General features: G+C 43.6%; 1 long non-coding RNA gene across 1 annotated transcript; it reads left to right on the plus strand.

Moving 5' to 3' along the window:
* The first annotated feature begins 378 nt into the window (after positions 1-378).
* Positions 379-46436, plus strand: LOC309531774. The gene is made up of 3 exons (XR_014219446.1): positions 379-448; positions 30406-30471; positions 46345-46436. It is a non-coding gene; the product is annotated as an uncharacterized lncRNA (long non-coding RNA).
* The last annotated feature ends 25653 nt before the right edge of the window (positions 46437-72089 follow it).

A 72089-nucleotide genomic window follows, 5' to 3' on the forward strand; every position in this document is an offset into this window, starting at 1 on the left:
TAAAACCATTCCACATAGAAACCAATCCTCTTAAGTGTGATTTTGAGCTATCAGCTCTTGTTTGAGATATTGGAAATCCTCTGATTCAAAACTGCCTGTTCTAAGGCTTTTGAAAGCTCTTTACCCATTTATGAAGTTGGCTAAGATTATGCATTTGGTTGCCTAAACAGCAGAATTGCTTAGTATTGCTGTAGCAATAACCTGCAGTTACGCTGTGCTTGCTACCCTGTGCAGAAAGGTGCAAGCAAGATCCTTATGGCAAACTGTTGGGAAATTGCAAAGTTTCTGCCCTTGGCTACAAACTCACACACAGTCTCTTAATCGAGGGACTGTTTTAGTCTTCCAGTAATTAGTGATGTGGATGCTAGAAGTTGCTCGGATCTATTGGTCTTACCTCTGTTTTCAAGCAACAGAGAAGAGCAGTTTTGAAGCACTACAGCAAGTTGAGGTCAGTGCTGTCATGCATTATATTAAATATACATTCCAGAATCGTTACAACCTTTTATAGTTCTTAAAGATCCACACATCTAGCTGGGAATTTTACTTTATGTATTCTGGTTAGTTTATGACGAGTGAGATATCACTGGGATATTCTCTTAAAGAAATGCTTTTTAATGCTGGAAACTTGTTAAATGTTTGAGGATATTATTGAACACCCAAGGCCATTCTTGTTGTTGCATGTTGGAGTTTAATGCTTAATAGAACTTTTTCTATAGTCCCATTTTAACTCTTTCTATAATCCCATTTTATCTTGCATGTGGACTACGTTCAAACGAGTTTAATTTCCAAAAGGGTTATGTAGATGTTAGTATAGTAATCAATCTTTTTGGGTTGAGTTTCATTAGAAGAGCTTCAAATGCAGTCAGTTTATGCTGCTTTCCATATTTATCTGCTATTTTCTCTGCCACATGTCTAAGTTGAAAAAGCTGAAATAATGGGAGAGTATATTGTCAATGCTTGGTGATGAGAGATCATATTTTCATCTTAAATCCAAGCACATACACACAACATATTTATCCATATTGAAGTATTGATTGTCCTATATAGTTCTTTATCCACCAATTCATCCTGTAGAATTGATGCCAATGGTGAGAAGACAGGCTAAATAAATAGGGAGCTTAATCCAAACTTTAATTGTTGCTTTGGTAGAAAGTATAAATTTTTAGTTTGAGATGTTTTTGTTGTGGCTTATATCAAAGTGTATTCCGCAGAGATTTCCTATAAAGAATTCTTCTACATATATAGGAGACATATAACGTCCAGTTAATTAGAGCTAGTTTAGATGCTTGATGATAGCAAATAATACAGGCACCTCAAGGCTGCCTTTGTTAATTTTTTGGTAGAGATTTTCATTAGCTGTTCTTGAAGGTCTGCTTCTTCAGATAAATTTTATTACTTTCTGTTGCCAAAGTGCTAGGTTTTTTTAAAATAACAATTTCCAGCAAAAATGAACAGAAATATCAATTTTGCTAAGTAACCAGGTTTATGATAGCTATCCTCCCGAGCCATGACGCTGGATATTTTCCCCAGTTATTTTAGTCCTTCTATATTTGTGTATAAAATAAATTGCAGTTATATTCCTTCATTAGTTCAAAATTTGAGGGAATCCAAATCCCCAGATAACAGAGCGGACTTCCAATTTAGTTTAGTAGTTTCTAGAAGCTTATTTTGTTGTTCACTTGAGATGTTTACTCCCAAAAACCAGATTTTAGAATATTTACGTTATAGTCCAAGGCTTTCCTATATACAGCTGGAGGGCATTCCACCCCCCCCCCCAACACCATTCTGGCTGGGATAGATATAATATTATGTCATCAGCATACAAATATATTTTTACCTCTTAAGTTCTGGATCTAATCCTTTAATCTTCTTATTTTCTTGTATGTGAATTGCCAAGAGTTCAAGAAATATAGTTAAGAGTAAAGGGGATAATGGACATCCCAAACGTGTTCCTTGGCAGATAGGTGGCATTTTTGGCATAGGATTATTTATGTAGATTTTTTATTTAAAGCACTGATACAGAAAATTTGTCTGTGTCTTGAAAAGGCTACCTAAGTTCAGTTCTTGTGTGGCCCTGGTAAGAAAGTTCCACTGTAATTGATCAAAAGGCTTTTCCATGTCAAATAAGAAAAGAAAAGGGGTTGTTGATTTGGTTCTTTACTCATTTCTATGCAATTGATCAGTTTTTTTTACATTTCTTAGAAGGGTTTGTGATTTTTTTCATAAAGCCTGTTGGAACTTAGTGTGTGTGTATAGCATAATTTTATGCAATCTTTTAGCAAGAATAGCTATAAAATAATCTCTGCATCTTGGTACAGTTGTGAGATTGGTCAGTAGGATGTCGTGGTCCTTATTTGGTTTTCATATAAGCTTTATGGTTGCCTCTTGCCATGTTTCAGGAAGCCATTTTAAACAGAGTTAATTGCTTATCATTGTTATATAATATGGTGTTACAATTTTAGAGTAGCTTTTAAATGTTTTCAATCACTTGGTTTTAGCAGTTTTGTTGATAATTTTACTATTTCTTCCAAACTGCTTAGAGCTTTTATGGCAAAGCCTTATTATCCATCTTAAATATGGTGGTGGGAACATGACAAAGGTTTCTTGGAGACGAAATGGCTTCCTACTTGTCTTTCTTCCTTCTAGCCTTTTGAAAGATGTGCTTTTTCCAGCATTCATTTCTGGCATAACTTTAGTTTTTTTATACCCTTGTTCTTTAACTCACTTGTCTATATCACTAAAGCAGGACTCTTGTGGCATCCTGCCCTACCATATTTTTGCAGGTCCCCTGAGCACACAGGTAGTGTGTGCTACCTATAAATACCATAGATCATGTCCCCCACCTCGCCCTATAAAAAATGTTTGTATGTAGGACTGTTCCATATTGTTGTGCTGTGGTTGTGCTCTGTCTTTGTATAGTTGGCTATGTATTCTTACTTCATTATTATTTTTACTATGGATGGCATTAACTGCCTTAAGAGATCATAGATCAAAGGCAAGGTTAAAATGTTTTAATTAATTAGTAAATTCTGGTAGTTCTTTTATAGTGGACATCTGGCATACGGTTACCAGATTTTTTTCAATGAATCCGGGGACACATTTTTTTTTTGGGGGGGGGAAGTTGAGTAGCAACAGGGAGTCAGTAGTGGGGATGGTGAGGCAAAAGACCCTGGGCCCAAGCACACATGCATGTTGTATAAAGGTGCAAAGCCCTTCTTTCGCACCCTGTGAAACATAAATGTGCAGAGTTTTCTAAAAAACTGGACAACGCCTACCCACCCAAGACTCCCGAGCCTCCCCCGATCTGTCAAAACAAAGGGGGCAGGAGATCTCTACGGCCGGATGTCCCCAGTTCCCCTTGGGCAGTGGTGGCAGCAGCGAGCAGCAAGCAGCTTCTGAAGCCAGCCAGAGCCAACTGCGCTACCAGGCTGACTCCGGGCTGCTGAGGCTGCCACTGCCACGATTCCCAGGGACAGATTTGCAAATCTGGGAACTGTCCCCGGGAACCAGGGACTTCTGGTAACCCTAATCTGGCGGGAATGTATACTTGTTTGTTTTATATTCCACACAATCCCACAAAATATGATATCCACTAAAATGCAGCCATGAAAATTCTAAAACCATCCTTAAAACAACAAACTTCAAAACTCTGGTATTTGGTATCTATATATGGCCCACAATTTGTATTATCTCTGAAAAGCTTGATTAAATAAAAACACCTTAAGTTGACATTGGAAGATTACCAGTGAGAGGGACAGCCAAATTTCCAAGATGAGGAGCATGTGTGCTATGAATCTATAGTGTATCTATCTATTTTAAGCTGAACTGGGGCTCTATACTGTACAGTTCTGCAAGGCTTTCAGCTTTGAAGAAACTGGGCCCTATTTGTCCACAGGGGACCTCATGATTTACTAGAATATATTTCACATCTCCTGTGCTCAGCCTTTATTCAGAATTATTTGAACCACTGCTGCGCCTGTGTCATGCACAACTCTCTCTGCTGCATGCTGCTAAACTATTATTGGTCCTGACTGCCCCTCCAGGGATAGTTTCTTCACTCTACTGATTCCATTCTTGAATTTAGGTTTAAATAGTTACTGCAACAACTGAAATTGCACTCATTTACGATTATTCAGACTTTCTTGCTTGCTCAGCTTCTGTGAGTTAGGGTTACATCTCGGCAGTATCAGCAACTGTATCTCTGAAACATTTTTCAATGCATATCGATTATCTTGTGATTTTTACAGATAGATCTAAATCCCAGGGAGCAGCATTCATCCACAATGGACTGGAAAGTAGTAAGAAAGATGCCAATTGGATCATCTGTAATTAATGCTGAACTTCTTTCATCCTTTGGGGAAAACTCTGATTTGTGTTGAATTCCTGAGGTAAGGCAAATCTGGACTTTATCTTGACTCCCTTAGTTAATTCTTCTTTTTCTGCTTCATCTCCTGATTGTTACTTCCTATCACTGTCTGTCACTGGAGGCTGGTAATGTTGTTGTTTATTGGATGCCTGCAGACATGAAAGGCAACAAGCTGGCTAACCAGACTGCCAGAAGGTTGACCCAACTTGCCATCCAACACGTAAGGTGTCCCAGGTGGGAGAGCTCTCCCCTGGTGACAAATACAGCCCCCCCCCCCACTTCTGATTGTCATACAAGAACTGAATGCTTCTGAATGGCAAAGTGTACAATAACCTTTTGAATACCTGGCCAGACACAGAACTAAGTGAATGATCAGTCTCTAGACTAGAACCAGAGCAATTCAGATATGTATGTGACGGACAGCTGAACTAGACCAGTCTGGTGATGCAGTGCCTCAGAAATCCACTAGCGGGCTGGAACCTCTCTCGGATTGGCCACCAAGACTGCCAGCCAGATGATGGGGGTGGAGCCAGCACTTTGGAAGGGGAAATAAAAGGAGGCATTTCTGAGAGAGGGTTCAGATAGTTGAGAGATAGTTTGTGAGGAAGACTTAGAGAGTTGGTCTTGGTCTCTCTCTCTGTGTGACATCCGCTCTGAGGGAAAGGAGTCTCCTGAGCTTAGACTGGAAGACAGAGTGTCTTGGGAGAGTATTCAGACAGGAATGAACTGGAGGGCTGAGTTTGAGCAGGAGAATTAGAAGTTGTGAGGATCCAGTCGGGAGGAGAGAGATCTTCTAGGTAGAGAAGACTCCCAATCCTGTTAAGAGGGGTGAGGTGATTCCCTGGGTCTGTTGCACTGCCAGAGGTACCTCAGGAGCATCATTGACAGAAGGTTGGGGATCTGACAGAAAGTTCCACCTTGCTTAAGGACCAAAGTATTAAGCTGTAACACCTATGCAAAAACTAAGCTAAGGAGCTGAAGTGAAATAACTGGAAATAAGCTGAGCATTGACCATCTAGGCTAGAAACCTGTAACATGTAACTGAAGCATCCTAACTGAATTAAGCAACAGAATTTTTTTTTTTTTTTATAATCATATTTATTAAAGTTTCCAATAATAACAGAATAGAAAAGATAAAAAAGATAAAGAAAAGAAAGAAAAAGAGAGACTAGCTTAGACCCTTCTTTTCATAACCTTCTTTCTGGGACTTCCTCCTTCCCGTCCCGACTGTATTCCCCTTTCCCTAAGTTGGTTCCACAAGTTCTCATCCCCAAATTTAAGCCTAATATATTTTACTCATAAACCAATTTAAATTTACACAATCTTAACATCACTCCTCGTCTTATAATAAAACAAAATTTTCCCCCAAGATCAGCTCTCATTCCTTCCACGAGTTCCCCCTTTCTAAAAAAGAAAAAAACGAAAACATATAAGATCAAAGTTATAAAGAATATAAGATAGAATATATAGAAAAGTTCAAAAAATTGGTTACAAAGCCTTTGGATTCTAAGGTTCCCCCTCCCTTCCCCGGTTTTGATTCCCCATGTCCATTTGTCTGTATGTTGTCGGCCTGGAGATCTTAAGTCCACATACGACACTTGTAATGTCCCGAAACCCCTCTAGGGGGATTGCAATAACTTTGTATCCTCTAATCCAAAAGTCAATTTGTTGTTTCTTTTTCCCCGACAGTTTATATCCATATTTATGTCAAATTGTAGCAAAATTAACCAGCAAAGAAAAACTTGTAGCAAAGTCCTCTTTATATTTTCCAGCTTTGACAGCTCCTTTGGCAGCTGTCAAATTCTCCATCTCTCTTCGCCAGGCTCTCCGAATCGCCCCGGTTCCCAGGGGGGGGGGTTGTCTTTTTCCTCTCACCCTCGACTCTTCTCCTCCAGCACAGTTCTTATAGTTCACATCGTGGAGTTAATAATTTTTGTCGTCAATAAACTTCTGAATCGATCTTGGTTTCTCAGTCCTTGTTTTAGCATGTTTACAATCAGGGAGGGGACTGACTTCCTTTTTGGATCCCCTCCCGCTCGTGCCAAATCCGGAAAAAAATTTCTTTTTTCCTCCTTTTATGCCCGGTTACCCAATTACTCACGGGTTGTTGTTAATTGTCCGAATTTTCTTTGGAAGAAGCCAGCGCTCTCCGCCGGATGGCATGCGGCTGCGCCCGGCAGGGGAAGCGGAGGACTCAAAGCACCACGCCACTCCCCGGCGCCCGATCCGTAGCCTTTAAAAAGGCTCCTTCACAAGCCGGGAGGGCGATAGCGGTGCCAGCCGAGTCACCATGTCCACGGGATCCGTTCCCGTGGTTTTTGAGGGTCCCCGCGTCGCCGGCGCGGTAGGACCCAACCCCTGCCGAGCCGACTCCCTCCGGAGCTCGGAGGGAGTCCGCCATTCGGCGATGGCGCTAACCCGGAAGTCCTAAGCAACAGAAATTTAAAAGAAGGTGCATCTAGAAGCCTTGGGTAGAAGCCTGTAACACCCACTAGATTTAGTGGAATATTAATAAGTTAACTGTTTCCTGAAAGAATATTGTCTCCTGACACATCCTTTGTTTTATCAACTTTGTTCTGTAAATTTGTTCTTTTATTTGTTCAGCGTCTGCCTGAGTCTCCAAAGATCTAAGTTTACCCTCACAAAAGAAAACCCCATAAGATAACCCATGGTGGTTATGTACAGTGCCCACATAGGTGGTATCTGCCACAACTGGTGACAGAGGAGTAGGATCTGCTACAGTCTGCTCCAAGGCGGTGGAGGAAAAGGAATGAGAAGGCTAGGAAGATGGGTAGAGGAAACAGGTGGAGGAATTGCACACGTAGCAGAACTAAATATTTTGAAGTGTGGATGTGTAAAATAAAAACAAAGGGAAAAGGGTTCCAGCACTGCATACCACTGACTACCCCCTGGGGGAAAAGCACTGGAGCTCAGGATTCCTCCACAGGGACACAGTAGCATACATGGTTGAACTCAGGTTTGATCCCACCCTGCTCTGAGTCCAACACTTTATTTCTCTTTCTACAAGTCTCACCTTATAATTGCAGTGGAGCACAGTGTTGTTATATAGACATTTTGCTATGGCTAGTGGCTGATGCAAATAAAGATTCTTCTGATCTGTTCTATTGTAGGGGAGGGAAAGCCGTAACCCTCCAGATGCTGTTGAACCCCTCCCCACCCCACCCCCCCGCCAGCCTGGCTAGGGATCGGGGTGGTGGGAGCTGCAGTCCAGCGACATTTGGAGGGGTTACAATTCCCCACATCTGCTATATTAGGTCATTTTTTACACATCAAAAACCCTGGAATTCTATTCCCAATTTATGATTTGTTCTTAACCTTCAGTGCCAGGGAATGCACGATTAACCTAAAGGCCATTGAAATTCCTTTCGGGGGGGTGGGGGGGAAATGAGACAAGAAAGATGTTAGCTGCATCTCAAAGCTGCCATTTACATGTCACATCACACAGTGAGAACTTGCAATACACTTTAAAGATTGGATATGTGGGTGGTGCTATGGTCTAAACCACTGAGCCTCTTGGGCTTGCTGATAGGAAGGTCGGTGGTCGGCCAATTGGTGCCAAAGAAAGACAGAACATTTTTTATGTATGCTACAACAGCAGCAAGAATACTCATCGCAAAGTATTGGAAGTTACAAGATCTACCCACCTTGGAAGAATGGCAGATGAAGGTGATAGACTATATGGGACTGGCAGAGATGACCGGCAGAATCCGAGACCAGGGAAGAGAGACAGCGGAAGAAGACTGGAAGAAATTTAAGGACTATCTTAGGAAACATTGTAAAATTATTGAATGTTAGAATGACGTGGGTTTAGAAATTATGTGGTTTCTAGCTGTAATGATTAAGTAAAAAGAAAACAAAGTCTAAAAATTTAAATGGATAACAAGGGAGAGGATTTGCTGAATTAATAATTGGAAATTGGAATACAGAAAGGGGAGGTATGAGGAAGTCGGGGAAGTAAGTTACAAGAAAATAAGGGATTGAAATTATACTTGTTTTTGTTTCTTTGTTTGTTTGTATTATTGTCTTGTTTGTTATTATATAATTTGTGAAACTTCAATAAAAATCTTTTTTTAAAAAAAGATAGGAAGGTCGGTGTTTCGAATCCCCGCGACGGGGTGAGCTCCTGTTGCTCTGTCCCTGCTCCTGCCAACCTAGCAGTTCGAAAGCATGCCAGTGCAAGTAGATAAATAGGTACAGCTGTGGCGGGAAGGTAAATGGCATTTCCGTGCGCTCTGGCTTCTGTCATGGTGTTCTGTTGCACCAGAAGAGGTTTAGTCCTGCTGGCCACATGACCCAAAAAGCTGTCTGTGGACAAACACTGGCTCCCTTGGCCTGAAAGTGAGATAAGCGCTGCAACCCCAGAGTAAAATTCAACTAGACTTAACTGTCCAGGGATCCTTTACCTAACAGCATAAAGAAAATTGATATGCTGAGTGCGGAAAACAGCAGTCAACTACTTCTTTTGTCCTCACTTCGACCACACTGACATTCTTTGCATCTATTAAAGCATGCCAGAGTACTGCCATTGCCAGCACCACTGAGCCTCTTGTTTGTAGCAAAATAAAATCAACCAAGTCTTTCATAAATATGTGAAGGAGAGACAACATGTCTTAAAAGATAAAATATGAAAAAGTCAGTATCAAGGGGAAAAACTATCCAAAGCTCTAGAGACTCTGGGCGGCTAGTCTTGGTGAGACTTTGTTCAGTCAAGGAGCTAATCCATGTTAACATTTTGTCCAAGATGTTGACCATGGCTCAATTCATAGGAAGAAAAAATATCATTTACTTTTTATTTTCAAACCTGTATATCTGGCTCAAAAAATAACTGCTTTTAAAGAGACGACTTTCTTCTTGTCTGAGTAAATTTTGTTCCAATTTTGTTTTGGCCACAAGTCAAAGATAACAGCTGTACACTTGTGGGTTCACTGAACTTTACGTGATTGCTGGCTGCATTTGCCGACTAGAGGGAATAACCAATAATTAGAACATTTCAGGTCATCTTCTGAAGAACAGTTTTCTCATGTCATGTGATAACCCCCTGCTGTCTTCCCTTGATTTCCCCAATTGTGGAGCTGGCAGTCATGGAGAATGGAATTTTTCAAGACTGCTGTGTTGTGAGATTAGTGAAAATAGAAAAATTGCCACTCCTTCCAGTTTTGATGTTGGTTGTGCTTAAAGTTTTTCATTTTCATTTTATTTGTTACAAAATGGCTCTAGCAGAATCACTCACAATGTTTCCAATAACAGAGAACTCCCAGAATTTCTGTATCTGACTTTTGGCTCAAGTTTTGGAAATCCTTGTGTTTCTTTCTTCCTATTGAATAAGATTAGCCTAAATGCTGCCTTGTTCCTGTAGGATCATTTTTATTTGCCTTCCAGGTGATAAAGTTGATGACCAAAGAAAAATTGGTTAACTGAATACAAACAACAAGACGAGGTACTGTTGTTATTGTTGTTGTTATATTTATTTATACCCCACCCTTTCCCCTGACTCAAGGAGGTTAACAGATAAAATGTGAACAACTAAAACAACTAAACCTTAATAGAATTATATCTATCTATCTATCTATCTATCATCTATCTATCTATCATCTATCTATCTATCTAGTGTTATAGATTTGGGAGGGGGATCCCCTAAACCCTAGAAATTAATAAGTGATAAGATTTTGATTATCTGCAATGTGAAGGGAGAAATACAAGCTGCAGAGGAATTCTTGAGCTGGCCTATGCTAAATGACCTGGTCAGGCTAGTGCCATTAAGAAACAATACAGGGCCATTGAGGGCCATTGGCATGGCAAGAGAACTGTCCTTTCCCCTTGCCCTGAGGAGTGAACAGAGACAAGGGATTTGGAAGGTGCCCAGGGTAACTGAATGTGAGATGATAGGAAGAGAGTCCTGAGCCAGGGTTGCTGGGAAAAAGAAGGAAGAAAGACTGGGCTCCATTTTGGGCAGGCTGGCTGCACTGCTGCGTGGGACAAGCTCTTCTTGAAGTGACCATGCTGTAAGGACTGGACTCACTCCAGGCAGACTAAAGGTGTAAATAGGTGAATAAATCATATTTCTTAAAGCTACGACAGTCTCCGCCATGTCTCAATTCACCAAAGGACCACAGACCTGGTTGCGTGCCTGGAACCCCATCGGCAGAGAGAGGGGGAAGCACCCAGGTTTTGTAACACTATCTATCCAGCTCCCTCCCTAGCATCTATCTATCTAAAAGATCTGTTAAAAACATACAGATAATCACAATAAAAACAGTATGGAATCAGCCCTTTCATTAAAAGTCAGTTCCCAAAAGCCTGTAGGAACAAGATGGTCTTTACCTGCTGGAGGAAGGACAACAAGGAAGGAGCCAGGCTGGCTTCCCTAGGGAGGGAGTTCAAAAGTCTGTCACTTTGCTCCATCTCCCTGCCCAAAAGGTCAGACTTTAGGTGAAATTACTAGATGGAAAAATGCAAAGACTATCAAAATTAAGCTGACCAATCTTTAAAACTAGCCTGCCATATCATACTGTTGTCTATAGTATATCTATTTAAAACGCAGACAACTGGATGACCTGTGCGTCTCTTGGAGGCAAATGCATAGTCAGGCACACAACAGCATGTGGAGAACTACAGCTTCTCCACCCCTGATTTCAGTTTTAGGAATCTAGAAGTATTAATAGTAACTGGGTGCTGGGTTTGATCACGTTTGGGGAGAAATGAGTTCAACCCTGCTTCCTGCTTTGCCATGGTTCTGAGAAACCTCAACCAGCACCCCACAAGCTGGGAGGGATGCTCCCATCGCCCCCTCAAACACAATATAACAATGTTGAGAGGTGGGCCAGGGAAGAACTACCCCCCCCCCCGTGTTTTCATTCCAAACCACACGGTTCCAGTACTGTTTTGCAGCAAGGAAATAGGTGCCTGGGCTATTCTTACATACCATATGATGTAAGAAGTATATAGGAACTATCATCTATCATCCAAAAAAGTGACAGGTGACCCCTCTCCCCTTTTCACTAGAAGTCCCACTTCCTTTTAAGATTCATTTAGGATTGCGCATGAAAAAGCTCTTTTGAGGTGCTGCCCTTAAACATTGTATTTTGGGTGTGTTGTGAGTCTTTATGCATTTGTATTTTTGTATCTAACCCCAGGGAATAGGTTTCACATTCCCCAACCCTCCATGCAGCCCCAATTTTTTTAGGGACCCCAATGATGAGAAAGATTGTTTGGGGGCTATCATGTAACATCTCTGGGTGACTGCAAGTAAAACGTTTCAAGTGCAATATACAATGTGACACTAGATGCCGATGGTGAGCCTTATGGAAAATTCAATGTACAGTGGTACCTCGGGATGCGAACGGGATCCATTCTGGAGCCCCGTTCGCATCCTGAAGCGAACGCAACCTGCGTCTGCGTGTGCATGACTTGCGTTTTGCGACTTCCTCGTATTATGCCATTTTGACCGTCTGCGCATGCGCGCGCGGCGAAACCCGGAAGTACTGCACTCTGTTACTTCCGGGTTGCCCCGGAGTGCAACCCAAAAATACTTAACTTGAAGCATCCTGAGGTATGACTGTATTTTTAAAAACACTTTCCAAAAAAGCATTTTCAAAACTTTTTTTTATATGTGTGCAGATTCCACCTCAGTGCCCCCAAGTAGAAGGAGCAGTTTTCAGGTTCCCCAGCCCCCCATTTGTCTCTCTGCCCTGGGGTGATGATAAAAAATACTGTTTGGAACTGTAAAACAGCTAAATGCCCAACCCTTCATCAAGATCCTGGCTAGTACTAGCCATGTTGGCAATGTTCTGCCGCCAGTGCCAGAGCCAGTAAGCTCTGAATACCCACTGCTGTGTGAAGGCAGTGCTGTCCTGCTCAGGTCCAGCCTGTTGGTTTCATTTAGCTTCTGGCTGTCCTCTGTGGATGGCAGATGAAGTGCTGGAGGGGCTCCTTTGGTCTGATCCAGGAGGCTTTCCTTATGCGCTTAGGAGGGGTGATTCAGAGTTCTAGTGCAAAGCAAAATTTCTCATCCAGCATCATCTGGGAATGCAACTATAGCATGCAGTTGCCCTATTAATATCTGACATTTGGCGGGGGGAGGGGAGGGGGAGAAATTTAGTATCAGGGTTCAGTAAAATGCAGAGTTAAGACACCGTGAAACATGAAATACTAAAATTAGATATGCATGAGTTAAAATTCATGTGATTTCAGAGGAAGGGAAAAATCACAATGAAAATGCATCCTTCTCTGAACCATGATTTGATTAAATCACTGCTGAACCTTAAATGTACTGTCCAATTAGCAAATGGCATATGAAACTGTTCCCCCTCCCCGCCCCGCTGAACAGAAGTGGTAGTTTTTGTGCTTATCTCCCGAACTCTGGGAAGTAGCTGCAAAAACCAGCTTTGTCGGCCTCCACTTGAAGATAGTTGTTTATGCCAGAGTCCAGAAAGAGGAGCTCACCCAGCAGACTCTGTGGAGGGAGTGATTTATGGAAACTAATTTTATATCCTGAGACAAGACTAAAAAGTTCAATCTATGTAATTAAATTTTATACTGATATTATGAGGGAAGTGAGACAACAGCAGGACAATTTCAGTACAGAATGTTGGCATTTGCGAGTGTTGTAAGCATGCGAACGCTGCAGTGAAACCCTGAAGAAAATCCCATTAAAAGATAAAAGGTCTGACAATGTGCAAAAATTGTGCATGCGAGGTCATTTCTAAGGATTTGGCCAACCACATATAGTCTCTCTTTTATGTCAGTTGCACATACAGTTGTGTTATCGGGAGGGGAAGGCGTGGTATTCTGGCCTTCCAGAACGACAGCTGGCACTGCCTGCTAGGGGAGTCTTGCTTTTTCTACCCTTACTAGTGAAGAGTCCAGCAATGGGCTGGGAGTTGGTGATCTCCTTGCTTGGCTCATTCTGTTGCTGCCCATGATTATGCTATGTTGATCGATATGGCTTTGCCCAAAGCATCATGGGAACTGTGGTTTGTTTGCTGCTGAGAGTTGTTAGGAGATCCCTATTCCTCTAACAGAGCTGTAATTCCCAGAGGGGTTTAACAATCCTCTTGGCAATTGTAGCTCTGTGAGGGAAATAGGGGGACCTCAAGCAGGAGGAAAACTAGGCTTTATTTTACCCAGGTCAAAGACACAGTTTGGTGCACGCACACACACACACCCCGTGCCCATTTGTGTACACACACAGACTGGGAGCCTGAATGACGCCCCTCTGGAGGCTTCAGCTGGGGCAGAAAACCTGGCTAGCCCCCCCCCCCCATAGCTCCGGCTCTGCCTCAAGCCTCAGTGATTTTCAGCACTCTTCACAAACTGCACTTCCCAGGATTATTTGTGGCAAGGCATGTTAATGTGGTATAATAGTGCTTTAAGTGCAGATGAATGAATGAACTGTGATTGAAAAGCTAAGAAAAATGGGTTTCTTGCATGTTTAGTTTACCCTTCCTGCAAGGAGGTCAGAGCAGTGTTAATGGGGCTTCCCTCTTCATGCCACCCTGACAGCAAGCTGTGAGATAGGATAGGTCAAAAGAGAGACTTGCTACCCGGTGAGCTTTCTGACAGAGCAGAGACTTCAACCCAGAGTTTCCTGCTCTAAAACTCTCTCCCCTTTACACTTAACTCTCTCCTGGGGAGGAAAATATTTCCATCTCTGTGCTGGGGAAATTGATGATTCACAAAAAGTTAGCGATGGCAATGCTTTCCAGTCTTGTAATTCTGCTTGGAAGTCATATACGTATTCCATGCCTGTGCCCAGTCCAATCAAACCAAGACCGAGTTTGAGAGAAGCAAGTCCTTGACTGCCTGGAATGCGGCCTCCTGGCGCTGGCCCCACACCCAAGGGGCCCGCTTGTCCAGGAGTCTGTGTAGGGGCTCCGCTACCGCTGTCTTGTGGGGAAGGAAGGAATGGTAAAAGTTCAATAGTCCCAAAAAGCCTGAAGTTCAGTCTTGCTCTTGGGTGCTGGGGCATCACAGATGGCCCGTACCTTGTCCCCAGTCGGGTGGACCCCTTCTGCGTCCACCATAAATCCCAGAAAGTCCACCTTAGGCACTCCTAGTAGACATTTTCCCCGCTTCACCTTGAGACCCGCCGTCTGGAAACGGTGCAGAACGGTGTGGAGGCGGTCCTCAAATTCCTCTGGCGTGGGCCCAGAAATCAACACATCATCGAAGAAGGGGGTGACACCAGGAATCCCTTTAAGGAGAGAGTCCATTAGATTCTGGAATATGCCTGGTGCCACACTGACACCAAATTTACCCTGAACGCTCCTCTGCACATCACAATCGTCTGTGCCTCTGCTGTGGCCTCATCTACTGGCAGCTGTTGATATGCTTGGGCCAAGTCCAGCTTGCCAAAAAAAATTGACCCAGCCAGGGTGGCAAGGACATGGCGGACCACTGGCACTGGGTATCCGTGGGCCGTGAAGGCCTTGTTTATGGTACATTTGTAGTCTGCGCAGATGCAGACTGAACCATTAGGCTTGACGGGTGTGACGATTGGGGTTTCCCAAGGGGAATTAGGCACAGGCTCCAGCACTCCTTGCTCCACAAGCTGGTCCAAACCCCGTCTATACGGGGTTTCAGGGCGAACGGGACCCAGCGGGCCTTGAGCCTGACAGGTCGTACTGTGGGGTCAAGCTGTAGAGCAATGGGGGGCCCTGTATACTGTCCCAATTTCCCATTGAAAACCCCTGGAAATTCCTTGCATATGGCGTCCACGTCCACTTGTAAGCTAGTGCGGTTCACCCCGGTGATGGCTAGCCCCAGTGGTCCAAACCATGCCAATCCCAGTAAGCTAATGTAGGGGCCCTTGACCACAAGCAAGTCCAGTTGCCGCATCCACCCTCGATATTGCACCCTGAAGGTCCCTACCCCCATTGTGGGGACCTTACATTTCTGGAAGTCCCGGAGGGTGAATGGGGCCGGCCTGAGTTTGGGACCCCCACTAGGACACAGTTTCCTTAAGGTCCTTGCCGAGATTATGGATAGAGTTGAACCCGTGTCAAGCTCCATTCAGCACGGGGGCCCCTCTATCTGTACCGCTACATAAATTTTCTCTATGTTGGGGTGGGGCAACTGGTATACCTGGAAGTCCGTGAGCTCCGCCGAGTTGCCTTGGTGCGTTGGGCCCTGGGACCTGGGGCTCTTGGATCGGTCATCTGATGCCTGGCGTCGGGTGGGCCGAGCCCGACACACCCGGGTGATGTGTCCTGATTTTCTGCACTGCCTGCACTCTGCATTGCGGAAACGGCAGGTCCTCCTCTCGTGACTTTCCCCGCAGCTTGCGCAGTTCCCTCCTTCTCATCGAGGCAGCTGTGGTATGTGGGCTTCTTGAGTCCACTGCTGTACTCGGTGCACCTCCTCCCTGTCAGATCCTGAGTCGTCAGTGAGGTCTTCGTGGTGGACCCTCGGTTGGGACGGCAGGCTCGACCGTGCCTTTTGCATTGACCTCTCAGCAGCTTCCGTTGCCAGGGCCTCCTCCAGAGCGACCTGGAACGTTAGGTCCTTCTTAGCATAGAGGCGTCATTGCAGCTTCTCATCCTTCAGGCCACCAACGAGGCGGTCACGAAGCAGGTTCTCCAACTCTGAGAAGTTGCAGAACCGGGCAGCTTGGTGGAGAGAGGTCACAAAACCAGTTATGATTTCCCCAGGGGCTTGCCGCTTTGCATAGAAGGCATTTCGACGAGCCACCACTGAGGGCTGCGGTGAAAAGTGCCCCTTCAGCTGTTCCATTATTGTTTTTTATGGAACAGTAGCAACGTCTTCAGGCACAAGGAGAGCCCGGGTGATTTCAAACGTCTCCTCTCCGCAGACGCTGAAGAATATCGCCCTCTTCTTGGCGTCTTCTTCGTCGGTGACCCCTTTGGCTTCTAGGAGGAAGGTGAAATGGGAGGCGTACGCTTCCCAGTCTCCGGATGCTGGATTAAATGGAGAGAAGCTGCTGTCAGTTGCCATTCTAAGTTTCTTGGGTCCCGGAGCTGAAACCTGGATACACGGTGCGAGGCAGCGGTGCGGCAGGTGGTGGTGCTGCGGTGCTGTGTGTGGCGGTCAGCTCAGCGGGATCCCACCTTCGTCGGCAGTGAAATATACTCAGAGTCGAGAGTGGATTTCATGCTCTTTATTCAGCTCATAGTGGTGAGGAGGAATAAAAGTCCCCTCAATGTATCTGCTTTATATACATTATTTACACAATGGGCTGCACGTGATTGGCTAATTCCGGAATTCTCCTATAGGCCAATCAGGTTGTGGATTCACTTCCATCTGGAGCTGGATTGGGTGGCTCCTGCAGACCAATCATACTGCTGCATTGTTCTAGGACCAATCAGACTGCTGCATTTTGGATCCTATTCAACTCAGTACATAACAAGCACATTAAAGAGCAAGTAGATAAATAGGTACCGCTCCGGTGGGAAGGTAAACGGCGTTTCCGTGCGCTGCTCTGGTTCGCCAGAAGTGGCTTAGTCATGCTAGCCATATGACCCAGAAGCTGTACGCCGGCTCCCTTGGCCAATAAAACGAGATGAGCGCCGCAACCCCAGAGTCGGTCACGACTGGACCTAGTGGTCAGAGGTCCCTTTACCTTTTTAGTGTATAGATCAGGCACCCCGAAACATGGCCCTGCAGCTGTTTTGGGACTACAGTTTCCATCATCTCTGCCCACTGGTCCTGTTAGGTAGGGATGATGGGCGTTGTAGTCCCAAAACATCTGGAGGGCTGAGTTTGGGGGTGCTTGGTCTAGATCAAGGGAAGTAATAGTCCTGCTCTATTTTGCCTTGGTCAGAGCCCACCTAGAGTCCTGTGTCCAATTCTGGGCACCACAATTTAAGAAGGATGTTGAAAAGCTGGAATGTGTGCAGAGGAGGGCAACCAAGATGATCAAGGGTCTGGAAACCAAGCCTTATGAAGAGCGTTTGAAGGAGCTGGGTATGTTTAGCCTGGAAAAGAGGAGAGTGAGAGAAGATATGATAGCCATCTTCAAATATCTTAAGGGCTATCACATGGAAGAGGGAACAAGCTTGTTTTCTTCTGCTCTTGAGGGTAGGACTCAAGACAATGGCTTCAAGTTATAAGAAAGGAGATTCTGAATGTTTATTCATAAAAACTTTCTGACAGTAAGAGCTGTTTGGCAGTGGAAGAGACTCCCACGAGAGGTGGTGGACTCTCCTTCCTTGGAGATTTTTAAGACAAAGATTGGATGGCCATCTGTCATGAATGCTTTAGCTGAGATTTCTACACTGCAGGGGGTTGGACTAGATGACCCTTGGGGTCGCTTCCAACTCTAAGATTCTATGATTCTATCGGTGGGACCTCCAGGCAAGGCCAGAAAGGGCCAGGAGTGCAGCTACTTGAGACTTCTGCAACAGGAGGAACAAATGACAGACAGACAGCGATATTTCAGAAGATTAGAGCATAACAAATGAGGAGGAGCGAAGAATTTGGAAGCTTTGGTAGAAGATGATTATCAAATCCAGCCCCCATCTTCCTTATTGCCCATCCTAGTAATCCCATTTGGAAGATCAACAAGAATGTGAGATGCTTAGCCATCTTTGAGCTGGTAGTGTTCTCTTAATATTTTTGCAGTACTGTACACAGATGGACAATAAGCTTTAGAATGAACGCCAAATTGTAGCTATATTGTAAAAAAGTAGGCAAGAGTTGTCCCTTGATGTAGCTTGGACAGCAGAAGTTCCAAGGCAGCACTGGCATACAGATTTAAAAATTGGTGAATAGGAAAAGCTCCAGTTGGTTACAGCATGCATCCAGGTTTTTATGACTTCTCATTGCATTACTTCATACTCTCCAAAGCAGGTGCTAGAAGGTTTTACATGCTCAGTGATGGGAGCTGGTAAGAAAAACTCAGTCACTGTAAAAGTGACCTCCCTTAAAAGGTCGGTACACCATCTCTGCTGGTGCAGACAAAAGAACTTCTGCATAAAGCAGCGGTGGTCTCTGAGGTCATCCTAATAAAAGTGACTGGCTTATGAGATCCAGGAACATTTAGGCTAGACCAGGATTCCCCAAACTCCACATGTTAAAGTGAATTTCAACACAAAAAGGTAATGCTATGCTTTGAACTTAAAGGTCTTAAGGAGAGCCTCCTCTTTAGATGGTACTACTGTATGTATTGCTTCCCTTTAGAATGTGGTAAGCCAGGCCTGCTGCAAATGACAGTTCTTTTGCTCATTCTGCTGAGTAGGGCCCTGAGGATCCTGCCCCAAAGTCCTGCCTTGATGGCACTGTTACTTGCTTGCTTCTTTCCTTCTACCAGGACTCTGTAAATGACTTAAACATGTACAAGAACTGATTTCACACAGCTGAGGGAAGCGGGCTTCTGTCAGAAGGTATACTTTCAGCTGGTCACCTGAATAGATGTCATATGCATACGGACTATACAGCTTGGGATCCCGTAAGAAGCAGCTTTTACATGTGTGCAGCACATGTTTTTTATTGGTACCAAATTGCTGATTGAAGGTGGTGCCCCACACCCAGCCTAGTGGTGGAGGCTGATGGTGCCTGGGTGACAAGTGCAGATCTTCTTAGGAATAAACCTTTAGGTGGGAGCATCTATTGACATTTCAACCAGATTTTGTTACCAGGTAAGAGATATTCACAAGGTGCTTCTAAATATCCATAAGATCATTTTGATTTACAGCTGAATGCCTGAAAAACACAATATAGTTCCCTTTAATTTAGTACTGGCTGCACTAGTTTTCAGTGCAAGGCCTTGAGCACAGCTTGGTTGTTGAATGCGCGCTTGCTGGGCCACCTGCACAGGACTGCTAGAAGAGCAGGGGCTGTGTATCCATCTCTACCCGTGGCTTGCTGGTGCTCCGGCTGCATGCAGAGAGCTTTCTTTGCGTACAGCTGTGTACAAGGGATTCTGTTCAAGTGTTCTAATAAAGACACACGGGTTGGTTTTCAAGGCTGATGCCATAATGCCATCCTTCACGCATGTTTATTCCACATGCAAGTCACATCTGAAAACAATTAAGGGCACAATGCTTTCATTGTTATACCTGGGAGCCTTGAAGCGCATGCTGAAGAAGGTTTATGCAGAAGGCAGTCCCACTGCGTTCAATAGGTTTAACCCCTTAGGAAGCATGCCTAAGTTTAACTTAGACATACAGCGGTGTCCCTCTTAAAGGCTGATAGCCGAGGCTGTTTTTTCTTTCAAAATAAAATTGGAGGCAAAATTTGCTTGCACATAAGCTGTAAACATATGTGGGTATAAGACTGAGTGCCAACCCCCCCCCCTCAGAGAACTACGCACTGTGCAGTTCTCTGTGAACCACTGATCAGGCGATGCTTCTGGGTGCACAGAAGGAAGGAAGCTCAGAGGCTTCTGCAGTCCTGAAACTGTTGGGCTAGAACTGGGAATGTTTAGTCCTGCTGTATGTAGAACTGGCCCATGCAGTGAATGATCAGAACTGCAGTTTAAAACATCCTTTTTAATAGTGACTCTGGACTTGCCCCACCCACCTGTGAGGCTACTGGGTCTTCCTAAAATGGAAGGCAGGGCCAACCCGCCCACCGGGCAGAGTGGAGCAGCCCACCTTGGGTGGCACCTCCACAGGTGCCCCAGCAGCCCCTGGCATTGCATTGCATTTAGTAGCCCTATTAGCTGCTTGTCACCTGAAGGTCTCCAAGCGACTTGCAGCAGCAGCAGCAGCAACAACAAATATGCACTGCAGATTACTGTAGGAGGGAAAGGGGGGAATCATATAATACATTATATTACTGTGTGTATGTATGTATATACTGTATGTATACCATAATATCCCCCCAAATCCCCGTGTTTAAATAATAAACAAAGCAATGCTCAGACCCACTAATTACCAAAGAAATAAAATACACAAAACCTCAAACTCCCCATAGTCCAAAAATCATTCCCACCAGACCAATATTTCTGGTCTCAACCTCCCCACCCACCCAGACGTCTGGGGTCAAGGCCAGCTGCTGCACATCCATGGTGGGGCGTCCTGCCTCTCCTTTTCCTTCATGGGGAGCAGCAACAAAGCAGCGGGAAGAAGACGGAACCAGAGTTCTACCTGCTTTGCTGCTCCTCTCCTGCTGCTCAGGGGCCCCGGCTTGGGTCCCAGATTATGGGGGCCCAATGGCACCCGCAACATAACGTGGGTGGCATGATGATGTCGTGAAATCAAGATGTCACATGAAATTGGCACACCGCAGTCGTGCTTCTGAGGCCTCGCAGGGCCAAGAAGCCAGGCCGAAGGCCTCATGAGACCTCCAATGTGACTGACGGTTTTTACTGGAATGGGAGCCCCGCTGTGTGGGTGATGAGCACCCAGGGGCCCCTCTAGTTGGCCCCAGTGCTGCTGCTGCTGCTGGGGGCCTGCTGCTGCGACTGCTGGGATTGCGTGGCTGCAGCAGCTGCTTCTGGAGAGATCTGGCTGAACTCTGCAAGATCTTACAAAAGTTCTGCTTGCTCTTACTAGAAGCTACTGGCACGCACAAATGCTCTTCTGGTTCTGGTTTGCCTCAAATCTCTGACTTCTGATTCCTGTCTCCTGCTCACCTCTGACAGCTGCCCAAAACTGAGCCTTGACCAAGTGGAAGTCATTCCTTCCCTCTGCGCTGGGAGTGATTTCATAGAATCATAGAATCATGGAGTTGGAAGAGACCACAAGGGCCATCGAGTCCAACCCCCTGCCAAGCAGGAAACACCATCAGAGCACTCCTGACATATGGTTGTCAAGCCTCTGCTTAAAGACCTCCAAAAAAGGAGACTCCACCACACTCCTTGGCAGCAAATTCCACTGTCAAACAGCTCTTACTGTCAGGAAGTTCTTCCTAATGTTTAGGTGATTTGTCCAGTCAAATCTGATGTGCAGGCACAACAAAATAACCTACTTCCAGCAAGAGGCTCTTTGGAAAAAGCCAAGGCCAGAACAATGAATCAGAGGTTGCAGGCAGCTCTGGGTTCACCAAGAGTCCTTAATATTATTAGTTCTTCCTGGCACACCATCTGCCTGAGCAAGGTTACGCTAGAGAATCCCAAAAAGTCTATAATGGCTTCTTCTGAGAAACAGCAAAATGTGGAGACAGTGAGAGCAGACGTACTTGCTGCAACACTTTACATCCTAATCATCCTCATGTAGTAAAAGTTGCTTTTCCAATTCACAACCAACACATTCATGTCTATTTGTTGCAGAAGATGTCACTGGAATTTAAATCCCCTTTTAACCTAAATGATGGGTGGGCTTGTGTTCACTAGCTGTGGAAGAATTTGCTATCCACCCACCATTGTATAATTTTTGTAGATTAAACTGTGTTGATTTTCTGACAAATACAGGTTTTGTGGAAATCGGATGACAAAAAAAATTAAACTTAAAAATTTATGATACTTATAAAAACTGGCTGGAAAATTTCAGCTCGTAAAGACACGAGGCAATGCTTTGTGGCTTATAGTTAAAACTCTTGTGAGGCAATATTCTTGATTTTACTACTAGCAGATTAATCTTGGTATTAAAATAGGTAGTATAAAGGTAGCAGGGCTCTTCTCTTTAGGCGGTTCCTGTGCGGTTGGGCCTTGCTCTTCAGATCAAAGCGGGAAAAGGTTTTTGATGACTTAATTTACCCACTTCTATACAGTGAATACTGTATAGAAAATACTGAAAGGACATTTAAGAGGTGCAACAGTAGATTACTGGCTGTTAAGCAACTGTTAACTTTGGTTTGTCATTCTCTGTGACAAGCAGAATCAGAAGGGCAGCGCAGTCTCACTGAGGAGATATGTAGGGGTTCCTGTTGCACAAAGCTGTGCAACCCCTGCCAGCATTTACATGCATCCAACTGCCATTGAAAAGTTAAGACTAGAGTGGCCAACTTTGATGGCAATAGGAGCATTGGATGATAGACAAAGCCAACATCATTCATCTCATTTTATCCTTGGCAAAACCCTCAAAAGGACAAAATGGTTTTGCCTCTAAGCTGATGAGGATGGAAAGGCAAACATTTAAACTTCTCATTCTGATAAGAAAATTCAAACGTGCTCAAAGCTTACGCCTTTCAGTATCCTTGTGGTTCCATTAATGCACTGCCATTCAGTAAAATATAAAAGAACCAAAAGGATCTTTCTGTACTCAGCTTTATATCTCATGTTATCTTCCATAAAACTATTCTTCAGCAATGGAACTGGTGGTACAAAGGTGATTACCTCTTAAAATGCTATTGGTGAGGTGTTGGGTTTGTTTTTTTTTATAAAAAGAATCTGCTTAAATTGGATGCATTCATGAAGCAGCAACTACATTAATATTTGCAGGCAATTGACACTGAGATGTGACAGGAGCACATGGTCAGCTTCCCAGTGCGTCTGTTGGGGAGAACCTACTTTTTGCCTATGGGAGTGGCAATGCAACTTTATTCCAATCTGTTCATCGCTGCCCTACAATCCCCACCATCTTTGGCTACCTAAACAATTCTTGCCATTTCTCTTTGTTGCACCTTATGAGCAATAAAATAAAACAGGACATTTTTTCCAACGTGCATGCAAAAATGAGGTAAATCTTATTGGTGCAGCTCCACAATGAAACCTTAACTCCCTGCAATTGCTTCTTCATCTCTTGCTACTCTTTCTCCCCTCTGTGCATCAGAGTCAACAGAGTTTAGACTGGGGGATGGGGTCTATCACTGCTCCCTTTATGTTATGCTGGAAAATGCTGTGTACCTTATGTTTGTGATGCTGTGTAAAAAAACGACACCTCACAGAAACGTCTATCCATAGTATGTATTGCATTCCCAGTGAAGCTGTAGTAATGTGATTTTTAGTAAGATTTATTGTTATGCTTTTCCTACCACCACTCAGGTGAAAATTTAATTTACTAATGAGTTATGACTGTTGACTAATGAGATGCATGGAAAGGTTAGGCTTTTCAGGAGTGAAACCACGCCCCCATTCTGGTAGCTGCAAATATAGGGCTTTTGCAACTCATTAGCAAATGTAATCTCTCTAATGTATCATGCCCTCATTATGCGAGTGACATTTCAATGTATTGTTTTAGGACTTTTTCCACACAATATTAGTGATGTGTATATAACGGGGGGGGGGGGGAGTACTATTGATCCTTCTGGTCAGGTCTCTCCCTCTCCAAATAAGTAGGTATTTTTTTCCTTGTATGAGACAAGCTCTGGAGACATATTCATTGAACCCCGTGGGGTCAGCTTACATAGCTTCCCAGCCATTCAGTGAACTCATCTGCTGGCAAGTCTGGTGTAAGTCTTTTCCCTTATAAAGGAAAGTCTTTTCTCTTTGACCACCAGGGGAAAGGCTGCAGACTTTTGCTCTCCACTCCCACTCCTTGCCTCCACGGCCTGTTTCTATCTGGTAATGGTGGATGCTTCAACTCCCTGGGATGATATTGCAACTCTGCTGTAGTTGTGCTGGTATAAGGTGGTGCAGAAAGGCCCACCTCACCTGTAGAGCATGTGCCCAACTTTTAGAGTATTGCACGCTGACTCCTCAGCATATCTTCCATCACAGTTAGCAGGGCTAGAAAAAGCCTCTAACTTTGGACCCTCAATAGCTTTTAGCAAGCTGTGATTGGACCACAGGTTTGAATCTCAGAGCTGCTTCACATACTACAAGGAGTGTGTGGATGCAGTTTGTTATGTTGAAAAGGAAACTTCTGCATGGAGACATTTCAAATAAATCCTCTATGTCTGAAACCATTCCAAGTTGGATTTCCCCTCCTCAGGTGCTTTCCTGTTTCCACCTGAAGCTGCTCCAATACAGACCAGTGTTGCTGTGCTCACACTGGAACTGTGTGCATGCCTGTGTCATGTGCAAGTTCTCTTTCAGATTTTATAAACAAAAGCCTCCTCGTTGACATATGTCACCTATATAAGCTGGACTTGATATATTGTGGGGAAAGGATGGTTTACATGTTAGATGTTTCTCCTGTCAACCCCTTTAATTTAAAAGACCTTATGTGAAGCATTAAAATGGGATCTAGAAAGGTCATGAATGTGTAGATAAGTAAAAACTGAGTCCCTACATCCCGCTGAATTTAGTGGTCCGAGTAGACATGTAAAGGACTCCACTGTGTGCGAATGGGACTTCACATATGCAAGTGGCTTTCAAATTTCCCACAAGGAACTCGCCTCTTAAGTGTCAGAACTGTTTCACAGTCTCCAGCATTTCCCAAATGATAAATGGGGCACACATGTATCCTTAGGACAACAATCACTGCATGAGCCCATTGCAGATTGTTAAATCCTCTGCTCTCTATTAAATTACTTTGCATCAGCCTGCAGTATACCCCAATATTTCCCTTTCACTTGAGAATGTTCAGTATTATGTTTAGATTAATAATGGATCTGATTGTGTTGTATTACTTTATTTATTTATTTAATTTTTTTTTAAAATCCTACTTTTCCTCAAGAGAGAACAGAACACTACTTGCAATCAATAAAAACGCACAAAGAGTGTAGAAAGAACAATATCCTATAGATTTTAAAAATGAGAAATAAGGAGCAAAACTACGATTGGCTGGATAAAATAGCATTATGAAGTACCCATTAAAATAATTTCCAGCAGAGTTAAAAACAATTAAGAGCCAGAAGCCGTCCAGGAAGAGGAAGGCTTTCACTATGCAGCAAAAAGTCCTTAATGAGGAGGCAAGTTGAGCTCCCCTTGGGAAGGGGCTCCAGAGCCCGCAGTCAAGGCTGCATGTCCTGGCACTTTGTGGGTTTTTATAAGGAGAAATGATGGAAGGGAAGCCGGCAGTGTGCTGGTGTTTGTGTCTCTGCATGCATTTAAATACATGTGCATTAGAACGGAGCTGCATGTCTGCTCTGATTCAGAAATTTAACCTGAACAGACTCAAGGGGAGAGCAGTAAATCTCTGAGGAATTCTAGTGCAATTATGTGCGTGCGAACAAAACTTTAAAAAGTTATCACCCAAGGGCAAAAAGAGGGCAGTGGTTTAACAGAGGCAGGCCCAGCAAACAGGGACAGTGGCAGCGTGTGAAGTTTTACTGTCCCCAAAGCAGCTAGACAGGGGCAGTTTGTTGGGAAGTCCCTCAAGGAAAAGATGAAAGGAACATTGCGGGAGTAGCTGCCTGGCCTGGAGGCCTTTCCCTTTGGCATGATTTTAAATCACCTTTTGAATCTCCTGGGTCTCAGGAGGATATTTGAGTCTGCCCTTTTTTGTTCTGCTGAATTGCTAGACACATTAGCCTGTATAATGTGACCTTTCTTATCCAGAAACCTGAGTCCCCAAAGCACAAAGATATTCAGAGAATTCTTCAAAGACTTCACAAACTTCCCTTTGTTTTATGTTTTTCTGGTTCCCACAATCTTTTAATTGTGAAGATCTTTTCTTCTGTCTCTTGGATCAAGTGTACGTATAAGCTTTTAACCAGGGGAAAGCATTGCTGAAGTACATCAGTAGCCTAGAAATGGTATACAACTGACCGCAAAAAAAAAGAAGCTTAGGCACTTGAGATTGTTAAGAGCTCTTCTCATTTGAAATGGATTTTCCCACTCTTGATGTCTAACTGAAAAAGGAATGAAACTCAGACCACTTTTTCTTTATAATACCTTAGCACAAGAATAGGCATGTTTTTATCCCTTTTTGCAACTTAGCATACCTGCAGAGCGACATCATCCAATGGTGCTTCTCTTTTTCTTCCTTTCTTGCTTTCCTGTTAAAAGTATGCAAAGTAAAAATAAAAAATGAAACTGCACATTCCAATATGATGGCTCTGCTTCTAAGCCTTCATTGTCACATTAGGAATTTTCTTTCAAGATATTCATATGCTCTAATTTCCCCCCCATATGCCATATAAAGTATGGCTTGATGAAGGGCTTAATTAGTATATATTAATTTGCTTTCATTTAATATTTCCTGTTTCAGTCGTTCTCATCCTTGGTCCACAGATGTTCTTGAACTGCAACTCCCATCATCCCTGACCCCTGGCTTCCTGGCTAGGAATAATGGGGGTTGTAGTTTCATAACATCTACAGACCCAAGACGGAGAGAGGCTGGAATCCCCACTTCACAATTTCCTGTTAAGTCAGATATAAGCATCAGAATAAAACCAACTTCTTTCTGATGCTTCATGAAATAATCTAAACAAGATATATTGTACATCCAACAGTGTAATGGATTTCACTAATAGAAGAATTTCAAAGACAAATCTAAATCACTTACATCAATTTAGCTCTAATTTCTGGGGAAATATTCTAAAGCCCTGGAGGGATAATTCTTAGTGTAGCTTTTGGGCATTAATTTCTTCATGTATTTATCTTAAAAATGCATTCAAGGTTGCTGTATGAAATATGCAATACTTTAGGGTACCCTAACTTTCCATTTATATTGTATTCTCCTTCTGGCAGTGAAGCCCCTGACATGCACTGTGTGAACTAGTTTGGTGCCTGGAATGTTTACAGTCAAACATCTGCAAGAAGAGCCTTGATGGATCAGGTGGAGGGTTCATAGAGTCAAGCGTCTTGTTTACAACAGCAGCAGCCAGCCAGAACTAGACATTGCAGCACAGCCAGGCACTTGGTTTCAGACTCTCACTTCTGTCAACTGAAAGGTGTACAGGAGAGGGGAGCAGATTTTTGCTGATTCCCTGCTTCTCTCTTTCCCTTGCACTTCCCTGCATCACTTTCTATGCTGCTCCAGACGGTCCCCCAAACCTTCTGGACCCCCATTAATATCAGTGCTGTATCTGCAGTTTTCCCCCTAGGGGCCAAAGGTCTGCACTGCACTGGTCTGCCCCATGGCTGGCACCAATGTGTGTGTATGGGGGTGGAGGTGGTGAGAAAGTCTTTCTGCTCTTCATGTCCCATGCAGGCTTCCATAGAAAGGGCTGTCTCCTTGCCTGTCCTAGGAAGAGGTGAGAAGCTGCAGCAGGAAATAATAATAATAATAATAATAATAATAATAATAATAATAATAATAATAATAATTAAATTTGCTGTCCATCTGATTGGGTTGCCCCAGCCGTTCTAGGCAGCTTCCAGCCAATTAAAACTTCTGAGCACAGTCAACCACGCTGCATCTGTCATCAAAGCCTGAACCCGCCTTTATGTCCCTTCTGTGTCAGCAGAACATGAAGGAAGAGCCAGGACCTGGCGACAACAGGGTGTGGCAGATGGAGGCATGCCATTCACCATCCACCTACCACTTCTAATAAGTGGACGCTGCCTGGAAGGTGTGGAGCCACCGAGTGTGTGTGGCAGCGGCTGCAGGGAGGGTGTCTCTAAACTCGCATTTCTAGTTCCTGTGTTACTGAAAACCAATTTCCCTGCTTATGCCTTTCTAGAACATCTAAACAGACTTCTGTGTAGTTGCCAGTGCCTGCAGGAAGCAGTTAAAGGGTACTGATGAATATATATTACTTAAGATTTTCTGCATGCTGGGATGGAGATATGGCTGATGGGATGAATCAGAATCAACTTGTTGACAAGCCAGCAATAGTGAATGATTAAGGTATGAATCTGACCTAACTGTATAGAGAGCAGGTTGGATAGCTGAGCAAATTGAGTCTGCTGTGGCAGAGACAAAAATAATTGCACACTGTAACTACAGAGCATATCCCGGCAGTTACTTCATTAAGAAGCCTTTCTATTTAGTTATCCTGGCTATCGTTTTCTGCATTAGATCCCTCATGCAATTCACAATTCCACAGCTGGAGAGCTGAAATACATGAAACCAACCCTTTTCACAGCACTGAAGTTTCTGCAATGGCAAGAGTCATAGCCACAGACTCACCAAGAACCTTATTTGCCAGTCCTAGTTGTGCGGGTCTCTCCAAGAGTGGATCCTTCACAGAAGTATTCTATAGTTTGCTGTGTGTAGGGGAGGCACATTGCAATGGATGATTGTGCTGCATTCACTGGCATGTCTGCAATGCATCTGTGAAGTGGAAATCTGCAAAGGCAGGGATCGCCATGGCTCAGAGAGGTGCCTGCAATATGTCAGCATTCAGACATTACAAATATGCCCCTGAACACATGTACAGTGAGGTGTGGGAGGAGAGTCTGTTCTCTCCCCACATGGTACGTGCATTCTGGAGGAGAGCCGACAGGAGATTAGGGTACTTGAAGATGCAGTTGGGGGCAGTGATCACTTTTCAGTTGCTGAATTAAGTAGCAGTCTTAATTGTGAATGTGACCCAGAAGAAGAGGGCCCAGCCAGATCCGTGGGCCCAGTGGCAACAGAAGCAACGAGGCTGAATAACAATCCAGGCAGTAGCATCACACCTGGATCTGAGCCAGAGCCCCTCCTTCGGGGGCTGCTTGAGCCAGGGACTCCTGAACTGAGCCAGGGACCCCTTTCCCTAGGGACCCTATGCACCCCTATGCCTACTCCTTAGGGCAGGCAGAGAGGCAAAGAAGAGGCAGAGTGATGGGCCAGACCACGGCCAGTGCAAGGCCTCCCCTTCTTTGGTGCGAGGCTGATCTGAACCTAGAAGAATGAAAGGTCGTAGTTCAGCCCTGGGCTTCATGGAAGAAAGTTGCTCATGCGTGAGCTTTCCAGGGTCCTGCATTCTTGCTTCTCTTGCTGAGCACCTCAATACTTGTATGTATTTCCACTCAAGGTATGCACTGTTAAATCTTGCTTAATTTCTATGACTTGCCTCTGTCCCTGTGCATTTAGCATTGAATACCATCCTAAGGCACACTTCCAGCAATTCACCAACTTTTATCATGTTCCTAGAGCCCCAGAGTTCCCTCCCCTGACTGCATTGTCTGTGTAGATTCATACATATGAAAAATGAGGAATTTATCTGACTGCTTTTTCAGTGTCTGCCTGTTTAAATGGCAAAAAGTGATATTCTCAGTTTCTTTTGCCAGCCGCTTCAGTGCACTTTGTGTGTATGTACCAGCTGTGGTTATTACACCTCCACACCAGAACCTCTGTATTATGAACATCTGCTGTAGCTGATGGCTCCATTCCTTGCCAGATGTGTTTTGTAATTCTCAAGGTCTCTGCAGCTGCACGTCCCATTTGTTTTGGTGAGGCTTATACTGGCACCATAGTTTAAGGATTGGGCCATTTTTACATGATTTTGTTGTCATAAAAAGAAATGTTATTGCAGTAGCAGATCAATGAAGGCTGCATATACCAGAGACCTCTTGTAAACTTATGAAACTCTGCATTCTGTTGTGTAAATACTGAATTGATGAGGGTGGGTTGGGAATAGTCAGGAAAGAGAGGCTCCAGTAGTGCATTTTTTACCACACACCAAACTTGTAATCATTTTAAAGCTCAATATAAACGAGGGTTGCCACATCTTGAAGAGCAAAAAAAGGACAGCCCAAGCTGCTGCCAGCCTGAGTGGAGGCGGGACCCCAACTCCTACCTGGTCTTTGCTGAGAAGGCTTCACTCTGCAGCGGCGCTTCTGCTTCCGGGGCATGTTGGCCCCGCAAAAGAGGACATGTCCAGGTTTTCCTGGACATATGGCAACCCTATATAAACTTAAGATTGTAATATATATTGATCATGAGTGATTTGAATGCAGAGCCTCAAATCCAATAGATTTGACTGCATCTAAACCTGCGAATATACTGTCTTCAACACAAATTGTCTTTCTTGCTACTTAGTAAAATTCTGTGTATTAAAGAGCTGCCGAGATCAATTGTCAGTTCCATCTACTGTAAATCATTGTGAAAGACCACAATATTGGGTCTCAGCGGTTTTAGATATATTAACATTCTAGTAAACCACTGAAAGTCTTCTTTACCGGAAAGCACTAGATGCAATTTGACCTTTTTATAATATAAAAATCAGATCTTCTCATTCAGGATTTTATAATGCAGTAAAAACAGCATGGCTCATGAAATGTAGTATATGCATTCTAGTTTCCTGTAAATATAATAGTACTTGGGTTGTATTTGATTATTTTATCACACCTGCTGTATTCAATTATACTAGTATATATACATATTTCTTCCTACAGTGTTGCTGGGTTCCCCCACCACACTCCAGCCCAAGCCGTGGTTTTCAAACTTCATATCAATTTAAAAGCAATCCTTTCCTCATAGGTGCCTGTCGGGGAATTCCAGCTAGTCTGAAAGAAAAGCCCTAGATGATGGACAAAGGATTATAAGGTTTGTTCTAGGTAAAGTGGGGTGTCATCCAGCTGTGTTGAGCTGCTTCTTCCCTACATATTTACTAACAGTACACCAGATAACACCTTCATGCTTCAATTTTCTGGAGAAGATCTGTGCTGAGGGAGCTGATTTCCAGTGATGCTTTTCCGCTATTGCTAATCATGTCACTGAGGAACTCCTGAGATGCTCCCAAGGAACCACAGGGTTCCCTGGAGTGCAAACTGAATACGTCTGCCACAGAGCTTACTGGGACTGTAGAGCAACATATTTTAAACCATTTGGGAATCAATGTGTTGTAAATGACTTTTCTGGTTGCTTGTCAGGTCTAATGTCCTGGATTGCAATCCTTGCCCCACTTGCTTGGGAGGAAGCCCCATTTAACTCAGTGGAACTTCCTTTCAGGTAGAGATGTCTAGGACTGAGCAGGCGGGAAACAAAAGAATTGCTGTTCTGAGGATCAGTCCTAGTGTACCTGCATGAAATATGCTCTTTGCCAAACCATGTTGTCTACTCTTAGGGCAGTAGCTTTGGGTATTCCAATCTTTGACAGAGTTGGAGAAGACCAAGACTTCCAGTTCCTGTCCCAGCTGATGTGGATGGAATACATCAAGCCAACACAATCCAGATACATGACAGGGTTCTGACATGGGAACAGTAAGAGGAGCATATGAGCAGGTACAAGCGTTCAGGCCAGGAGTCTTAAACAAAATAAGAGTGAAAGGAACGGTATGAATCAACACCGTACCAAATGTTGAGTTTTTAAATGCAGATAAGGCCACAGTTTGAAAGAATTGTAAAAATGTGCAGTATCAGTGGTAGTATGTGTCTCATGGAGAGCAAAATTGCAGATGCAGATATGAACACAAATCACAGCATAGCACTAAGTTTCCCATGTAGCAATGCTCTGATATCTGTCCTCATTCAGGGAAAAGGATGAATTGATAAAAACTTACAAGGGTGATTCTAGTGCCCTCCTAGCTCAAAAGCCTATTAAAGCCTTGGGAAAGCAAACGAAGAGCTAAATTTTCCTTCTCTCTTTTTTCCTTCTCTGGCTGTCAGAGGGGTGAGGATGGCTCACTCTTCGGGTCACTGCAGATTGATTTTGTGTAGCACACTAAAAAGAACTGAGGGGGATTTTTCAGGGGGGTTGTCTCTGTATGACTTGCTTTTAAAGATTTCCATTTGTACTATTGATTTTTTATTTTTTCATCTTTCCTTTGCTGAGAAGGGCTTGTCATTTTAAGAAACAAATGGCACATATTCTGTGAGGCAAAATAGACTCCCCATCCTTCTTTGGGGGATCTTCTGAGCTGGCAAGGAAATGCCACCTTAGCCCAATTCCAATGGCCCTGTTCCTTTGCAGGTCATAGTCTTTAGTCTTTGAAGTAGCACCTTGGGACTGTGAGGCTAATGATGTGATTAATAGGGAAGTTATGTAAATATGGATCTGGTTTATTCATATTTCTAGCTTGGTAGTAGACTATAATCCTTGCTGAACCTGGATTCTCAAAGTAAGCTTTTGCCCAGGGGGCGAGGACTTGTTTGTGCTTTTAAATGTATCCCAGTAGTAGAGATAATGTGATGCTCTTTCCATATCAATTGGATGACCTTCTGTTTTACTGTGCTGCTTAATATGAAAAGCTATGAAAAAGCACAATTTGGCTTAGACCTGTTCAGAGGCTGCCTTATGGAGCTTGGTGGGGAGAGAGCTTCATTCCCTACCATCTGCATTCACTTTTGGGACATCAAATAATGGCTGTAACCTTTTGTGTTTTGACATGTGGGTCTAATTTGCCAGCATAGTAGGGTTGCCCAGTGGATAAAGCTTGATGAATTACAAGCAAATAGGTCCTGCAGTTCTGTGCTGGATACTGCTAAAATGTGATTTGTTTCTTCTCCCCCCCCCCCCAAAAAAAGGAACCGTCTATCTGTTTTTGTTTTGTTTTGTATTTTACTTTTGACCAGAATTGGATGAAATTTGCAGGCTACATTGCCTCTTCTGAGGCGATGCATCTTGCAAAAGGCTAGCAGCAGAGTATGACTCAATAAGCTCTCCACACCAAGAAAGAGTTCCAAAGTTTTACTGCAAATTGTCTTTAAATTTGTTACAAAAAGTTGTACATACAAACCAACACATTGCTCTTAAACAATGAGCAATGCAGTCCAGTTTTCTTTAAGTTCTTACTTGTTTATATAGTCTAAGAACTATTATTTCTCTGATCCCAAAGAGAAATTCAAATAAGTACGGTAAGTTGCTTCTTCATTGTGCTGTCAGCTTCTGAGAGAGACCCAGGGCTCTTCCATACTTACCTTTGCTAGGCACAGGTCTGCTCTTTAAAGCTCCCTGTCCAAGCATCCTTCTCCAACAGTGCTTTCCATAACAAAACCTGCTCTTTACCACTGAATCAGAGCAAATGACAATCTGCAAATTGCCATTAGTTCTAATTCAGCATTAAAAAGTGACTTTTCCTGGGGAAAGCAGCAGAACAGCAGCAGCAATTGGACATGGACTTAGAAAGCACTATGGTTGCCAAAAGTGAAAATCTAGACAAAATTGTTGACCTCCTCACCTCCACCACCCCGAAGTTGTTGAGCCATTGGGCTTTTGGGAGATTTTTAAAGCTTTTAAATTAAAAAATCTCCCTGGTTTCCATACCTCTGTGTTTTCCTGGACATTTTGCCAATTCAGCGAAAATCCACCCAGACGCCATTTGAACAGTCCCATTCGCAGACATGTCAGCCCTAATGATGAGGACCCCTGCGGAGCTGAATTGGACCTGAAGGCTGGAGGTTCCTCTCTGCAGTACCACTGTGTGGAGTAATGCTCACCAACTTGAACAGCCTTCAAAGGGAATTTGACAAATCTAAGGAGCATAAGGCCATCCGTGGCTACTAGCAATGTTAGCTACCTCTAGCATCTGAGTAGCATGTCTCCAAACTGTAGCTGGTAGGGAGCAAAAGTGGGGGAAATGTTGTACTCTGGTGCTGCTTGTGGCTTCCCCTAGGCATCTGATTGGCCACTGTCAGAACACGGTGGATTCCATGGGCCTTGGGCCTGATCCAAGAGGGCTCTTCTTACACTAGAGTTTTATTCTTGTCTGCGTACCATGATATCTTTCATCAGTCACACTGATGTAATGTGTATGAGCAGCAGAGGTTAGCCAAGGGCAAAGCAACAAGCAATCAACCCAGAGAGCTTCTGTTTTATCTGCCCAGTTGCTGGAAGTAAATTAAGTTTGTATTCCCACCTATGGTTTCAAACAGTAGTAGTTTATTCTAACAATGACAGTAAAGGCAATAAAGGACTTCACTTTATACTCTCCATATTACCACCTCAGCTTACACCCAGTGTGTTGGCTATAGTGGTAGGATAAATTCTGCAATTGGGTGACTTGCTTCCTCACCCCACCCCCAGGTAATGGAGTTTCATTTCCTCCAGACCCTGGCGTTCCCAGGTGCTGTTGCAGCATCCAGAGACTCATTCCCTGCGCCAAGAGTCTTTGGACCTCATTCGCTCCTGTCCAGTAAGTTGTGCAGATTGGGTGGAGCTGCTCCTCCCAATTCTCTTCTTTAAAAAGTGTTCCTATACTTAGTACATTACTAAGCATGGGCTGCAGCTTTGAGAAAGCAGTGCTGCTGTTACTCAGGTAAGTGTATGCATTGGGGCTATAAAGCAGGACGGAGCCGGTGATCTGTGTGTGTTCCTTTTGCAAGTGTTGAAATCCATTTGCGGCAATTTTAACAGACATATTGCAATACTGAACAGCTGAAGCCTCACCCTTCAAGTGCTGGCCCTCCTTTTCTTTCAGTCATACCCTCATTGTAATAAACATTTGCACTGCTCTTGAGTGCCTTTAGTTTCTTGGTGTCCTCCGCCTTCCCAGTTGCTGCGGCTGATGGAATGGCAGCAACAGGTCCTTTTCCGTTTGCTTTATTAGCCTCTTGGACACCTTCAGGCGCACACAGATTGCACATGTAGACTGTGAAGTGGGACTGGTTCTAGTAATCCTGTTCTCCCTCCCACCCCGATGTCTGTGTATTCAGAGGAAGACCTGAAAAGGGCCACTGTGGACACACGTAGGCTCTTTATGCACACAGCTGTAGGTGCATAGAAGCCCCTTTCAGAGCTGAAAGCACAGGGCTAAGGGCAGCAGCAGAACTTGCTACCACCTCAGTGGGTTCCCAGCCTATGCATGGAGAAGAGAGCTGGGAAGGAATGGCAAGAAGGCTGCTTGCTTGTTTGCCCACTGCAACAGCAACAAAATGGGTGACAAGAAGAAGAAGAAGCTGCCCCCACCTCTGCCAGTTATCCCCCCTCCCCCGCTTAGCTTAGTTTCCTTTGCTGTTTATATACCTGGTCCAGCAGCAGATGTGTGAGCAAGACATGCAGCCCATTCTTCCTTGGGCAGCATTGGCGGCTCCTCCTCCTCCTGATGATCCCTCTTCCACACGCCATAATGGGCAGGCAAGGGCACAGGAGAGCATAGGACAAGGAGCAAGCCGTGGCCGTTCTGCCTCATCACCCTAACCACTAAGTCTGCCTGCCCCTGCCTACCAAGCAGGAGTTGCTGCAGCCTGCCTTCTCCATGGGTGTGGGCTGCAGCAGATGGGAGAAGGAGCAGGAGGAATGGTGGGGATGGGCTACTAGAAAAGATTCAGTCCTCTCTTAGGGCCGCACGGTGGTAGCTGCAGCTTTTCTCAAGAGTTTGGGTTTTGGAAGTGACTGGTCAGGGCAGCCTTGCTGATTGCTGCTACTGCATTTCTTCTTTCTCCTTAACCCACCTTGGGGGTTCTGCACCTGCAGCCCTGCAAGGAGGAGAAGCCCCTGTTGGCAAAGGAGATAGAGAGAATAGAGAAGAAGAAGTCTGCAAGCACCGTAAAATCAACACACGTGATCAGTGAGGGTTTGGGGGGAGACGTAGGGGAGGGGTGATTTGTTCACCTTTGTTGAATATGCTAATTTTGAAACTGGAGAATATTTGGTGCAACCCTAGGATGAGGTGGTGTGTGTGTGCGCGCACACACACAAATTCCATTCCATTCTTGTGCGCCTTGGCAATCAGCTGTTTTATTATAGGTCTGCTGTTGCTTTACAATGCTGCCAAATAATATTCTGGAGGGAGACTTTGCCTGACCAATTTTTGCAGAATTGTAATGCATAGGCAATATGTCTCTTGCTGTGGTTTTAGCAGCTACTGTGGAGTGTGCAGGGAGAGCAACAAAATGGAGCACATGGGGAAACAAAGAAAATGTTCACAGGGTTATAAAGAGAGTGATACAAATTATGAGGGGAGAGGGTTTTTTATGAAGGTTTTGTTGATGAAATGACTTTTTCTCGCCACATGAAAATTAAAGAATCCCTGGACCCAAACCCTTTTAATACCCCAAACAAGGCTTCTGCCACTGCAGGAAGTCAATTATCTCCATGGCAACGAAAACAAATAGTGAGCACTGCCTTAGCAGCCACAAAGGATAAAAGGTGCATCTAAAATTAATTTATGTCTTGGGATCAGACACTTCAGATGAGAGAACTGGTCCATAAAGCACCCAAGAGAAGCTATTAAAAGGAAAAACAAAATAAACCCACTAGTTTTGCTCTCGGGGGAGCAATGTTAGGAGCCTGCGCATTTGTTTTGATTCTGCCTTGAAGCAAGGGCTGGGCAAACTCTGCACCCCTTCTTCCATCACTCCTCCGTTAAGGTTCCCATATAATGCTGAGTCTTGCCACAGAGTGTTTATTGTAATTATTATTACTGTTATTTTTTAATAAATTATAATCTGCCCTTCATCTATATGAGCATTTTCCAACCTTTGCTTGTGTGAGAAGCCTTTTTCTAATCTCAAAAAGATTCATAGAGCCCCACATGCTAACTGTTGCAATTTTAGGCTCCATTAATTGAGAAAATACAAAACGACAAACAACTTTTATGAACTTAGTAGCACTTTTGAAGAAATTCATGGATGTGGCAAAATCAAGAAAGAAAGAAAAAAATAATTTATTTATTTCTCTAATCAACGACCCAAGCAATTAATTCCAAAAGGTGTTAAATATATATTTGTGTTATTTATAAACATAAATTCATTTCTTTCTCCAGTATGCCCCCTGATCAATCCAGTTAATTAATTTAAAAGATATGTTTTTTTTATAAATACAAATTCATTTATTTCTTTCACAAATATGCTCACTGATCAACCCAGTTAATAAATTTAAAAAGGTATGAAAGATAAGTTTTTTATTTATAATATAAATACATTCATTTATTTCCCCAGCAACAATCAACAATTTACCAATCGATCTGAACAAAATGCAAATTTACTTGTTTATTTATTTCCAACGGAACTGAGCTGACATACAGTGGTACCTTGGGTTACATGCGCTTCAGGTTACATACGCTTCAGGTTACAGACTCTGCTAACCCAGAAATACTGCTTCAGGTTAAGAACTTTGCTTCAGGATGAGAACAGAAATCATGCTCGGGCGGTGTGGCGGACGTGGGAGGCCCCATTAGCTAAAGTGGTACCTCAGGTTGAGAATAGTTTCAGCTTAAGAACGGACCTCCGGAACGAATTAAGTTCTTAACCCGAGGGACCACTGTAATCCCAAAAGAATTAAAATGGAAACATTTATTGCCATTAATGTACCTAGAAATAAGACTTAATATTTCAATGCAATCCTTAATCCCTATAATTAAATCTATTTTTATATATAATTAAATATTTATATTTATGTATTTTTTGTTCTTAAAAGCCGGAGGGCATGGGCAGCGAATGCCACTTAGGACAATAACCTGCCCCAAAAGATCTACTCCCAAAATCACCTAAACCAGGGGGGGGGGGGACCAGGGGGAAAGCCCCAGCCATAGAATTTATTCCAATAAGGCACCAGAAGTAAACTAAGGAAACAGAATTCAACAAGTAATTCTTCTGCAGAAAGCCCACCAATGGTCCACAATGCAAAGCCCGCTGAAATAAAATTGGGGTCTTTAAGCTGCCAAGCTGTATTCTGCTTCCCGCTAATAAGCCCTTTGTGTGGTGCAACGTAAAAGGCCCTGGGCAAAATGTGCCTCCACAAACAATATGGCAAAGCGGGGAATGCAACCCCCAAAGTACTGATTTCCTGCACCTCAGTGCCAGGCTCTTTGAAGTTCACTGAGCATCACAAGGGAAGTGAGAAAGACACAGGCCAAAGCTGCTGAACTGTGTCCCTGCACTTTGCAACAGATGCAAGCAGCACTCCTGCAGATAAGCAAGGTTCTTGGAGATGTTGCTGCTGTGAAGAGGAGCGTGGCAGAAGAACTAAACCAAGCACTGCCTGGAAGAGTATTAATCGCGGACCCCTTGGGATAACTGTGGGTCTGCAGTCCGCAGGATGTGAACCACAGGTCTGTACAAATAGAGTGACCTACACACACACACACACACAGAGAGAGAGAGACACACACGTCCACTTCAAAGCTGGAGCTGCAAATTGCACAATTAGTGGGCATTGAAAGGCAATGCGATTCACTAAATGGAAGTGAATAAAAAAATAGAAGTGCCATAAGGGCAAAGTTTCTGTCTGCAGAATAAGGAGAAAATTTCCAAATAAACCCATAACACAAATTAGCTGCAGAACAGCATTACTGATTATTGCAATGCACTTGGCTGAGGCGTCTTCAGGAGTGGCTTCGTTGGACTGGGAGTCTCTCACTCTTGGTAGGAGTGACCACGGTTGAATCACACAACTTGCTTTGTACAGATTGTCCAAGTCCCACAGAATCATTCTCACAATATGTGTTTATTATTAGAAATATCAATATCCATCAATTATGTCTAAGACAGCTATCCGTAATAAGCAGCTGGTGAAAGGCTAGGAGTTCTCTCATTCCTTTGGTGTAAAGCTTTATTCATTGGTTGTAAGTTTTTAAATTTCCCTTTCAATACAGTTTTTGCTTCTGCCTTTGGATTTATATACTTATTTTGCTGCTACTGAAAGTTGCATGTAATGGTAAATTATTTTGTTTTTATAATGACTGTTTTGTGATGATTTACTAATATGCACTTAACTCCCTTCAATCCTACTTTGTGGGAGAAAATATTTTAAATAAATATTATGTGGGGACAATTAGCCTTATAGCCTCAGTACACACAGATCTCACACAGGTTTTAAATCTCAAGTGTGGAGTTATGCCAGAACAAAACAAAGATCACACTGCAATTTATGGTCACAGGTGGTGGGGCATTCCTGGGTGAAGTTTTTACACTCAGATTCATTCTTATTCCATTTGTGTTCTGATCTCCTTCTGCAGCAGAATGGGGCAAAGCAGTTATCTAAGCAAAGGTAACCTCCAAGTAAAAACAAAATTAAACATATATTAGAAGATGTTATGACTATACCCTCTTGAAAATATGTTTTGGAGTTTTCATGTTTCTGGAAACACCAAAGCTGATAAGCTTACATAGCATATGGCAGCGCACTCATTCCCGCATAGGGATGTACTAATGCCACATCTCCACAAACTGGCCTCCAGAAAACTCTCTGAATCACTCTGTGTATCTCAATTATTGAGTGCGTGCCCCTTTTCTCTATTTTAAAGGGCACAAAGTCGCTGATAAATGGGGAAAGGGCAACATTCTTTTGATAACAGAGTCGCTTAGTAAACTATGGCATAGTGTCAAATTAACTACATATGTACAAATTGGACAGAAACCATTAAGAAAAAGGGTTGTTTATCAGATCTAGAGTGTGTACAGTTGAGATGGCTTTCAGTGGCCCCATATCCCGTATGTCCTTTGCTGCTTTTTTCTGTGCGTGTTCACAAAGGCTGTTCTTATAGCATCATGTGAACTCTTTCTGCTCTTAATTTGTTTCTAAAGTTACATTGGGCTCTTTAAGTAAAATGGCCCATTACATGCAAATATTTGTGTTAAGTGGTCTCCATCGCGTGAAGTGGCTTGGAATTTTGTCCAGTTACTGAACAAAAAGTGCAATCATACTAAGTGATCTCACATCACGAAATGAACAGTATTTGCATGTAATGGACAATTCTGCTTAAAGGCTACTACTATATGTGTGTGTGGTAAAAAAAAAACAATGAATGGAGTTACACACATGTTTCCATTTGCTTCAGTGGAAATCCTACAGTATTTATACTTATCTATAAGTAAGTCCAATTGAACTTGAGCCATACTTTTTAATAGAAATGTACAGGATTATACAATTAAGGCCATGCCATGTCCCCACTGAAAGGCATAAGTCTCACAGCATAATAATCCTTTACTTCTCAGATGTAAGGCCGAGGGAGCGATTGTTCTTATGCTCATGGGCTCCTTATAGGCATCTGATTGGCAACTGTGGAAACTTACTGCCTGGTAAGCAGAGTGGAATACACCCTAAGAAATATAAATCCTACAGGGCACGGTCATGTGTTTTTATGAAACTGGCTTGAAACTACATCCTATTGCAAAGGTCCAAGGAAGGTACCAGTCTTATAGCGCGCACACACACACACACACACACACACACACACACACACACCGATCTTAGAAGAGTGTGCCAGTTTAATTGTTTTTCCTTCACCAAGCAGGTGATATTACCAAGCCAACCTAGCCGTTCAAAAGCATGTCAAGTGCAAGTAGATAAATAGGTACCTCTGTGATGGGAAAGTAAATGGCATTTCCATGCACTTGTCGCGGTCCTCTGTGCGACAGTAGCAGTTTAGTCCTGCTGGCCACATGACCCAGAAAAGTGTTTGTGGACAAACACCGGCTTCCTTGGTCTGAAGAGAGATGAGCGCTGCACCCCATAGTCAAGTTTGACTGGACTTAACTGTTCAGGGGTCCTTTACCATTACCTATTACCAAGCAGGTAATACAAGAACATATATTCTTGGGTAGCACTTATGACAGCCATGTTAAATAGGCAAGTATTATTATCCCTACTTAAGAACATAATGTAAGAAGAGCCCTGCTGGGTATGACCAAACACGTATCCTGTTCTATCAGTGGTCAACCCATAAGCAAGTTATCAGCACAAGCACACTCTTCTGCCCATGCTCCATAGCAGCTGGCATTCGTTGGCATACGGTCTCTGATGCAAGGGGAAGTACACAGCCATCAGCACTAGCAGCCATTGATAGTCTTCTCACCCAGGAATTTGTCTCAATTCATTTTAAAGCCATCCAAGTTTGCAGCCATCATCACATTTCGTTTACAGATGAGAAGGCTGAGAATGTGTGACTTGCCCAAGATAGCACTAAGAAGATTGTTTTCACAAGAGGAGTGGGGGATTCATTCTGTGCACACAAAGCGTTTCCTGAGCTCTGTTCTTCCTTGTCTTCCTCCTTCCATGACACCCTTTATGACACTGTCATTTACTAATGAGTAGCAGACAGGGGATGTGGGTGGCACTGTGGTGTAAACCACTGAGCCTTGGGATTGCTGATTGGAAGGTTGGCAGTTCAAATCGCCGCAACAGGGTGAGCTCCTGTTATTTGGTCCCAGCTCCTGCCAACCCAGCAGTTCAAAAGCATGTCAAAGTGCAAGCAGATAAATGGGTACCCCTCCAGCGGGAAGATAAATGGCGTTTCCCTTCGCTGCTTTGGTTTTGCCAGAAGCGGCTTAGTCATGCTGGCCACATGACCTGGAAGCTGTCTGCGGACAAACATCGGCTCCCTCAGCCAGTAAAGCGAGATGAGCGCCACAACCCCAGAGTCATTCGCGACTGGACTTAACTGTCAGGGGTCCTTTACCTTTATCTTTTTAGCAGACAACAGTGTGGTTTAAGCATAGCTCTTGTTATGAAACATAAGTTGTGAGAAACGTGGTAAAACACTTCCTAGCCACCCCCTCCAGTGTGCAAGGACCATTCTTCATATATGTGGGCCAAGCAACCTGAATCCTCAGCTGGAAGAGGACTATAGTTGATATAGAAAAGGGTTTGCAGCACTTGCGTGCTGATGTTGGAAGGACACTGAAGCCAATGAAGACAAACTAGAAATTGGTAAAAAAAAAGTTCCCATATGCTAGAACATGTGGTGCTCCTCTGGCAGAGCCTTAGAGTTTTTCTCTGTAGCCAGACCCTCTTGATTACACAGAATCACAGAACTGTAGAGTTGGGAGGATCTCAGAGGGTCATCTAGTCCAACCCCCTGCAATGCAGGAATCTCAACTAGATCTTCCATGACAGATGGCCATCCAACCTCTTCTTAAAAACCCCCAAGGAAGGAGAGTCCACCACTTCCCAAGGGAGCCCATTCCATTGTCCAGCAGCTCTTAGCATCAGAAAGTTCTTCCTATGTCTAGTGGGAATCTCCTTTCTTTCTTTCTTTTAAAATATTTTTAAAAGGTTTACAATGCACGTACTCTTGTAAACTGAGAATCTCCTTTCTTGTAACTTGATTAGTTCAGATCCTCCCCTCTGTATCAGGAGAAAACAAGATTGCTCCATCTTCCATGGGTCAGCCCTTTAGAAATTTGAAGATGGCTGTCGTATCTCCTCTCAGTCATCTCTTATCCAGGCTGAACATACCTTATGATCCTGGCCTTCAAACCTCAGAGTGCAAGGCGGATCTTTATCATGGCTTGCTGCCACAGGAACTGCTCAGGTGCTTCGCAAGAGACCTGCGGATGCTCATGAAAGAGGGTGGGGTGTTCCCCCCCTTCCCTGACCCCCTCTTAATGGCAGGTAGGTGCAGACAGGTAGCACATCTGTGGATCGTGTTTTCCTGGGTTCCTTGACCTCGATGCTCTTCCTTGGTGACAGGCGTTTTGTGAGATGATGCTCCACCCATAGTGATGGAAAGGGAGCCCATCTCTCTATTATTTACAGTCTGTCCAACTATATATCCCAATAATGTTTTATTACCACCAGGCTGGTATAGCTAGAGAGCATTTGTTTCCATGGGGTTTGGTGCACGGGGAGCTGTTAGAATATTGAATTCTCTATGCCAATTAATTCAATTTGGTTTGGATCAGCTGGATGGACAGACGTAGCCATCCTGTGTTCTACTAGTGAGACGAATCTTTCACCACCTCTGTAATGGACTCTGCTTTTGGGTTGCTAAGTCGTATTCACACACATTTTCATCAGCCAGGGTAGGCAGATCCTGCTATTTCTTGAAATGCGCACATTAAAGGAGTGGCGGAGCAAAAGTCAAGGAGAACTGACTGCAGATCCAGACATTTATGTCTTCAGTGAGTGTGCCTCCCTTTTAGATGATAAAAAACTTTTTCTCTTCCCTCCCCTTCCTTTACAGCAATAAAAACCCACTAGAGCTATCTACTTGTGAGTGATAAATATACCGAAATTCTTTAAAAAGGTTGGTCTGTAGGACAATCTCTGTAGTCTATGCTAATAGCACTTTTGCCATGCTTTCTAATCCTTTGTTTTGTGTCTTGGGATTCTTTCATATGCAAATCAAACCATAGGGGCACTTTCACATGTAAATCACATTATCAAGTTCATATGTGTCACACTGTTTTCCATTTCTTTGTCTTTGGGGAGATAATAAGTAGTACTTATTCAACATATATAGCATTGCATTGGGCACGTTTCTTGAGTTCAGAATAAACTGGAAATGGGGCCAGGACGCCAGTTCTGATGCAGGATTTGGAAGAAGCATAAAAATTGGGAAGGAATTGCAAATACCTAGTGGCTGATTGTTTCATTTTTCATAGAATCATAGAATTATAGAGTTGTAAGGGACTCCAAGGGTCAGCTAGTCAGACCCCATACAATGCAGGAATTTCCACTATAACAGATGGCCATCCAAGCTTTGCTTAAAAAATTCCAAGGAAGGAGAAACCACAACTTCCCAAGGGAGACTGTTCCATTGTCAAACAGCTCATACTGTCAGAAAGTTCTTCCTGATGTTTGTTGGAATCTCCTTTCTTGTAACCTGAAGCCCTTGGTTTGAGTCCTATCCTTCAGAGCGGGAGAAACCAAGCTTGTTTCCTCTTCCATGTGGCAGCTCTTGAGTTATTCGAAAATGGCTATCTTATCTCCTCTCAGTCTCCTCTTGTCCAATCTGAATACATACAGTACTCAGCTCCTGCAGCCGTTCCTCATCAGGCTTGGTTTCCAGACCCTTGATCATCTTGGTCGCCCTCCTCTGCACATGTTCTAGCTTGTCAACAACCTTCTTAAATTATGATGCCCAGAGTTGGACACGGCATTCCAGGTGTGGTCTGACCAAGGCAGTAGAGAGTCATACTATTACTTCCCTTGATTCTGTTAATGCAGCCTAGAATGGCATTAGCTTTTTTTTGCTGGTGCATCACACTGTTGACTGTTGTTTTCTAATCTTGCAACTTCATAAGGGCCCCCACCAAATAAATACCACTTAGCTGCTAAGGTGAATTTGGGAAGATGATTGTGTAGCATGATGTACATGTAGGAAATCACTCCTGCCACTGTGATTTGGAGGGAGCTTTCCACCCACAGAGTCCAACCTTCTGCTGATGCAGGAAACCCAGAGTGAGAGCATCTCCAGCAGATAGCTGGCCTCCAGTCAGGAAGAGCATATCACCCTTATAAAGAAGTGGTCCCACTGTCAAGCTGCTGTTACTGTTGAGTTGTTTCTCCTAATGCCCAGTCAAAATCTACCCTCCCATAACTTCTCAAGCCCTTTAGGCAGAGTCATTCCTTGTGGGGATAGCAGAAAGCAAGTCTTTGGCTGCATACAGACCTTTAAAGCACATTCAAAGCACAATCCTCCACTTGAAGAATTATGGGCACTGTAGTTTGTTAAGGGTTGCTGGGAGTAGAATGTTGTGAGGGTTAAATCACATAGCTCAGAATTATTTGAGCAAAATAGTGTGCTTCAGTTCTTTAAGGGTATAATGTGTGTTCAGCCTTTGTGACAGCCATTTAGGTGTTTGAAGAGCACTATCATGCAACCCCAGAGTCGTCTGTGACTGGACCTAACGGTCAGGGGTCCCTTTACCTTTATCACGTGTGCCACCCTCCCCCCAACCCCCTTTCTATTTCTGGCTAAACATACCCACTTCCTTCCGTCCTTCTCTTTTAAGTGAGAGATTCAAGGAACAGCCCTACAGGGGTCCATTTATCTTTGGATTAAAGTTAGGGATACTTGTATGTGCAATGCACACACAGACACACACACACGGGGGGGGGGAGGGAGGGAGCTCCCCTCAACCAGCAGCATCTGCTTCAAACCGGCCCAGGCTCCTTCCAGCCAGCTGGAATAGCCAGGCTTGTTTCTCCCTGATCTGGCTGCTTTGCAGTTCCAAGCTGTTCTCTCTCCCTCTCTCTCTGCCCCAAAGACATACTGGCGGAATACTGATCTCAGCTGTGACCTGGCTGGTAATAGCTCTGAACCATCAAGTCTCATTTTAGACACATCAACTACCCTTAGCAGGCAATCAAGCACAAAAGGTGGTCATTTGACAGATACTAAAACTTTTTATGATTTGGGCTGGCCATGACTCCCAGAATCCAGCTTGCAAAGAAAAAAAAAGGGGGGGGGAAATCAATTTCAGCTGCTACAACTGGTCCAACAAAAGATAGTTCATTACCTATTCTATAGGTGTACAATTGCAGTGCTGCTCTGATACAAAAGCATTTAGCAGGATAAGGTCAAAGGATAGCTGCTTCCAAGCATTCAGTGTGTCAAGGTCTATCAGGGCCAATCACATTCCCTTTCTAAAGTCCTCTTAAAAATACACGGTAGTGAATTTCTATCATATGATATCAGAAATCAATTTTGGAGCTAAAGAGCATTTGACCTGACATGCTTGGAAGGCCAGGAAAATGAAAAACACACACACATATATATGCCAGTTTCTGGCAATGTCTGGAGTGGTTGGCACAGGTGGAAAGCAATACCGATAAAGCTTGTTGCAGCCTCAATAATACATCATAAGGAGCAGGAAGTTTTTCTTCAGGTGAATCATACTGTCAAAATTGTTCCAGCTAGAACTGTGTGAAATAGCCAGAGTTGAAAAATCTCAAAAAAGCAAGTGGAAACTGTTTTTACCACCACCTCCCTGAGATTCCTGCATTGCAGGGGGCTGGACTAGATGGCCCTGGGGGTCTCACCCAACTCTACAATTCCATGATTCTGTAATTCTCTGGTCTGCAGAGAGAGGACAGTGGTCTTGAAATGAGCAGATTTTACAAAAAACAAACAAACCAACCCTGCCCCACTCTCAAATCAGTGACTTCATTCATTTAATATGCCATTCTATATAAATATGCCAGGTGCCTGTCGTTATTATCCTGATAGTTTAATATTTCACCGTTCTCCAGTGCCTGGGGGAAGGAAGGTGGGGAGGGCTGGCAGCCTAGGTGGAGTTCTCCCTCTCTTTCGCTATAATCATGTCCTTATGGCGTTATGTTTTGCAATTCCCCACCACCAGGAGCTAGTGATGCAGGAAAAAAGATATACATTGTAATGGCATCTGGACACCATTGAAATTGCAGAATACAGAGAGGTAGAACTTGACATCATTATAAAATGCATTTCTACCATAGGAATCCCCAGGTTACTGGGGTGAATGCAGCTATGAGTTCCAATTCTGAACTCTCCTACTGCTCCTCCTGAAAATGAATCCACAACCTCAGAATTTGACCCTTGGCAACCCTGAGCTCCTTGATTAAAAATGTGGTAAATAAAATACAAAATAATATCCTACTTAAGGGGTTTGTGCAGCGGCACTGAGGGAAGGCAGGGTCTGCACAGTGTGTGGCCCACCAAGCCAACAGAACATACCAACCATGTATGGTACAATGGAGAGGGGAGAGCCATGTCTGCCATCTTGAGCTCTTTGGAGATAAGATGAGATATAAATGTAATAATAAAATAAATGGTTGCTCATCTTCTTCAGTCACTTCATTGATAGGTTTAAAGTGAATTTTCTCCTTCCCAGGACCATCTAGACTGGATACCTGCAGTATTCCAAAACTGGTCCATGCATCAATGCAGCTGAACTTACCGGATGCTCATTCTTGAAGAGTGGCCCTTGAGTCCATTTCCTACTGTCTTGCAGAGGTAAACTGCAGAAGGGCTGAGGAATCACAGTTTGAGCTTAAAATGTGAATTGGAAGATTTGTAATATAAGTCAATCAAGACTGTATATTTAGCCATCTGTTATGGATACTTGAGTGGAGAGTCTGGCATTGCAGAGGGTTGGGCTAGATGGCCTTGGGGTTCTTCCAAATCCACAATTCCATGATTCTAAGACTTCTCACCTGATTCTCTGCTCCACCTTGGATGAACTCTGATGTTGGGCTGCTGTTAAAGCAGATTAAAGCAGATTAGAAGATCTCTATACATAATCCATGTCTGATAGAAAAGTCCCATCAGAATAGACAATCTCCAAATAATTGGGTTTGTTCTGTGTATGGCTCTCTTTTTGTATCTTTTTGGGTAATGGGTATTTTTCTGTTTTCAGATTCACTGCACTGTTAGACTTCAGAACCTATGGGGAAAACATGAGGTTAACAATTATTTCTCTGTCTCATAATGAGGCAATGTTCAGAAACTGCTGAGAGGGCACAGCAAAAGAAAATGAAAAATTGGAGGAATGTGGAAACAGAGAGATGACATTCCTTGAAATCAAAGTACAGGAAATAGATCTTATGAGATAAACTGAGCAATATGAGAAGAAAAAAGATCTCATTAATCTCTCAGGTATTTCTTCCTACGGTGATTGAGTGCTAACACAAAAAGCAACACAGCTGGTTTGTGATCAGCACTTTTTGTTATGGATAGAAGACTGAAGCAACAGATCACAAGTAGTGTTGCAGTTGTTGTAGGGTAAAGGATGCAGATTCTTCCTTAGCTCAGCTCAGGCTTCCAAAAGAAAATATTGCTTGTTGCAATTGTTCTTCAGGATGAGAGAAAAGGGATTCTTAACTCAATAAATCATTTGGAAAAGTTATCTATTTTCAAGGGGAAAGGGAGCTCTGCAGCAGAATCTGGTGACAGTTGTGACCCATCTTAGATTGATACCCCACTCCTTTTGTCTAGGCTGGAGGAGAGCCAGTAGACTTGGTTGGATTTGGCTGTTTAATAAAGCTACTGTCTAATTTTTCATTGCCCAAATGAAATGTGTTTTATCTTATATTTTAAAAAGTAGTGTGTGGTCAAAGATGTGTGCACGTGCGTGTTTGTTTATTTCAAATGTGATGGCCCTACTTTTGAGATACCCCCCCCCCCCAAGTACAGCAACAACAACATTACTAATTGTGTGTGCTTGTGTAATCCCATGTTTATAGTGGTTTTATTTACCATCAGAAGTTGTACTGAAGCAGCAGTAAAGCATGTAGATAGCCCAATAAATTATAAAATAATCATTCAGGTGAGACATTCAAAACCAAATTTTAATGCATTTGAACAGAATCTATTGAAAGCAACCAAAGAGTTCTATTCTTTTGTTCTAAAAAATTTTCTTAATTAAAAACATTGCTTGTACTAAAACCAAAATGTTCTGTAGGATTCTGATATTTGAGAGATGGGGAAATACTGGAAGCAGTATTTTTAAGAATTTATTCTTGTAAACAATATATAAAAGGTGGAGATGGGGAAAGTAGTTAATCACTCTGCGTCTAAAACGTGCTTTGCTTCTCTTTGGAGAAATCCTGGTGGTAATATATACAGACACACACATGGCAGTTAATAATAGATTATAAAAAGCAGTGCCCTTTATCATCTAAACCCCAAACCTTTTGAGGCTTGCAAATATAGAACCGTCTGCTTGGTGATTGTAGAGATTTGACGTCAGAAAGCAGTTCTGTTTCTCATCTGAAATACCAGTGTGTCATTTCACATACACAAAGGGGACTGCAGTACTCAACAGGTTATATGGATTTGCAGTAATTCAGGTAGAAGAGCAGAGAAAAATAAACTTCTTGCAGAGGGGTAACAAAAAGCTTGACAATAAGGCCAGTAATTTAAATATCTAGACAAGGGTGATACCAGCTAGATCAGGGGTCGGCAAGGTTTACCTCGCCTGGGCCAGTTCACTCCAGCAGAGATCCCTCTGTGGGCCGGATTGCGTGTGCCTGCCTGTGGTTTCCAGCCTCTGTGCAGACGCCATTTCCGGCGCTGCAGAAGCGAGTCCCCACACCGCACTGCGCCGGGTTAGCTCAGCGTGTGGAGACTCGCTGAGCAGGCGGCTTGGTTCGGGGGTGGCTCGTGGGCCAGTTAAACGACCCCCTGGGCCGCTTGTGGCCCATGGGCCTTAGGTTGCCAACCCCTGGGCTAGAAGAATTATGTTACCTGTACTGTGTTCTTGCTGCCAGGCTACGCTTTTAATATGCACATTAATTGCTTAAGAAAACCCAAAGGATTGGATAAGCTTTTTAAAAAGTAAAATAAATCTCAAATTGTTTGACTGCTTTTCTCTGTGTAAATATAAAACTTTGGAGGAGTGGGAATGCAATGGAGTGCTCTGAAAAGGGGCATTGCTGAAGAGAAGAATTCTACAATGCAATGTTTGAGGTTATGGCATAGTGGAGCTTTTCCCATTGTTTGTTGGTATGTTCAGATCTCTTTTTTGTAATAAGATGCTGTAATACATTTTTAGATCTGATATATTCTGGGGGTGGGGCAGTGGCCTCTTCCTTACGGTGTTGTTGGAAGATATTCCGGATGTGTGTTTTGAGTTCTCTGCATTCCTTATCAAACCAGATTGCAGCAAAGGGCTTCGCACTATGAATTGTTGTTTTGGAAACTCATTCAGAGATGTTGTTAGGATTTCAAATGATTCAATATCATCTTGGGGGATTACTGAGTTAATTATAGAAGCTCTACATAGAATCATAGAATCATAGAGTTGGAATAGACCACAAGGGCCATTGAGTCCAACCCCCTGCCAAGCAGGAAACAAACATGATCTCAGTTTGGGACTGTTGGAGAAGTTTGTGAGTTGAGTCTCTGGTGCAAGGGATTCTAAGCAGGAAATCTTTGCTTGCTTCAGGAGTCAGAGGCAATGCAGATGTGAGCAGAGGATTTTTAAATTTGGTGGCCGGAGTCAAAGATGAATAATTGCCATTGGTGCAAAGTTCATGGCTCATGCCAGATCAGTTCCATTGGCAGGGGGTTCATGAAGAGGGTGCACGGGGAAGGAAGAGCTGATGGTTAGAATCACAGGGAGGTGATTGCTCTCACTGTGGTATCCCACCTGAAAGGTTTCAACCTAGTTTATCAGAGCAGAGGAGCCTAAGATGTAGTTGATCACGCTACTTCCTGTCCCAGAGACAAATGTGAACTCCCCTAGCCAATCACCTGGTAATGAACCATTCAGGATGACCGTCAAAACGTGCACACAACTTGGCAAGGCAAACTCCGGCCTCATTTATATGGGTGTCTTTGGAATGCCTGCACGCTAGAGAGAAGCTCAGGCAGGGGACCCTTGGTGTCAAAACCCAGCTCTCTTGCAAGCTCAAAATTGTCTTTCCCACTCTTGCGTTGAAATTGCTTGCACTTAGCAGCTTGATGTTGGAGAATTTGGTCTCCAGTTTTTCCAAAAATGATGTAAGTTGATTACAATAGCCCATCAATGTTTGCTTGTCGAGGCAAGGGGCACGGTATAAACGTTGATTATAATTAGAACCAAGTTTGACGTTCTCCACAAGAATGCCTGGGCAATGTTGTCACATGGCTGGAGGGAAATCATTTCAAGATTAGGCTGCCGGGTGCAGAGTAGGGTTAGTCCCGCTTTATATAGGCCCAAATTGAGAGTGCTTCAAAATACTTTATGAAGGAGAGAGTTGATCTTAATGTGCAAAATGACTAATCACAGGTTAATTGTAACATATTAACATGATGATAGAGCCATCTGGGTTTTTTTTTTTTGCTGACAGCTTTTTAATGGTCTCAGACTCATGGGCATAATGGATTTTTAACAGCCACTGACAAACCAACCCTTATGACTACTTTCCATAAAAAGGTAGTACTCCCTTTAAAATGGGAGCATGTGGACACAGCTCTGCAGATTCTGACTGCTGGTGGAGGTAAATATTCTCTCGCACTTTCAAGCAGCTAGCACCTTTCTCTCTCCAGCCATGTCCCTATGTGAGGACAGCGTGTAAACACCACTTGTCTGAACATGTTTGATCATCATAGGCTTGCTCATATGTAAATACTAGGGGTGTGTATAGGCCCCAGGATTGGCCTTGCATGCGATCTATCTATCTATCTATGATCGGTTTCAAGAGTTGCTCTGAGCTCTCAGCTTCAATATGCAATTCAGGTTTCTAATCACTCTGTATAAAACAAAGCTCAGTGGTGCCCATTAGCTATACAGGGGACCCTCTAGTTACGCACTCTTCTGGATACGTAACTTTCGGGTTACGAATGCAGCAAACCTGGAAGTGTATACTTTCAGGTTTCACCACATGCGCATGCGGAAATTGTGTCTGCACATGTCCGCGGCGCCAGACGTCGAAAATTGCACCTGTGCAGAAGCATTTTTTGGCGTCTGGGCATGCACAGAAGCAATTTTCGGTATCTGCGCATGTGCAGACACAATTTCTGGCATTGCTCGGTGAGTCCCTTCACCGCGCCGTGCTGTGCCAGTTTAGCGCAGCGTGCGGGAAACTCGCCGAGTGGGTGGCTTAGTTCAGGGGCAGCTCATGGGCCGGTAAAACCATCTTCGTGGGCCGGATCTGGCCCATGGGCCACACGTTGCCGACCCCGGACCCAGTATATAGACACCTTAAGCCAACCCAGGCTTGGAGGTGATAGGTCACCTTGTGTTGCAACTAGTGAATCACAACACTGGCCCTTTTGCAGCAGGGGATTGGCTGCCTGCCAGCTACCGACAACCTCATTGGAGGTTTTAGAATCCTCCCTGTCTTTTATAAAAAAATTCCTTCCAGTAGCACCTTAAAGACCTGAAGAAGTGTGCATGCACTCGAAAGCTCATACCAAGAACTAACTTAGTTGGTCTTTAAGGTGCTACTGGAAGGAATTTTTTTATTTTGACTATGGCAGACCAACACGGCTACCTATCTGTAACTCTCTCCCTGTCTTTTGTTATGCAGTTGAAGCTCCAGGAGGCATTAAGGGCTAGGCTTGCAATGACATGCACGCAGCATGGGTTTGGCCTACAAAGCCTGCATGCATAACAATTTGGCTCCGCCCAGGGGTGCCAACTTGAATAAAATATGGAGGGGGGAAGGTAAGCTCCGCCCCACATAATCATTCACACACACCATCTGACAGGGGGCCCCGCCTCCCTCAAATATTTAATGGGGGGGCGAAGGGACCTCAGTCCCTACAGGCTGGCTCCTCTGCCCCCTCCCCCAAGCCAATGCTTTCTTTCCCATCAGGCTGTGGTTGTGAATCCCCATGATAATTATATAGCAGATGGACTAGTACCAGGACAGCATTGTCCTGAAAAGGTTAATGTTTATTTGTCACTGATACACCCAGCACATGCAGAATAGTGAAGTTTGTTACATTTCTCTGGAGGATTGTGACATGTTGTTAATTGGAAGGCGATAAGCTTGGCAAGTTAAGTGGCTTTTAATGGGCCATGCTGGATTAGGAAGATAAGTCACAATCTTCAGGTGCAGAGTGCAAGGGAACATGTATTTTAATTGGTGCATAGTTGAGTATTCGTGCATTTGAGGTAAATTATCTGGTAAAAAATGAGCATGTCATTTGTGTGACAGGCTTGTTTAGGCGCATTTACAATCCAATCCCACTATCTTTAGCAGGGGGAAGAATTTCAGTGCTGGATGATTTTAAAAGCACATAACCCAAGGCATTAATGGAATTACAGAAGGGTTAGGGATGCCATAGACCCTTAGAAGGAAAACTTGGGCAAAGATGTGATAGATCACATGTAGATTTATTTGCAACACAAAATTAGGCTGGTTCCTTGGAGCATAACCTGCTCCCTTCAAGATGGGTGTTCAGTGCCATGAAATCAAACTCCTGTTATCATGCTTCTGTAGAATAATCTCATCCATGGCCTGGAATCCCTGGACTCCCAACAATTTAGCATCCATCCCTAGCAAAGAGGGAGAATAAACCCAGACGACCTATCCAGGTAGAAAGTGAGTGGTGCAATTTTAGCATATGCCGTGTGCTTGGTTCTCTAGCTGTGATGCTCCTGCAGGGCATTTTGGTTCTGCAAAAGTGCTTGGTTTCTTAGAGGGGCCCTCCAGACCAGACCCAGTGGTTCCCAATAGCAAACCCCCGTATGTGACTACCACTAGCATCACAGGGACTCACTATGGAAAGGTGAGGCGAACGGGGCTTCCTCTCCAACACTGTGGCATTTTCTGTTTAAGCCCCCCTGGAGCTGATGGTAAAGTCAAACACAGGTGTCTGATATAGGAACTAATGAGTTAGGCCTAGATGGCCCCTATAGGAAACCAAACATATCCAAATGCCTCAACCATTTCCCTTAAGGATTGCTTCCCAGACTTTTGATCGTTTGGGTTGCCCTCCTCTGTAAACGTTCCAACTTGTCAATATCTTTCTTAAATTGTGGTGCTGAGAACTGAACACGGTATTCCAGGAGGGGTCGTCAAGGCAAAATAGAGCAGGACTATTACTCCCTTGAACTCCCAGAACTCCCAGAAGTGCAAGCTGGATTTAGAAGAGGCAGAGGAACCAGAGGCCAAATTGCAAACATGCGCTGGATTATGGAGAAAGCTAGAGAGTTCCAGAAAGACATCTACTTCTGCTTCATTGACTATGCAAAAGCCTTTGACTGTGTCGACCACAGCAAACTATGGCAAGTTCTTAAAGAAATGGGAGTGCCTGATCACCTCATCTGTCTCCTGAGAAATCTCTATGTGGGACAAGAAGCTACAGTTAGAACTGGATATGGAACAACTGATTGGTTCAAAATTGGGAAAGGAGTACAACAAGGCTGTATATTGTCTCCCTGCTTATTTAACTTATATGCAGAATTCCTCATGCGAAAGGCTGGGCTGGATGAATCCAAAACCCGAATTAAGATTGCCAGAAGAAATATCAACAACCTCAGATATGCAGATGACACAACCTTGATGGCAGAAAGTGAGGAGGAATTAAATAACCTTTTAATGAGGGTGAAAGAGGAGAGCGCAAAATATGGTCTGAAGCTCAACATCAAAAAAACGAAGATCATGGCCTCTGGTCCCATCACCTTCTGGGAAATAGAAGGGGAAGAAATGGAGGCAGTGAGAGACTTTACTTTCTTGGGCTCCATGATCACTGTAGATGGTGACAGCAGCCACGAAATTAAAAGATGCCTGCTTCTTGGGAGAAATGCAGTGACAAACCTGGACAGCATCTTAAAAAGTAGAGACATCACCTTGCCAACAAAGGTCTGTATAGTAAAAGCTATGGTTTTCCCAGTAGTGATGTATGGAAGTGAGAGCTGGACCATAAAGAAGGCTGATCGCCAAAGAATTGATGCTTTTGAATTATGGTGCTGGATGAGACTCTTGAGAGTCCCATGGACTGCAAGAAGATCAAACGTATCCATTCTGAAGGAAATCAGCCCTGAGTGCTCACTGGAAGGACAGATCCTGAAGCTGAGGCTCCAATACTTTGGCCACCTCATGAGAAGAGAAGACTCCATGGAAAAGACCCTGATGCTGGGAAAGATGGAGGGCACAAGGAGAAGGGGACGACAGAGGATGAGATGGTTGGACAGTGTTCTCGAAGCTACCAGCATGAGTTTGACCAAACTGCGGGAGGCAGTGGAAGACAGAAGTGCCTGGTGTGCTCTGGTCCATGGGGTCATAAAGAGTCGGACACGACTAAACGACTAAACAACAACGAAAGTATGACTGTGGGAGGCAGTGGAAGACAGAAGTGCCTGGTGTGCTCTGGTCCATGGGGTCACGAAGAGTCGGACATGACTAAATGACTAAACAGCAACAACAACAATTACTCCCTTGATTGGAACTCTATACTTCTGTTGATGTAGCCTAGAATAGCATGAGCTTTTTTTGCTTCTGAAGCACACTGTTGACTCAAGTTAAGCTTGTGGTCTACTAAGACCCCTAAATCTGGTAAGCCAGGTATCCTTCATCTTATATATGTGTAGGTGGGTATTCCTGCCAAAGTAGAAAACCTTACGTTTGTCCCTGTTGAAATTCATTTTGTAAATAATAAAAATTTAATAATTATCTGACTGGGTTGGCTCCCAACAAAATATTAGAAATACAATAAAGCATCAACCATTTAAAACTTCCCTGTCCGGGGCTGCCTTCAAATGTCTTCTAAAAGTCATATAGTCATTTGTCAGTTTGACATCTGATGGGTGGGCATTCCACAGGAATGGAAACCACCAGAAGGTCCTTTGAGATAGTGTTTGGGCTAGTCAATGTGGGTAGAGACGCTCCTTCAGGTCTAGTTCTCCAATCTCTTCAGGTCATATTGAATCCTGATTGCGTCTTCTGTGAGAACCCTCCCAGTTTGGTGTCATCTGTAAATTTGATGAATATCCCCTCAATTCCTTCATCCAAGTCATTTATATAGATGCTGAACAACCATGGGCTCAGGACAGAACCCTGTGGCACCCCACTTGCCACTTTTTCCAGTATGACAAATTAAAACTAGACCTCTCCATCAAAACAAAATCTCTCCCATGCTGACCATTTCTCCTCTTTTCTCTACCTTCTTCCAGCTCTGGACACTTCTCCAATTAGCTTGGTTAGCTTGGTTTTGTTTCTTGGGGGAAGAGAGAGCAAAGTTGTGTGTTGGGTTGGGTATTCCCTAATGTGTCTCAACATGCCTTGTTAATGGCTCAGCTCTGACTTGGGAATGTGAGACCCTAATCCCTTTGATTCATCTAGTCATTGATGGTTGATGTGCATGACTAATATTTAAAATGACAAGACATTTCTGGTTGAATTAAGCAGCCAATGGTAACGGTAAGGCAAAATCAAATAATGTAACGCAAATAGCATTTCCTCATTATCACTATCTACTCATTGCCTTAATTGCTAAGGAAACATTAATATTCACAGACATAAGTGGAATGTTTAAAGCTCTGCCTTACATTAGCAAAAGATAGAAATTTGCTACAAGTTACTTTATTAGAGTAGTGGATGATACCTTTGGGAAAATAGGATCTGTGATCTGTACCTAATTTGGAGCATATTTTCAGTTTACCTGAAATTAGGGGGAAATGAGTGCCTGGATAGTGTAGTGATTAGAATGGGGTTGAGCAAAGCAGTATCTTTTGCGTACTGCATTGGGCTCCAGTTCTGCTTGCTTCCTGCTGAAGCTCTAAAATTTCCCAGTCTAGCAGAAGACAGCTGGGACATTTCAAAGTCTCCTATTCCAGGTTGTTGTTGTTTTTTATAAAAAATTTTATTGGTTTTTCACAGTTTTTATAAACACAAACAATACACAATACAAACAAACAAACAAACAAACACACAAACAAACATATATAATTTCATATCCTTTTTTCTTAAACCTTACTTCATCGACTTCCCCATACCTCCCCTTTCTACATCCCAATTTCCAAGCTTGTTTCAGCAAATCCTAGCCCATGGTTTTATCAAAATTTTCCCTCATTCATTTCTTTTACTTAATCTTTTACAGCTGTAATCCCCTTTTTCCCCCTAAAGCCTCAACATTTTAGCATTCCTCAATTTTACAATATTTCTTAAGATAAATTTTAAATTTCTTCCAATCTTCATCCGCCGTCTCTTTCCCCTGGTCACAGATTCTGCCAGTCATTTCAGCCAGTCCCTATTCCAGGTTTTGAATCAGCTTGCCTCACCTGGTTCTAAAAGACCCCACAACAGACATTGTAGAAAATACAGTATCCTGCCCCACCCCCAAGTTGATGAACAATACCATTCAAAAGGTGTGTTTGTGTGCTGTGTCTTGTGATTGATTATGCAGGTCAGGCCTTACCTGCCCCTCCCATATTTTATTCAAATTGGCACCCCTGCCTGGAGGAGTAACTTCAAAGCAGCTTGCTCCATTTCAGAGCACTCCATTTTAGGAAGCAATTTGAATGCAAGTGTCTTCAAAATGGAGCAAAAGAACCCCCACAGCTGCATATTGGGGCTTCCTGGCAGTGAAAGGGAACCCTGCTTGTGAAGGAACATGCAGGAGCTCACATTAAGTTCCCGCTTGCTCCTCTGTGGCCATGTCCATACCTGCGCCACACATGATGTGCTGTTGGCCTTGGGGCTGGTGGGTGTGGCTTGTAGGGGGTGGCCTAGGCCCATGGTCTGGAGGCTCCCCAATGCCAAGAAACAGGCTAGTAAATAAAAACATGATCACGGAGTTTCATTGTTTGGTCTGCTTGTTGGTAGAGAGGGAGGAAGCAGATTGAATTGGCTGGCTTCAATCCCATCCACTCAACCACAGAACCCAGTGATGGACTACTTTAAAAGCAGCAACCCAAACACAGCAATCCATCAGTTCTTGAGCCAAGGTACCCCACATGGCTGCTGTAGTTACTGATACAAAGGTCAGGAATCGAGCTTCCCATTCTCTTATGTTTCTGTGTTTTAAGTATTTTTGTATAGTGCTGAACTTTAAGCATTTTCTGAATAAAAGATGATGGCTTCTATTCTTGACTGTAAGCCTGTGGGCATCTGCTGTTGTACAGCACTTCGTTACATTAGGTCCTTAATAATAATATTTTTTTGCCACAGCAGGACTCTTCAAGTTGACCTCGGAGTTTGCTTTAGGCAAATTCCATGGGCAACTCTACCTAGTGCTTATTAGAAAATCTCATGCTATTTTACTCTTGGGCCTTTCTTTAGTGTTGGATTTCTGTTTGCACAGAACAGCGTCACATCTCATGGTTTTAGTGATGCAAAGCAAGCAACTCATCTGACACTTAAACCAACTTTTGAAATACAGAGTGTGGCAATAAAAGACTGCCTTGTTTGTACTCAGGGCTGTCACCAGACTCACACACAATGAGCATATTCTGCGCCAGAAATACCTTGACAGGTGTTAGCAGCTGGCTCTACAATTACAATTAACACAGTGCCTTTATTAGATTTGACATTGACATGTGTATTAATAAATCTTGGACTGGGGTAAGAAAATCACTCAGCTGTACTTTAAAGGTTTAATTACACATGTGCATGTTTGTGTGCAGTGTCTCCACACCCACATTCAATTTTCTCTGCCTAATGTCTTGTGTCACATTGGTGGTTTTTTGTTTCTTTTTTAAAAATAGCTGGTGTTTATTTATAATATATATTCCCCCTACTAGACTCAGTAAAACAAGATGGATTTACATTTCTTAAAATTGCTTAGCAGTGAGACACCCCCGCGAGAGATTTCACTAATCTTTTAACATCTTTCAAAATTCCTACAAGATTCTTGCCTGGCCAAGACTCTCCAAATTGTGTGTTGTTTATTTATTTATTTGCTCAATCAGTTCTTATTATTATTTAAAACATTTTCACCCAGTGTTTAGGAGAACTCCTTACAAGACAACTTACAAAAACCACTCACGTTGCTGTAGACAAAAGTCCATTCTCCATCTAGGTTTCTTTCCAAAGGCTGCAGCTGTGTCCTAGGTAGGGGCAGGGGAAACCAATGTGGTACCTTCAGAGGCTGTAGAACTACCTGGTCATTTTAATCCTGCTAATGGCTCCTGGTGATAAGGCTACCCTGGCTCCATAGGGAAGGACACGACGCAGACCTTTTCATGGCTCTCCTGCATCTCCCTACTGTGAATGGGAAGATATTCTAGGAGTGACATTTGACAGAATCTGTTCCCTTTTTAGGAAAGGGTTCTGGAGACTTCAATGTCTGTTGAAATTAACAGTTTGTTGACATATACACAGGTTAAACAGACAGAAAAGAAGTTAACAGACAGTTTCACCATTTAAGCCAGCCAAGTATCTTACAGGCTATTTCTGGGAGCCAGGATAGTGGGTAGACATAGCAGACGATGCAGCGATTTCTCCAAAGCAGCTCTTTATTTGTAAGCTGGAACAGAACTGTACAGCAAACAGCTCAGCTGGCCTGCTTTTATAGGCAGCCGGCTATCAATATTGTAGCAACAACCCAGGATTTCCCACCTAAAGTAACTGACGTGGACCTGAGTGAAAACTATATACATGATACTCCTGGTGGCCAGGGTGAGAACTTCAATACATAACACTTTTCCCCACCAAGATAAGGCATTAGTTACAATCATAGTGGTTCCATTACATACAGCAATACCCTTATTGGTTTCAGTAAGGCACATAAGCATATTAATTGACCCTATTCACCATACAGCTTTACATGTGCAGTTTGTCCAGTGAACATAGTCTTTTAAATACGTTGGGCACTTGGAAACCCCGCTGGATCGCCGAGGGCCAGTACCAGAGTCCGGGTGGCCTTCCAATTATGGCTGTGACTGTGGTGCAACCAAATGTGGCATTGAGCCCGAGTTCCCTGGCTCCGCTGCTGTCGAAGGAACTGCCATGAGTGGACTCGGCGGACGGTCAGGCACAGCGGTAATGTGACGCAGGCTGCTGACCTTGCGGATCTCCTGGGCAGAGCGTTCAGCAGCTTCTGAGGCCTCGGCATCCTCAATGGCTTTCTGTAGCGTGAGATCCGGCTTAGCGAGGAGACGCTGTTGCAGACGGATGTCCCGGACCCCGCAGACAATTTGATCCATCAGGGCATCGTCTAAGTCTCGGAACTCGCAGTGCATTGCAGCCTGTCAGAGGGCAGCGGTGTAGTTGTTGATTGACTCCCCCTCTGCCTGGTTCCGGTGGTAGAACGCATGGCGGGCAGCAATCTTGGATGGCTTTGGCGCGTAGTGGTTGCGGAGCTTCTCTTGAATCGTGTCCCACGGTGCTGCCTGGACTGCTAAAGGCGCAACCAATGCTCGGGCCATCGTGAACACCTCAGGTCCACAAAGGCTGAGGAAGAGGCCCCGCTTCTGCTCTACAGACCCTCTTGTCAGCTCATTTGCTTGGAGGTAGCAGTCGAACCGAGCGAGGTAGGAGTCCCATGATTCAGAGGCTGGGGCAAACGGCGGTAGAGGCACAAGTGAAGCCATGGTTCCGATGCCGACGTGGAGACGATGGATGGAACACTGTGCTCTAGCCAGAATGGTCAGCTCTGAATTGGTTCCGTTCTGTGATTTCGCTCAGTGTTTCAGCTCCCTGATTCAGCTCAGCTCAGAGGGTGGCCGTGTCTGGCTGTGCTCTGATGTCCATTGATCCTACCTTCGTCGCCAGTGTTAAATAGTGGGTAGACATAGCAGATGACGCAGCGATATCTCCAAAGCAGCTCTTTATTTGTAAGCTGGAGCAGAACTGAACAGCAAACAGCTCAGCCGGCCTGCTTTTATAGGCAGCTGGCTGTCAACAATGTAGCAACAACAACCCAGGGTTTCCCGCCTAAAATAACTGATGTGGACCTGAGTGAAAACTATATACACAACACTTCTGGTGGCCAGGGTGAGAACTTCAATACATAACAATAACAATTTTCTCCATCAAGTGCAAAACTCACTTTGACTCTTTTTCTCACTCTGCCTCCAACTAACCAAAACAGTAATGGTTTTGGTTTTATCTTTTAAATGTGTAATAATAGCATAAATTCATTTTAAAAAAAACCTTTTAAAGACATAACTTGTAGTGAATCATTTTGACCCCTAAATGTTTCCATTAATGATTTGTGGCTGTCAAAAAAGTAAAACTTCTTGTAAGTGGTAACTTAAGAGGTGCATCCTTACGTTTATAAAGTCACTCTGAATTTTACTATTGATTTCTTCACCTCTTGGGCAAATAATGCACTTTGACTTAATGCTCCTGCTTAGAAACAGCTGCACCTTAATGTTTGGGGTGGGCCTAGGGGGCTTATCTTCCTTCTTTACAGAGAAGAACCCTGTTTGAAGGGCTGTCTGGTCCTACACAATCATTTCAAGCCTGCTAGCAGTAACTGTTAGCAGTAAACTGCCAGGTCACTGTGACTCGTCTTGGGTTCCCTGTAAATGTAACTGGCCATCTCTCTTCCGAGTCTGAGTCAGTCTCAGCTCAGTATGTGAGTTGCAGGCAGAGTGGCTCCAGGCTCCAGTTAATCAGAAACTAAGGTCTGTGCCTCTCTGAAGACTAAGATAGCTGCTATGAGCACTCTGTGCATGCTCTTTAACTATGCTGTTTATGAACAAGTTTATTTTCTTCAAGTAAAAGTATTATTCTGTTCATAAAGAAGACTGCATTGATTAATTTACCACTGTGTGAAACATGGCTCGCCGCATTCTGTATCTGCTGTTTGGAGGTGAACCAGGACAGGGGCTCATCCAGTGTTCCGCTTGCCCTGAGTCTAGAAGCCACAGGTCTGAGTGATTTCTCCCTTGCTTGGCATGGGTCCAATTGGTTTTGCCTTTGCCCCACCACTTTATCCTGGAAAATGCACTCTTTAGCACTAAATTGGGGTAAACGTCAATCCAGAAAAAACCTGATTGGCATTCAGCAGTAAAGAGCAGGTTTTCCTGGGGAGAAGTTGTGGGACAAGAGGAAGGATGCTTGAACCGTGTGTGTTGCACTGAGAGAGTATATGAGGAGCTACTTTAAAATGAAGGTTTTACTGACCACAACAGCATGGCTGAAATAAATGTAGACTTCTCTTTGTGTTGGATTTGCTATCAACATGAATTTCAAAACAGTAGGAATAAAGGCTTATGCCCCATCCCATTTTGCATTTGGAAAAGCTCAGAAGAGTGGAACAACTCTACAGTCACACAGCAGATCCAGAAAAACATTAAAAGTCATCCTTTATTTGGTTCTCTCTCTCTGGCCCCCACTTTGTTCTAATCACAAAACCACACTGCTTTTTGCTTGAGAGCTTGCTTAGCTCTTCATCCTCATAAATGAAAAACATAAAGGCAAAAGTGAGCCAATATGTTCCTGAAAATAATGCCTTTTCCTTATCTTTTGCATCTGGAGTGTCAGTTAGGTAAAGGTAAAGGTACCCCTGCCCGAACGGGCCAGTCTTGACAGACTCTGGGGTTTGTGCGCCCATCTCACATCTATTGGCCGGGGGCCAGCGCTGTCCGAAGACACTTCCGGGTCACGTGGCCAGCGTGACAACGCTGCTCTGGCGAGCCAGAGCCGCACACGGAACGCCGTTTACCTTCCCGCTGGTAAGCGGTACCTATTTATCTACTTGCCCCCGGGGGTGCTTTCGAACTGCTAGGTGGGCAGGCGCTGGGACCGAGCAGCGGGAGCGCACCCCGCCGCGGGGATTCGAACTGCCGACCTTTCGATCGGCAAGCCCTAGGCGCTGAGGCTTTAGCCCACAGCGCCACCCGCGTCCCTGGAGTGTCAGTTACAGAGACACAAAAAGCTTTGAGAGTTAGATTTCTCCTCCCCTCCCCTCCCCCAAGGAAATTAAAATCTGCTGAGAATTGCTTTATCAAAAGATGTCTATCTAATAATTCCTTTAGCAATTCAACTACGGTAAAGTTACCTTGAGAGAGTATTATGAGGCTTTTTGTTTTTTAAAGCATAATGTTTCTCATTCATTGTCTGGAATGGATCTTGAATTCAAATTTAGTGTTATCATATTCAACATACTTGCAAGTGGCCAAGGAAGTCCATCACAGTCACATTTGACTTCAAAAGAGGAAAGCTCTAAAAAGTGAGGTGGAAATGAAACTGGAAGGGAGAGTCCGTTTCTCCAGAAAACTTTAGGGTTATTCAAAACCATCATAATTGCATTCACAAATGATGAAATGGGAGTGAAGATTTTGGTGAATTTTCCATGTGTATCTGGCCATAGTGGAAAACAGGATGATGAATTAAACCGGTCTTTGGTTCTTCTTACACCCTTACCGTTGGCATCATCAATTTAGCCTCCTGCCTTTCTAGAGTTAAATCAGCAAAGCAGGAGGCAGATCTTGCAGGACTCACAGGTAAAATTCCGTATGTGTGCGGACTTATCCGCACTTACGGTATCTTCCCTCTACTTTCCAGGCATCCTCCATGCTTTAAAGCTCCGTGTCCAAGTGCGCGCTCTCTCTCTCTCTCTCCTGATGTGGCATCTGAATATGGACTGCATTTTTAATCAAGGCTTATATTGGCTTATATCTTGATCAGGTTCCTAAATTAAATGGGCTTAGATTTTCAAATGTTTCATGCCAGGCAAGAAGACCAGCTGCTTAGAGAACCTTGGCAATGTTTTCCTCCTAGACAAGGGGCCCCTTGATTTATAGCAGAAAACAATTCTCAAAGTCGTAAAAAGGGGGAATTACAGGCTGAGAACGAGGACACTGACCCTACATGTTACAGAAGATAAAAAAGGCAGAGATAAACATAATTAGGAATGAGTAAATAGTAAAATAATACCAATGTGCCTCCCAGTAAAATGAGCCAGATCTTCTTTCTAAGGTTAAAAGGCCAAGACCAAATGGAGAAGCATCTAGCTGGCAGAGAGAGAGCATTTTTGGGAGAGCATTTTTGGGAAGTCTTTTTAAAGCTGTTTCTTTCTTAAACTGAGAGAGTTAAAGGGCAATAAATGTTGGGAAGAGCTAATGGGAAAAGCAGCTGGCTGAAGGGGGGGTGTAAACTGAAGAGGCTTCTTTTGAAACTGTTTTAAACTGAGTTCCTTTTTCTACTTTACAAAGGCCTTATTCCTTTTAAAAGGCTACCTATGTTATGTATTAAATATATTGTCTTAAATGTAATTATGCAAAGGATTTAAGAAATGCTAGATTCTTATTTCATATAGTTGTAAGAGTTGTATTTATCCTGAAATTAAGTCAGCCACCAGCCTAGCCCCCCTGCCAGACAGGAGACGCCATCCAAGCAGTCCTGATATATAGCTGTCAGGCATTTGTTTAGAAACCTTCAAATGAAGGAGATCTTTCAATGTTGATGTGAACTCAAGATCCTTGACATATCTTTAAGATAAAAATTTAAGATTAACCATTTGTTTTGGAGGGCAATAGGGCAAGGAGGGCAAGAGGTGAGCTGGTAATTAAGATTCCTTGTTGAGACACATGTAAGATATATTACTACTTATTTGTCATTTATAGATGTAACAATATATAGCTCTTTGTGTTCCATATAAGGACAGGAGGATATGGGTGTATCTTTTAGGATTGGTTATAGCAATCAGCCAATAGGAAATTCAACCAGGCTGATTGGACAGAGGCAGCCAAAGGAGGAGCAAAGGGGGCTGGATTAAGGGAATATAAGTGCTGGCCATAATGGCAGGAGGCCAGGCCAGAGCTTGGTAACCATATACCACTGTGCCTCTCATTTATTTGTCTGACAAATAAATTATTATTTTAATTTCTCTATTGCTGCGTTGAATATTTCATTCCAGCTAAGCGTTAACCACAAGCAGGGTGCTACATTTTATGGTGCCGTGACTCGGATAAGTGGTCTGCTGGAACGCAGCCCCTTCGCCCTACTGGGCAGGGTACAAGAGAGAGGATCTCTAAACTGCTTACCCAGCGCGCACTGGTAAATTTTTCCAGGGGGAACGCAGAAGTCTCATCTGTCTGATACCCTGCTCACTGGCGGCGACGGACCGGGGGGAAACGGAACCAACCAAGGGTAAGTGCACTAAGGGGTTTTTGGCCCTCCAATTAATTGGGAGGAAGAGAAGTCTTGATCAAACTTCTGCGTCTCAGTAAGTGGGAACTGAGTACGCTAGGTGGTTGGGTATATCAGATGGTGGTCTGGTGGGGGAAAAGGGAAAGGATGGGAGGTAGAGTGTGGTGAAGTATCTAGCGCATTGTATGTGTGAGAAAGTACAGAGCAATCTGTAGCTGACCTGAGTGTGGAGTGGGCAGTACTTCGGTTCCTAGTAAGGCGACTTCACTAGGCAAGGAAACCCACGAAGCGTGTGTGTGAGTGACTGAGTGGATACTTCACAGGGCCATACAATGGGAGTTGGGGGTTCAAAGGGGGGAAATACACCTCTTGAATGTATGTTAAATAATTTTAAGAAAGCCTTCTCAGGGGCATATGGAGTCAAAATGACGCCAGAGCGCCTGAGAACGTTATGTGAATTAGAGTGGCCGAAGCAAAATACTGAATGGCCATCTCAAGGAACCTTTGATATAAATTTAGTAAAGCAAACTTTGGTCTAACATCGCCAAAGAAACTGGAGGGTGCCCAGAACAATTTTCATATATAGATTCCTGGCTGAGCACATTAAATAAAAATCCTCCATGGATAAGGGAATGCAAAGTCCAACGATGCAAATTATTGGCTGTAAAAGCCGAAGCTAGGAAAGGAATCTTGCCAAATAAACTCAAACCCATTTTTGAGGGACCAGAGGAAGAGGTGCTTCCACCTCCACCCTATGCTCCACATCGAAGGGAGCCTAATCCAAACACTCCACCAGTTGTAACCCCAAGGCAAGAAAGTGGAATGAATAATGGGGCTGGAGTCACAGAACTTGATTCCTTGATAGATTATGAAAAATATCTTCAGGAGGCATTGGAGTCCTATAATGAAGCCCAAGCAGAAGTGGTTATTCCATCTGTGAGTCCCAGTAGAACTCCATCTACAGTCTCTTTTAGTGGAACAACTGATTGCCTACCCCAAACCCCTGTACATCCAAGTCCTAGAGAATTATTACAGAAGTTACAGGGAGACCTTAATCGGTCAGCAAGCAATACAGCCAGGCGTATAAAGCTGCTAAAAGAACGCCTTGGGACAAATACCATCCCCTATGATTTGAGGCCCCTAGAGCAAAGCGAAGAGAAAGATCACGTAGTAGCCCCTCTCAGAAGAGTATTTGATGCACTTGAGGAGCCTGTGCTGGTTAACGGGCAACTCGGACCACGGCCACCTCGAACTTCGACCCTGCAGTACATTCCATTCACAACTACGGATCTGATGAATTGGAAAACACACACCCCATCTTTCGCAGAAAAACCTCAGGCTATGATGGACTTGGTGACTTCAATAATAAATACTCATAGTCCTACTTGGACAGATTGCCGCCAGCTCCTGAATACTCTGTTCACCACTGAGGAAAGGAGAGACATAATTGAAAAGGCACAGATATATTTGCGTGAGCAGGCCAGAGTGGGAAATATTTTTAATATTGACCGTCATCTCCAAGACAACTTTCCCTTGGAAGATCCTAATTGGGATCCAAACAATGCAATTCATCTGGCCAGGCTTACCACCTATCGCCAGACGCTTGTGCAAGGTATCCGCAGGGCATGCCAGAAGCCCACTAATATGTCTAAAGTCTCAGGAGGGTAGACGTGTTACCCATAACACTGTTTCGTGTTCGGTGTGCACCCACAAAAAGACTTAAGTTGTCACCTTTTGAGCTCCTGTATGGGAGACCGCCCTCCTTTGTTCAGGATATTCCAGCTGATCTTAAACAAATATGAGACCATGTGACACAGGGACAAGTGCAATCTCTCTCCCGTGTTTTTGTTTCTCTTAACAGGTGGGCCCTCGAGCGCACGCCGTGCAGCATTGCCGAGCCGATTCATCAGTTCCAGGCTGGCGATAGCGTATGGGTGAAAGAGTGGAAACGAGATCCACTTGCACCTAAGTGGCGTGGACCTTACACCGTCTTGCTCTCTACTCCAACAGCGGTGAAGGTAGCTGAGGTGACCCCCTGGATTCATCACTCCCGTTTGAAGAAGTCCGAAGGCAGTTGGACGTGCAAAGGTGACCCCTCTAACCCTCTTAAACTGACTCTCTCCAAAAACCCCTGTATCTAGCCCTACTGGGAACGGGCTAGGTCACGGGCAACATTAGACGACCGGCCTGCTGCAGCCACAACCTGGAAGCTGGCTGACCTGCGCACGCCTGAAGCTTGAGGAGCATCTGAACCAGCGATTGTGAAAGGAAAGATTCTCTTATACAATTAATTGACTGCCCCCCCCCTTGTGGAACAATTATCAGAGATATTACTCATTGGGGATCCTCGGGATATATGTTTTGGTCTTGGTGGTTCCCCATTTCTGTCACTGGGGGAATTATATTGGGACTAATATTTATTTGCTATCACAATAAGGTAATCTTTTGTGGAAGGAATGCATATGCTAGACATCAACATGATTTTATTATTAATCCTGATCCCTTGGGAAGGGGAAGGGTCCTTGAATCTGACCAAATTTGCTAAATATGGATTCCGCCATGACCACAATATGTGGGTAGGTTTAGCTGAAATGGTAGCCAATGTTGCAAATAGGACCAATTGCCTTGTTTGCTCTCTTGGGCCAGATGATTCAGAGGGAGGTATGCCCTTATTACCGATACCATTAGATGCCATTGGTATGGTAAGCGAAATACCACACCAAACAGAAATACAGAATTTCCCCGGATGGAACTCAACTAAACCATTACGTGTTATACCTGTACAAGGGGAATTCTGTGTACATAAATCATCAGATGCAGCTGATTCTACCATGATAGGCTCTTCTCATTGTCACTATACTTGGGATTATATTAGAATACCTGGGCACACGGTACTACCTATCGAACTCGGAATACCTTGCCCTGTGCACCTCCTTTTATTCATGCATGGAAAGTGGTATGGAACATAACTGTGACAGAGAAAGGCAATCTAACATACTGCACTGTGAACTCTATACCCCTTTTGATATTTCGCCTTATGCACTCCACATACCAAAACCCTCAGACCCGATGGTTGTGGTGGATATGTGGAGAATGGGCATACAAGAAACTCCCCTCCAAATGGAGTGGGACTTGTTTCCTGGGATGGGTATTACCACCAATGTGGATTATGCCCACTAGTTCAGCTAAGCGAACACGAAGAAATGCTGATATTTCTCATATAGCAGGAGGAAGTACCCAAAGTTGGAGCGGTACTGATGATTGGCCACCAGAGCGCATTATAGCCTATTATGATCCTGCCTCCTGGAATCCTGGTGAGCTCATACAAGGGGCACGGGATCCTATTTATAATCTAAACAGAATAATTCGATTGCAAGCAGTAGTGGAGCTTGTAACCAATGCAACGGCCCAGAGTTTGAGACTTATTGCACAACAGCTGGATGAAAGTAGAGCCGCCATTTTGCAGCTGAAAATGGGAATGGATTATGTACTTGCCAAGCAGGGAGGCCTATGTGGAGTCTTGAACTTGACAGGGAATGCCTGTTGCTTTAACATTTCAGATAATGGTGAGGCAATCCGTGTGTTGGCCACAAAGATGGAGAATATAGCACATGTCCCAGTACAAACATGGGAAGGATGGGATATGGGATGGCTCACCAATTGGTTACCTAATGTCACAGGACTCAAAGGGATACTATTGTCTTGTTTGTTTTTCTTGACAGTAGTGGTAATGGTTTTATGTATGATGCCATGTATCATTTCATGTTTTAGAAGTACAATTAGCAAGATGGTTTCAAATGAAACTCTACCTCATATCATGGCCCTATACAGAGCTTTACCTCAGGAACATGATGAAGGTCAAGCTATCAAGGACACTTGGGATGAAGGTCCTTGAGCTTGAAAGGGGGGAATGTGGCATCTGAATATGGACTGCATTTTTAATCAAGGCTTATATTGGCTTATATCTTGATCAGGTTCCTAAATTAAATGGGCTTAGATTTTCAAATGTTTCATGCCAGGCAAGAAGACCAGCTGCTTAGAGAACCTTGGCAATGTTTTCCTCCTAGACAAGGGGCCCCTTGATTTATAGCAGAAAACAATTCTCAAAGTCGTAAAAAGGGGGAATTACAGGCTGAGAACGAGGACACTGACCCTACATGTTACAGAAGATAAAAAAGGCAGAGATAAACATAATTAGGAATGAGTAAATAGTAAAATAATACCAATGTGCCTCCCAGTAAAATGAGCCAGATCTTCTTTCTAAGGTTAAAAGGCCAAGACCAAATGGAGAAGCATCTAGCTGGCAGAGAGAGAGCATTTTTGGGAGAGCATTTTTGGGAAGTCTTTTTAAAGCTGTTTCTTTCTTAAACTGAGAGAGTTAAAGGGCAATAAATGTTGGGAAGAGCTAATGGGAAAAGCAGCTGGCTGAAGGGGGGGGTGTAAACTGAAGAGGCTTCTTTTGAAACTGTTTTAAACTGAGTTCCTTTTTCTACTTTACAAAGGCCTTATTCCTTTTAAAAGGCTACCTATGTTATGTATTAAATATATTGTCTTAAATGTAATTATGCAAAGGATTTAAGAAATGCTAGATTCTTATTTCATATAGTTGTAAGAGTTGTATTTATCCTGAAATTAAGTCAGCCACCAGCCTAGCCCCCCTGCCAGACAGGAGACGCCATCCAAGCAGTCCTGATATATAGCTGTCAGGCATTTGTTTAGAAACCTTCAAATGAAGGAGATCTTTCAATGTTGATGTGAACTCAAGATCCTTGACATATCTTTAAGATAAAAATTTAAGATTAACCATTTGTTTTGGAGGGCAATAGGGCAAGGAGGGCAAGAGGTGAGCTGGTAATTAAGATTCCTTGTTGAGACACATGTAAGATATATTACTACTTATTTGTCATTTATAGATGTAACAATATATAGCTCTTTGTGTTCCATATAAGGACAGGAGGATATGGGTGTATCTTTTAGGATTGGTTATAGCAATCAGCCAATAGGAAATTCAACCAGGCTGATTGGACAGAGGCAGCCAAAGGAGGAGCAAAGGGGGCTGGATTAAGGGAATATAAGTGCTGGCCATAATGGCAGGAGGCCAGGCCAGAGCTTGGTAACCATATACCACTGTGCCTCTCATTTATTTGTCTGACAAATAAATTATTATTTTAATTTCTCTATTGCTGCGTTGAATATTTCATTCCAGCTAAGCGTTAACCACAAGCAAGGTGCTACACTGACACTTTCCCCATGAAAGCCCACTCTTAAAATCACTCTGGAATCAGAGCAAATGACAATATGCAGAAAACCTGAATTGTCATTTGTTGTGCTTCAGCATTAAGGAGCGGGATTTTACGGGAAAAGTTCTGAGGCAAAAACAAAGTGTGCTTGGGCCTGGAGGTTTAAAAGCCTGGAAAGCGTGAGACAAAAGCTAAGTGTGGATAAGGCCGTAGTCAGGCTGCGGCAGCAGCTGAAGCTGGGCTGGGGCCCCAGTGCAGACCCACTGATTTAGAGGTTTGAGCTGCGGAATCTGGGTGCTGTTGCTCATGGAATCTTCTGCCTCATTAGACAAGTGCTAAATACTAGGCTCCTAGTGCTCCCTGCCCAACCATTTATTAAATATAACATATTCCAGGACTTCACATGGGGTATATGCCTTTGTGTTTCTAGTGTTCCTGCATCCTTCTGGAAGCTCCTCCCCCTTCATGCCCCCCCTTCATGCCCAAACTAGGAACTTCCCACACATATAGGACTGATTTAATATTGGATCTTGCAAAGTCAGAGCCTTCACACTTCTTGGCCACCACTGGGGCTGAAGATGCCTATCCCTGCTGCTTTAGCTGCATGAAAGACACTCTGAACTTTGTGTGTTAGGTCAGGCCCCAACCACAGACTTGGAGGTTCCCAGCTGAAGCCTCTGTTGACTCAACAGTTACTGGTATATAAAATTAATGCAGGGGGTTGTAATTAATGGTTCAAATTCTATAGCTGGCCTTTGTCTGCCTTTGTCAGATATATGTTGTCTTCCCCCCCCTTCCTCCTTTTTCTTTTTTGCATAAACTTTGTAGATATTTTCTTCCCACAAAGCAACCCCGCTGAGGGAAATGGATATAAACACTTTGAATGTCAAATTCATTTCATTACAAAAATACTTGAAAAGCCTCATTAGCAAGAAACAAAACAGAAACACCCACATCCATTTTGCTTATCTTGTGTCATCAGTGACAGTTGGGAAAGACAAATACGCCTTCCCTTCTATTACTGCCATCAGCGAAGCAGTAAAGCTTAAAGAGAAGGGGGGAAATGCAAATAAAACCCATGAACCTATGAAAGCTTTAACTACAGTTCCAGATGAACATGTATTCTGCAATGAATAATGCCAGGAAATACTTCATGTGGCATCCTATTTCCCCCCATGTCATCCAGTGACTCTTGAGTACTAAAATAACATTAGTTGTTTTATTACCATAGGAACTACTGTCATGTCCTTCTGCGTATCCTTTAAGGGGGGTTGGGGGGTAGTTTCTGTATTTTTTGTTTTGAACTGAAGATTCAAAATAACTGCGTTAGCACCATGAAAGTGTTCACAGCTGGAAGATTCCCTACAAGATTGTATGGATTCACTGATTTATAAATCCTGCATGAAGAGGTTTTGTTATAGCAATGGTGGGACACAGCTCACAGTCACAGCTTCTCTTCACTTAGATGCTTCACTTAGATGTTTTTGGCTATGATGTTGTTATATTTTTTATTGCTCTGATGTACAGTGGTACCTCAGGTTAAGTACTTAATTCGTTCCGGAGGTCCGTACGTAACCTGAAACTGTTCTTAACCTGAAGGACCACTTTAGCTAATGGGGCCTCCTGCTGCTGCCGCGCTGCCAGAGCACGATTTCTGTTCTTATCCTGAAGCAAAGTTCCTAACCCGAGGTACTATTTCTGGGTTAGCGGAGTCTGTAACCTGAAGCGTATGTAACCTGAGGTACCACTGTATTTGCCATTCTGGGCTCCTCTGGGAAGAATCTGGGATAGAAATTTAATTATAAATGAATAATCCATTCTATGCAGCCACTGACATAGAGGATTTCCCCAGTGATTTCTCCTCCAGGAAGTTCTTGGGTGAGGGACCCAGCAAGTCACTTGCCACAAAAACCACACAGCTACATAGAACACTGTTTCCATTTGAGTCTGGTTGCTCTCCCTGTCTTCCTTGCTTCCATATGTACCTTTTGGTAATATTTATACCTGACTCTCCAGTGAACACCTGTGGAGTGAAAGGTCTGTCATTCTGATGCTAAATAACTGCCATTTGATGTGGCCTACCCTTGTTTCCCACTAGTACTGCAGAGTTCGGTGTACATTGCAATATCGTGATGATATGATTTACTGCAAGAAGTGTGGAACCTAAAAGTTGCAATTTGTGCCAGCCCTTCCTCTTGGTCCCTCCTAAAGACCTTTTCAGACTTTTAATGTTTTTAGGTGCACACCTAAAAATGTATGGTATGAATTTGACCTGTTTGCCAGCAGAGGGCTAAAAGAGCTAGGATGGGCTGTGGTCAAATATACACAAGGTAACAAACCCAGTTTTTGCTGTGTAATGCACAATATGGCCCTAGCATGCTTTTGAGCCAGCCAGATTCATGTATAGGAAGACTCTGGCTACTGTGTTCGTTCTGCTCCTAATGGCTTACGGTTGTCCTTCATCTTCCGCTCAGAAATTCTTCTTTGCAGCCATATAAGCCTATTAGTTTTTGTTCTGTTCTCATTCACTAATGAGAATAATTGGTCTCTATCCTCCTCCTTTCAGGCAACCTTCTGTGAATTTGTAGATGGGTCACGTCTCCTTTCAGTCCTCTTGTCTCTAGACGGAACATGTTTAAATCACTTGCCCTTTCCTCACAGATCCTATTTTCCCAAACGTTTTATCATTTTTTCCTTGCTGTCCTCTGAACTCACTCCAATTTGTCTGTCCTCTCAAACATATTTTGCTCCCCCCCAAATGAATGTAGTAATCCAGCTGAGGCCTAATCAGTGTCAAAAAGAGCAAAATAATTACCTCGCTTGTTTTGCATGCTGTACTCCTGTTAATACTTCTCAGTGTAATATTTTATGGTTTTATACACAGTGCAGCCTTACTGAATTGTAATCTGTTGTGTTGTTTG

This window comes from Podarcis vaucheri (assembly GCF_965113315.1).
Source record: "Podarcis vaucheri genome assembly, chromosome: 4".
Lineage (NCBI taxonomy): Eukaryota > Metazoa > Chordata > Lepidosauria > Squamata > Lacertidae > Podarcis > Podarcis vaucheri.